Source organism: Camellia sinensis, chromosome 8, assembly GCF_055761805.1.
Source record: "Camellia sinensis isolate YWXY chromosome 8, ASM5576180v1, whole genome shotgun sequence".
Classification (NCBI taxonomy): Eukaryota; Viridiplantae; Streptophyta; class Magnoliopsida; order Ericales; family Theaceae; genus Camellia; species Camellia sinensis.
Genome location: NC_138968.1, coordinates 189,312,481 through 189,383,859, shown reverse-complemented (window position 1 = coordinate 189,383,859; position 71,379 = coordinate 189,312,481). Strand labels below are relative to the sequence as shown.

Sequence of the window (71,379 nt, the reverse complement as noted above, 5' to 3'; positions counted from 1 at the left end):
AGTTTTGGGTCTTTATTGCATGCTTAGCCTATCTTGTTTGCTTGGTTTGACACCATCTTAACATGATTCCAGAGCTTACATTGCATGTCATTAGTCCATGCTTAGCCTCTTTTAAATGTGCTTGAAAGTTGCCTTTGTTTGCTTAAGTATAGGCCCATTAACATGTGCATGTGTGCAAATGTGTTTGGTCCCATTTCTTAAGTTTTTGGCCATTGTTTTAGGCCTAGTTGGAGTTGCCTAATTTAGTTTAAGTCCATCCCTTTGTTTGTTGCATGCTCTCCTTGTATGTTATAGCATATTGGTGAGTTGTTGCATGTTTGAAATCACATGATTGAATGAAGTCACATGTTGGCTTACATGCTTGAATGCCTACATTAGCCTTGCACACTTGTTAGTTGCATTGCTCTATGCCTTGCATTTCTTGCATGCTCATTTGCATTGCCGTATTGCATGCCTAGTTAACATGCTTAGGTTGCATTGCATTGGCATGCATGCTTGGCCTCTTGACTATCCATGATAGAGGTTAAGTCCCCATTGGTTTGATTGTGTGCATTGCATTTCATTTGACATGAAAATGCATAACTTGGTCTCTTGGGCCATCACGCATTGAAATGCGCGATTGGTGGTCCAAGAACTAAGGACCATGTCCCTTTGAGTCATACACATGATAAGGGATAGGATTGGTGCATACATTGCCTGAATTGCATTGCCATACTCTGCCTTGTCCTCTGCTGCTGTCGATTGCAGGTCCTGCAGGCATTCTCTGCCGACCGGCAGTGTTCAGTGCCGACCGGCAATTCATTGGTGGCCGATAGCTTCATCAACAGCCGATAATCACATATCACTGCCGGTGGATATTCTACTCAGCCGGTGGTGTCTCCCAATGTCCAGAGAAGCAATCCTGAGACTTTGGAAGCCTTCAGAGGAGTATAGCAGGGAAAACAGAGGCAGCTTGCGCATGGCAGTGCACTTCCGAGCAGGACCGAGCACGCGCGCATCAAACCCTCTTCCCGAGGCCCCTGTTATTGCTTTTCTTGTGCTTAGTTAATTTGTTAATTAATTAGGTGATTTGTAATAATTAATTAGCTTGTAGGTTAATTATCTGTAATATTTATTTGGTCCCTCCGAGCGAGGGCGAATCTGTAATAAGTGTGGGTGCGTGTGTGTGCATGTCTTTCAATCCCCACTTCTTTCTTCCATTTTACTTACCTGCTTTGATGGTTAGTAATAGGACATGTTTAATTTAGCATACCTCATGCTACGCATGCGTGCATCCATGCATTTGTCTTGCATGCACCGAGCTCGGTACATCATGCTAACTGCATTTATACTTCAATTCCAAATTGAATACGTGCATTAACTGATTGCATTTCACATGCCATGTTTAGGTTAGCCGAGCCTACTCTAATTGCATCCTGTATGTGTTGCATTAGTCAATTTGACATGAACTAGGACCATGCATGTTGGTTAACTAGTTTATTGTTTTGGCACGGAGTACGATGTAAGTATTTTCATGCTTTAGCATATCGCATGCGTGTGAATGCTATCATGACAGCATGCTTACCATGTGGCTAGATGCTTATGTGATATAACTGCTTGAATGCCTGTGGGTGAAGGTTAGATTGTCTGAGTTGGAATGGCTCATTGAAATTCGTGTTTTAGCCTACTTGCGAGTAGCAAATTCCAAAACAAACGGATATGCAATACTTATTTTCAAATTAGGCAATCTAGTTTATACTTGTTTGCTGTGCGCATAACATAGTAATTCTAGGCTAATAACTGGAACAAGAACACATAACGTTTTCAAAAACGGATATCACGGTTAGTAGAGGCCAATCTTCGGATCGGGCGAGAGGGGGTGCTCATAGCTGACCTTCCCCAATCGTACCCAAGTACCCGAGCCGAGGCAATTTGGTGATGACGGACATGTGGCCTTCGGCACCGAGTCAGGGTTTCCTAAATTCCACCATAAAAAATATTTAGGTGGCGACTCTGTATCTGGCAAAGCAGTCCATGTTTGGCACTTCTTTTCAAAAATTTGTTTCTCAAAACGATTTGCCGGATTTGGACTCTTTGGTTCAGATTAAGAACCGTAACAAAATCGAGTCCGAACTGTAGCGCGAGGTCCCTCGCGGACGTGCTACACCTTCCAACCGCACTTAAAAAAGATGTCCTTGGCCACCTCGCATTGCTAGATGTAGGTTTCTTCACCTTCTTTGAAACCCTGCTCCTCGGCGTCCTCCATCTTCTTTCTCAGCTCTAGGACCTCGGCGTTATTTTTCTTTTCTAACTTGGCCAACTCACTCAGATAGCAATCTTTTTTCTTAGCCAGGGCTTTTTGCTTGTCAATCTCAGCCGTGTTGACTAGCTCGACCAGCCTTTCATTTTTTAGATGCCAGTTCAGTCAACTTCGTCTTTACCTCTTTCAGTTCGATTGTCTTGGCGTTTGCATCAGCTACGATCGACCGCGCTGCTTTTCATAGTTCTAGCACATGTTTGTGGGCTACGTGGGTTTTCTGCAAGGCCTGCGGATCGAGTAAGAGTGGTCAGGATAAACCGAGTAATTAGATGGACAATATGGGTATAGATAAATGGGTGGAAGACTTACAAGAATCATTGACTTAGTAGCTGAACGAATGGCCTTGAGCTTGGTTAAGTGGTCATGATGCTCCATGTATGTTAGCAGACAAAGGCTCTTTGAGAGGTTAAAAGCAAGCATGTGGTCCTTCTCAGCAACCACTGAGTCCATGGTAGACACAGCATGATTTTTGTAGGACATGGTTGATGCCCATGCAGGTGGGGAAGAAGGACCCGCTCGGCTAGAACGGGTAAGCTCTAGATTTGATAGCGCGGGATTCGGAAATGTGATCTCTTCCTCATCCACCAAACGTTGTTGCTCGATCGACGAGGTGCGAGCATGCTTGTTTTGCCGAGACGTTGTCGCCCTAGTTGTAGAAAAGGCGATGATTGTCTCGCGCGGTTGACCAGAAGGCGTTTGCTCGATTTGGACTTCGGTGGAGGTCTGTTCAATTATAAAAGCTCACACAACCCTCATTTTGGCCATCTCTTGTTTTTCTGTTAGGGAAATGAGGTTGATCTGGGGTAGGTTGTGATCAAGTTCAGAATAAGACTTAAGCAAAAAAGTCCGTGACTCTGCTTTTTCTCTTGCCACTGTAGCAGTAGGACGGTACTACTCCTAATAGGTCGGTCCAATCACGGCGGCTCGTAGTGCGGCTTGGTTGGCATAGGCATAGTTTGCCTTCAACCGGTTCAGATCTTCAACAAAAACCAAGTATTAGAACGGTTACGAGGCAGTATAATTTTCAAAGTCCAAACCGAACTATGCTCACCAAGGGCTTCTTTATTCCAGTTGATATTGTAGCCGGTATTTGGGCCTCTTGGTCTTCGAAATTGCCAGAGACCCAGAGAAAATCGTCGCATTTAGATCATTGTCTGGTGTGCGCTTGACGATTTTTTCTTGGCCCCTTTCTGATTCAAAGGTAATGAATCCAACCATCATCATTTTGGCCAAGTGAATATTGGTGAAATAGCTCTTCCAAACCAAGGTTGAGATTGAGGCGACGGTGTAGCTCGGCAATTCTATTTATTATTCTATACGTATTGGTGGATAATTGGGTAGCGCGCAATCTGGTCTGCCTAAGAAATTCACAGATAAGGGGTTAGACAGGAAACCGAAGCCCAGCCTTAACGATAGATATAAGGGTAAAAGGGACAAAGCCTGGTTTGCCCCAGGGCGTGGTGTCCAGCTTGGCTAACTCGAATTATACGTCATCAGGGATGTTGTAGTCCTTTTGGAACTCGGCTATGGCGCCAGGCGAACTCACCAAGAAGCGGTACTTGCCCATAGGAGTTGGTCTATCAAAAATAACTAAAGGCATAGTTCAATTAAACTAGCAAGGCCGATAGCTCGGTTAAGCAGCACCACCAGGTGGTGTGGGGTAGCGTGTCTGGCTAACCTAGTTTGCAAAGTGAGAAATAAGAGTGTTACACGCCGGTGATTGGCCGGGCTACCAGAGTTTCATTCGACTTGCAAGTGGGCAAGGTTTTTGCCCGGTTCTACCTAGGTACACATTTTTTAGCTCGATTAGGGACAATAAGCCATAGCTCGATCCTCATTTATTAGGTAGGGTACAAACAAGGTCTTAGTTCGGTCACTGTTTCATTTCAATCAAAATAAATGTTCTGATCTGGTTTTAGTTCCTATTGGGTTTTCCTAAAGTATGGGGTTTTGGGGTGCTGTAGCCATTTTTTAGCTACGCAGACGTCATTTCATTATGCAGATGATTGGGTTCATTAATCAAGCATCAAGAACTTGAAGAATAGCTTGGACGTTTTCATAATATATATATATATATATATATAAGAAAAATCAAGAAAACTTATGGATTCAAGCGAGGAGACTAATTTTGATCTGTAGGAGCGATTCGACGTCAACGGCGAAGCATGAAAAGGAGACTAAATCTCAGAGTATGAAGGTGAAATAACTATGAACAGTGGGTAGTGTGCAACTTAGAGTGTGTAGAGGAATGATGATGAACAGTGGATGTGAAGGGGCGTGTGTAAAGCCTGTATATGTACATAAGGTAAAAAGGCGAGACCGTTTGAATTTTTGGGCGGTGTGTGACGGTTGTCACAGTGAAAGGGGCAATTAATGCGTGTTGTGTCCCAATGAGGACACGATGTCAAAAACGTGAAAAGACGGGCTATACGATTGGCACAATGTTTGGAAACCGAGCTAGATTTGAGCTCGATTAGTTTAAGTATTTCAGCTCGGTTAGGCTGAGTGGTTTGGGGTTTGATTAGCATATATTCTGATAGTTCGGTCGGGATTGGATAATCCCAAACATGCTGCGCAGATGGAATTAATGGACAATTGAAAGGGTAATTTATGTGAATAAATTGGGCCGAGGCTGTGGGTGTAAATAGCCCGGTTATGGGCCATCTATACCGAGCTATGAGAGATGACGCTAAGGTCTTGACCCAGCTGTTTAAAACTAAGCCCTGTGATAGATCGTGGTATTAGTAGAAAAGAAGGCCATGCTAAGTGTAGCTCAGCAGGGCACTGTCCTATAGTGAGGGTTAACTCGATAACGCCCAGAGCAATAATTGGTCATGTTAGCTCGATTGATTGGCATACCAGCCGAGCTAAAAGAGTTGAAGTCATCTCACACTGGTTGGCAGTGAGTAAGGTGTTGTCAAGATTAGCATTATCCTTAGGAGTATGATTCTTAGGAGGACTCTGCTAAGAAGAGTTAGAGTCCTCTTAGGATTGTGCCAGGTGGAATCTATAAACGCTCATGACAGGACCTATGCACAGGTATTGCAATTTTTATTCTTAACTATACAGAGCTTATTGTTTATTGTCTACTTGCTGACTTAAGCATCAGAGAGGTTTTCTGGTACACACCCGCCAGCTAGCTTACGTTTGTGTTTTCAGGTAGCAAAAAAATGACGTTTGGAGGAACTCAAACTTGATCAACAAGATTATACGAGACGATTATTCTATGCTCAGACACTAATTAGTATCAATTGATGCATATAGTATTATTCTTTTTAAAAATGACTATTATATTTTATTTTTATTTTTATTTTCATTTTCTTACTGAGAGGGTAATTTTTGGAGAAAATTGGACCGAGCTGTAAGATGGACTTTATGGCCCAAAGTGTGAAGGACTCAGTAAAAGGCCGTAATAACATTCCGGACCAGAAGTAACATAGTTACTCCAGCCCGGGAGAGGTATAGTTACTTCGGTTAGGAGAGGTGTGATTACTTCGGCCCAAGATGGTGTAAAGCTACTCCGGTCTGGAGGTACCTTGATGTTATTCCGGTCTCAAAGTTAGTCCGGTCGTGGTGTATTGTGGTTAGATCGGCCAGAGCTTTGCTACTTAGAAGCTTGGTCTAAACGCATCATGGTTAAAAGGGGGAAAGCCGAGATAAGGAGTTGGAGGAGAAAACCTAGCTAAGGATAGTTCGGTCTTCTCTGTGGCTCAGCATAAACCAGTGTTACTTCGGTCAAAAGGTAGTTCGGCCAAAGGGAAAACCATCCCACTTGGTTTAAGCAGTGGGGGAGGGTGTAAAAGGATAAGCATTATCCTTATGAGTATGAATCCTAGGAGGACTCTGCGTGGAGGAATACAAGTCCTACTAGGATTATGCCATTCGAAACCTATAAAAGCTCACAAACGTCACCTTGGAGGAGGTAATTGAACACAATTCTTTCTGAGAACTTAGAGCTTTGTCTATTTGTCAAGTTTTCTGACTTAGGCATCGGAGAGGTTTCCGGCACACACCCGCCGGCTAGCTTACGTTTGTGTTTTCAGGTGATAAAGCGACGTCGTACGGAGGAGCGTGGACTTGGTCAACAGGATTATACGAGGAGAATTATTTCCTCCCCGTACAATTGGCGCCGTCTGTGGGAACAACAAACAAGAACAAAAACCTCTTGACTAAACTTCTCATTTTCTCAATCAATGGCACACATTGAAGAACTACCACAGTCCGCCGTCGACAGGCTAACTCCAGACGGGGGCGCAAGACGAGAAGGATTACCCTCTGTCCCTCCTATGGCAGATCTGGAGCCCCAACAACATAACTCCAGGAGGAGTGGCAGGGGAAGGCGGAATAACAGCCCTCGTCACTCTCAAAGTCCTGACAGGCAAAGGAGGAGGATTGATCCTCAAGCCCTGGAAGATCGCGTAAAGGAGCAAGATGAACTAATTCGGAAGATGGCGGCGGACATGGAGGCTTTGAAACGCCAGATGAAGGCTAAAGATGTGGCGACAGGAGAGTGACGCAAGCACAAGACGCCCCCTCGCCACTCAGAGAATCGTAGTAGGAACACTACACCCTCCCAAGGAGAGAGCAGAAGCCTCAGGACAGGCGATACTCATTCCTTATCTTCCAGGACTCGTCACTCCAGGTCTGAGAGGACGAGATCTGAAAGATCATACACTGAAGGAAGCACGTATTGGCCTTCACATTCACACCAAACCAGATCTAGACAAACAGAGCTGCCCAGGTCATCCGACTTACGAACCGTGCTCGAAGAAAAAGCACGATGCAAGGAGGATGCCAGGGCAAGGGATCCACACCGAGTTTCGGCCTTACAACGGTTAGCTCCTCGGACGCATGGAAGCGTCGAGGTTGGAATGCCAATACCGAGACCGGCCTACGAACCAACGGACAAGGCATTGGCAAGACTACAGACTTCGCCGTTTGTCCCAGCGATCGAAAACGCGCCCCTACCATCAGGCTTCCTTTAGCCGAAATTCAATATATATGAAGGGAAGACGGACCCGTATTCACACCTGAGCCACTTTCGCCAAGTCATGGCTGTGTACAGGCAAAACGAGGCCTTAATGTGCATACTCTTCCCATCAAGTCTTGGCGACCTAGGCTTGACTTGGTTCGAAAAGCTCCCAGAGGGCAACATAGCCTCCTGGGCCCAATTAGCAGAAGCGTTCGTAACAAGGTTTCGAACAAATACTAAAACACCGGTGGAGATAGACCAGTTACTCTCCATCGACATGGGTGAAAAAGAGACCCTCAGATCTTACAACAGTCGCTACTGGGAGACATTCAACCAGATTGGAGACTGCCCCACCAATCTCGCCATTGCGCAATATAAAAGAGGCCTACCAGTAGGGAACAGACTAAGGGATTCGATTATCATGACGCCACCCCTCACCATGGAGGCCCTGATGGAAAGAGTGCATCAGCACATCAGGGTAGAAGAGGATGGCGCACGTGCAAAAGCAAAATCTAATACAACCATAGTACCAGAAAAGAAGACCTCAGCAAAGGTCAATACAGTAGATCGGCAGAATAAAAACGGGCGTGGCAGACGAGATAACGGAGAAGACCCAGACAAAAGATGGTTGAGAATCTGCACTGCCATAACAACGGTGTTCAAAAAACCAATATATCGGATCCTGAGTGAAATAAAAGATGAGCCTTTCGTCAAGTGGCCAGCCAAGCTAGGGGAAGCTCAGAAAAACTACGACGACAGATCACGTTGCACCTTCCACAAAGAAAAGGGGCACCGAACTGAGAATTGCACGCCACTGAGACAGCACTTGGAAGAATTGGTGGCAGCAGGCCACTTGGACAAATACATTGAAGGAGGAGCGCAACCGGCCCCCCAAGATCATAATGACCATCCCAACGGAATACCAATCGATACACCACCTCAAGGCATTATCAATGTAATTCATGGAGTTTTTGAACCTGAGCGCGTATGCGAGCTCAGAGGTTCAATTAAGAAGGCTGAGCACTTTAGGGAAGTGTTAAGTGCCCAACCTGCTATCAAGAAGGGGAAAACAGAGGCAACAAACGTCATGTCTTTTTCAGATAAGGACCTGGATCGAATATACTGTCCTCACAATGATGCTCTGGTTGTCACTCTCCGAGTCAAAGATTTTGACGTCAAGCGGATTCTGATCGACCAGGGCAGTTCATGTGAGATCATGTACTACGACACATTTAAACAACTGAAGCTGCAAGACAAAGACTTGGCACCTGCAGTTTCTCCCCTGATTGGATTCAACTCCATGCCAGAGTGGCCTGTCGGTAAAATAATTCTTCCAGTCAGAGCAGGGAGTGTAAAAAAACAAGTGGAGTTTTGGGTATTGAAGGTCCCCTCCACATACAACATCATCTTGGGCAGAACATGGCTGCATGCCATGCGTTCGGTAGCGTCATCATACCATCAGGTAATGCGGTTCCCCAATGACACCGGTATAATTGAAGAAGTCTATGGCGATCAGATCATGTCAAAACAATGCTTCGCCACAGCAAATGGAAGCCGAGCTGCCAAAGGATACGTTCATTCGGTGGAAGAACCAGAGAGTAATGAACTATTCGCAGACGTCGGCAAAGAGGCTGATCAGAAAGCGGTGGAGGACTTGGTAGAGGTAAAAATAGATGAGAAAAACCCGGATAAGTTCTTCTTGCTTGGCTCATCGTTGTCCAGCACTGAGAGATTAGAGGTCTTGGAATTCTTGACCTCTAATATCGAAGTGTTTGCCTGGACACCTTACGACATGCCAGGCATTGATCCAAACTTCATCAGTCACCAACTCAATGTCCACCCATCCGCCAGACCTGTCATTCAACGCACACGCAGATCGGCACTCCACCACGCCGAAATAGTGGCAGAAGAGGTAGGCAACCTGTTGGAGGCAGGAGCAATAAGGGAAGTGCACTACCCAAGATGGATCTCCAACACAGTCGTAGTACCAAAAAAGAATGGTAAATGGCGTGTCTGCGTCGACTACAAAACAGTCAACAATGCGTGCCCAAAAGATAGCTTTCCTCTACTAAGGATAGATCAACTGGTGGACCTAACGGCAGGGCATAACCGACTTAGCTTTCTGGATGCATACAGAGGCTACCACCAGATCGCCATGCATGAACCAGACCAGGAGGTCACATCCTTCACAACACCAAGGGGGTTATATTGCTACAAGGTCATGCCCTTTGGCCTAAAAAACGCAGGGGCGATATTCCAAAGGATGGTCACCAAGATGTTCGAACCATTGTTAGGCAGAACAATGGAGGCTTACATCGACGACATGGTGGTCAAAAGCAATGATGAAAATGACCATCTTAAAGACCTAGACGAGATGTTCCAGATCCTGAAGAAACACAAATTGCGCCTCAATGCGTCCAAATGCGCATTCAGAGTTGGATCTGGCAAATTCTTGGGCTTCCTGGTGACCAACTGAGGTATAGAAGCAGACCCCTCTCAGATCAAAGCAATCCAGGAGTTGGAGAGACCAAACTCAGTCAAAGAAGTGCAGCATCTCACTGGTATGGCGGCTGCACTCAACCGGTTCATAAGCAGGTCATCAGACAGACTACGACCATTCTTCCAAGCTTTAAAGTCCAAGTTTGAGTGGGATAAAGAATGCGACCGAGCTCTGGAAAGCTTGAAGGAATACATGTCTTCCCCACCACTACTTGTTACTCCAGTACCTGGTGAAGAACTCTTTTTGTACCTGGCAGTCTCTCAGCACGCAATCAGCGCAGTGTTGGTTCGTGCAGAAGGAATACAACACTTGCCCATCTTTTACGTCAGCAAGACATTATTGGGAGCCGAAACAAGGTACTTGCCCCTGGAGAAACTGGCATTAGCATTAATGATGGCATCCAGAAAGTTGGCGCACTACTTTCACGCCCACACCATAGTCGTCCTCACAGCCTTTCCATTAAAAGCTCTGTTTGAAAGGGCGAACTTTAGTGGGCGAATTTTGAAATGGGCGGTAGAGTTGGGACAATTCGACATCAAGTTCCAACCCAAGACCGCAATAAAAGCCCAATCTTTGGCAGACTTTGTCGTGGAGTTTACTCCTGGAAGTCATCATATCTGCCCAGTCGACCTAACTGACACAACCGAACTAGGAACGGAAGTTGACGCCGGAATAGCGCAACCCCTAGTAGAAGGCAGTCAACCAAGCACCAAGGCAGACCATACTAAGGACAACAAGGGAGAGACAAACAAAGGCTCACCAGCAGGTCAAACAGAGGACAAAGGACAGACAGCCAACATGGACCTTGAAGAAAACACCATTCTTGACCTCACGACATCGTCTGATCCTTCCACTTGCTGGAAACTATTCGTTGGAGAGATGTGGAAGCTTTTTGTGGATGGAGCATCCAACCGACATGGTGCAGGGCTTGGCATAGTCCTCATCTCTCCAGACGGCCTGGTTATAGAGCAAGCAATCAACCTTGGCTTCCCAGCATCCAACAATGAAGCAGTATGAGGCGCTTCTCGCAGGACTCAAGTCAGCACACTTCATGAAAGCAACCGAACTAGTGGTATACAGTGACTCTCTGCTGGTGGTAAACCAAATTTCTGGCGAATACGAAGCAAAGGACGACAGAATGGCCAAGTACCAAGAGTTAGTCAGAACAGAGATCAAGAAGTTTGATGTGGTAAGGATAGAACAAATTGGCAGGGAGGAAAACAGCCGAGCGGACGAGCTGGCAGGCCTTGCCTCAATGGCAGATACATCAATCCCTCATCCATTACTCATCGACTTCTTACCAAAACCAAGCATAGAAGACCCCGAAGCGGAAGAAGTATGTTGCACAGAATTAGGCCCTTCTTGGATGGATCCCATCATCCTATTCCTAAAAGACGGTATCCTACCAGAAGAGAAAAAAGAAGCCAACAGAATAAGGGCAAAGTCGCAGCGATTTTGGCTATCTCCATCTTTGGCATTATACAAGAAGTCGTTCTCTGGGCCTTACCTCAAGTGCGTTCATCCCAGCAAAGTAGAAGCATTCCTGTTCGAAATACACGAAGGGGTGTGTGGAAGTCATCAAGGGGGAAGGTCGCTCGCTTACAGGGCTATTTCGCAAGGATATTGGTGGCCATATATGCAAGCAGACTCAGAGAAATATGTGAAGAAGTGTGAAAAATGCCAGAAATTCGCACACCAAATACATCAAGCAGCAAGAGAACTCCTACCCTTAACTAGCCCATGACCTTTCGCAATGTGGGGCTTGGACATAGTAGGACCACTTCTAACAGCACCCGGCGGCAGAAAATTCTTTCTCGCAGCAACAGACTACTTCACAAAGTGGGTGGAAGCAGAAGCATTGGCGTCAATCAAAGAAAAAGATGTGAAGAAGTTTGTTTGGCAGAATATCATCACTCGGTTTGGCATACCAAAAGCACTAATCTCAGACAATGGTACTCAGTTCGACGGCAGAATCTTCAGAAGCTTTTGTGAAGAGTACAAGATAGAGTTCTACAATTCCACACCGGCATATCCTCAAGCAAATGGGCAAGCTGAAGCATCAAATAAAGTCGTCTTGGATGGACTAAAGAAAAGGCTAGAGAAAGCAAAAGGCAAGTGGGCGGATGAACTTCCTCACGTCTTATGGGCTTACCGCACCACATCTCGGCGATCAACTGGAGAAACACCATTCTCCTTAGCCTATGGAATGGAAGCAGTGATCCCACTAGAAGTTGGCCTCCCCACAATTCGAAGCGAAAATTTTGATCCAGACTTAAATGGAGAAGCCATAGCCTTACAACTCGACCTTGTAGAAGAAAGAAGAGAAAGAGTACTAGTCCACATCGCCTCATACCAACGAGAGTTAATCAGAAAATACAGCAAAAAGGTGCATCCAAGACAATTCAAGATTGGGGATTGGGTACTACGCAAAGTAATGGGAAACACCCTGATCCCAGGAGACGGCAAGTTAGGCCCAAATTGGGAAGGTCCTTATAAGGTGGTTGGGTTAGCAGGCAAAGGGGCATACCACCTAGAAGACAAGGATGGCAAGGCAATCCCTAGGCCATGGAATACAGCCAATCTCAAGTTATTTTACTTTTAGCTTTTCTTTTTCAAACATATGTAATTTTCTCTTTCTTCAATAAAATGAGAAATTCTTTTTAGCACAAGTTGTTCCTTGTAAAAGTTAGCTTTAGTAAAGATTAGGCGCATTGCAAACATTTTTCATTCTAAGTTAGCCGGAAAAACTAACTTAGAGGTTGGCTGGAATAAACCAACACACTTCCTAAGCCCAGGATAAGGATCCAGGCTGCAGGACATTTGGTCGGAATAACCAAATACTATAAGTTAGCTGGAAAAACTAACTTCGATGGTTGGCTGGAATAAACCAACACTTGTTACTCTTCAGCCGAAGTAAGTGCAAGGCTAAAGAGTGGTTGGCTGGAATAAACCAACACTTGTTACTCTTCAGCCGAAGTAAGTGCAAGGCTGAAGAGTGGTTGGCTGGAATAAACCAACACTTGTTACTCTTCAACCGAAGTAAGTGCAAGGCTGAAGAGTGGTTGGCTGGAATAAACCAACTCTTGTTACTCTTCAGCCGAAGTAAGTGCAAGGCTGAAGAGTGGTTAGCTGGAATAAACCAACTCTTGTTACTCTTCAGCCGAAGTAAGTGCAAGGCTGAAGAGTGGTTGGCTGGAATAAACCAACACTTGCTACCCTTCAGCCGAAGTAAGTGCATGGCTGAAGAGTGGTTGGCTGAAATAAACCAACACTTGTTACCCTTCAGCCATAGTAAGGGTATGGCTGAAGTTGGATTGACTGGATTAAGCACTTTGTACTCCTCAGCCGAAGTGATTATATCGGCTAAGGAGTGGTTGGCTAGTAAGCATAGTTTAACAAACCAAAACCGAAATAACAGCTGGAGTAATAGAAGACATTACAGAGTACAGGCATACATATCACAGCCGGAATAAGAGTTGAAGCAAATTTTTTCATTCATTGAAACTATTACAAGGAAGATTCATAGTTCGGTTACAACGGCAAAGAACAACAAGGAAAAAATCAAGAAAAAAGATCTTCGATTTCGGCGTCGAAGGCAGCATCGGCGTCGACCTGAAGACCGGTTTCAGGCGCAAGGACGTTTTCAGTAGGAAGAATGGTTTCGGCCGGAGCCACGGTTTCACTTGGTTGATCAATAGTTAAATCTTCCACCATGGGCTCCGACCGAACTACTTGATCTGCATTCACAACCGGAGTATCCTCAGGGGCAGAGTCTTCGTCAGAGTCTTCATTGTCTGAGCCCTCAAGAAACTGCTGTTGCATGGCATTGGCGTATTCCATCAGGGAGTTCGATATAAAGTAGGCTGGAGGGTTGAAAACCTCGGTCTGAGGATCATGACCGAGCTTCTCAACGGCTCCCCTCCAGCCGCACTTAAAGAACAGCTCCTTGGCAGCATTGCATTGTTGGGCATAAGCATCCTCTGCTCTCTTGAAGCCTTGTTTGTCAGATTCCTTTGCCTTCTCCTTTATTTCGGTATCTTTCTTTCTTTCGAGCTTCACCAGCTCGCGCAGGTATTTGTCCTTAAGAGCTATAGCAGTCTTCTGCCTTTCTGCCTCAGCCGAACTAACTAGTCCGGTCAGCCTGCTGTTCTCAGCCTGAAGCTCGGCCATTTGCTTCTTGATTTCTTCTACTTCGGCCGACTTCACTTCGGCTTCTGCAACGGCATCCCTTGCCGTCTTTCTGAGTTCCAGCACCTTCTTGTGAGTATTGTAGTTTTTTTGAATTGCCTGGCAAAAAACGAGGACTCACCATGAGCCGAAATAAAAGTTCACAAAATTAGACAGAGAAATGGACAGAACGGCATACCAGGATCATGGACTTCGTTGCAGACCGAATGGACTTTAATTCGGTGTTTAGCTGCTTTTTGTGGTGCTCCATATCCTTGGGGAGGCACACACTCTTGGCCAGACTAAAGGCCAACTCGTGATCTTTTTCGGCGACAACCGAATCAGCATCCACGACATCTCGGTTTTTAAAAGTCAATTTTGGTACCCAACTGGTGGTAGTTCGGTCGGTGGGTTCCGGTTGGGGGCTCGGTGGCAAGATTGGTGGAATAACAGTCATCTTCATCAACCAAACTTGGTTCAGACTCGCTGGTTCGGGCGCGCTTGGTTCGGCACGATGAAGACGGTTGTTGAGAGGGGAGGGCCACAACGGCAGGCTGCGTTTGGCTGGGTGACGGTACTTCAGGCCTGCTTGTTTCGGTCAGAAGCGCCCTTAGTCTGCTCTTCTTGGCCATTTCCTCTTCAGCAGTTAAAGGAATTAATCTTATTTGCGGCAAGTTTGGGTCCAGCTCTGGGGCTTCTTCAAGAAGGAAATCGGTTACTCTTGCTTTACGGCGACCGCTATACCGATAGGTCGGCTCAAAGTTTAGAAGCTTAGCCCAACTCCGTTCTTGACACCGTAGTGCGGCTCGCAAAATTGCAAGGTTGGGATAGCTATATAGGGAACGGAGGTGGGCGAAATCTGCAAAAAAGAAGTGTTAGTTCGGTCAATAGACTAAAAACCGAGATAACAAACAAGAAAGAAGACCGAAGTTAAATTACCAGGCTCTCCCTTTTTCCAATTTATAGGTCCGCCAGGAATTTGGGCTTGAAAATCCTCAAAGTTCCCAGAGACCCAGAAGAAATCATCGTCGTTAAGATCTTTGTCCGGTGTGTGTTTAACTATCTTCTCTCGACGGCGGCGAATCCTAAGGTAATAGACCCACCCAGCATCTTTTGAGCCGATGGAGTATTGATGGAATATTTCGGCCAGGCCAAGGTTTAGTCCGGTTTGGTGGTTCAGTGCGGCTATCCCCATTATAATACGGTATGTATTGGTGGACAGTTGGGTGGGGCATAATCTAGTCTGCCTAAGGAATTCGCAGATCAACGGTTAGACAGGAAACCGTAGTCCGGTTTCGATTATGGATTGAAGGGTAAAAGGGACGAAGCCTTCATTTTCCCAAGGAATTACATCTTTTTTGGCCAACGTCAGATGGACGTCATCAGGAATTTGGTAATCTTTCCTAAATTCGGCCATACCACCAGGGGTCTCAACTAGATACCTATACTTACCCATCTGATGAATAAATTACTTATAACTTATATCGGTGCAAAAATCATGCTCAGTAGCTCGGTTGAGCGCACGCAAGAGTGCCTGGGTAACCTAAGTCTGCAAAGTGAAAAAAACAGAGGGGGTTAAAGCACTGATCAATGGACCATGCTACAATTTAACAGCAAGGTATAAGAGCCCTACTTCGGCCTCAAAAAGCTGGTTCTATCTCGGTTCATCGAAAGGTTTGGTAGCTCAGTTTGGGCAGGTTGCTCGGTAGACTGGTTTAACGTCTAGGGGCAGCTTTCTTAGTTCGGTCTAAAAAACTAAGAAAGCTGGTTTAGCCCCAAGGCCTAAATCGGTTGCAGTATGAATAAAGTTACTTCGGTTAAGCCTCTAGGGGCGGCTTTCTGAGTTCGGTTTAGGAACTAAGAAAGCTTGCTTGACCCCAAAAGCTTAGTTCGGTTGAAAACCGAGGTTCCTAGTTTGGTATATTCAGACTTCGTTCGGTGATCTTATTTCGGCTAAAGTAAAACAGAAGGTTATTTTTTGAAGCTACTGTTGTCTCTACAAGTTCTAGTTCGGCTATTGACTGAAGTGATCTACCAATATTGGACAAACAGTATCCTAGTTCGGTTGCTATGTGATTTTGGATCTAAGACTGGTTTTTCTACATAATAATTCATACACACATGAAGTTCTACTGGTTTTTTCATAAAAATACGGAAGTAAAAGCAGCAAATGGAAGAAAGTGTTGGCAAAAAACATACAAAACAAGATATACAGATGCGAAAGCAAAACAGAGTAAGAAAGAAAGTAGATTTGCTTACTAGATTGGTGAAGCAGGGACTGGAGATGAAAACTGTTGCAGAGCACGAACCGCAAGAACACAGAGAGAGAAGATGAAGAAATGACAAAGGTGAAGGGACCTAGCCTCAGGGCGTGTTTTCGTTAAAAAGCCCAAAATTTGGGCGGGACTGTTCAAAATTCACGAAGTACGAAAGACGGCGTGACAGCCGTCCTCAGCCTATCAGAATCTGCCACGTGTCATTGGAATGGGAAGCGTTACAGTCGTTGTGATTGAAGAGACGTTTTGACCGAACAGAGTGAAGCCCGACGTAAAATTAGCTCGGCTGGAGAAGCTAAAGGGTTTTTTAGCTCAGCTGGAAAGGCTTAATAAACTTCAGCTCGGTTTGTAGACTGGTAATCCCAAATCACGCTGTGCAGATGGAATTAAGGGGCAATTGAGAGGGTAATTTTTAGAGAAAATTGGACCGAGCTGTAAGATGGACTTTATGGCCCAAAGTGTGAAGGACTCAGTAAAAGGCCGTAATAACATTCCGGACCAGAAGTAACATAGTTACTCCGGCCCGGGAGAGGTATAGCTACTTCGGTTAGGAGAGGTGTGATTACTTCGGCCCAAGATGGTGTAAAGCTACTCCGGTCTGGAGGTACCTTGATGTTATTCCGGTCTCAAAGTTAGTCCGGTCGTGGTGTATTGTGGTTAGATCGGCCAGAGCTTTGCTACTTAGAAGCTTGGTCTAAACGCATCATGGTAAACGGGGGAAAGCCGAGATAAGGAGTTGGAGGAGAAAACCTAGCTAAGGATAGTTCGGTCTTCTCTGTGACTCAGCATAAACCAGTGTTACTTCGGTCAAAAGGTAGTTCGGCCAAAGGGAAAACCATCCCACTTGGTTTAAGCAGTGGGGGAGGGTGTAAAAGGATAAGCATTATCCTTAGGAGTATGAATCCTAGGAGAACTCTGCGTGGAGGAATACAAGTCCTACTAGGATTATGACATTCGAAACCTATAAAAGCTCACAAACATCACCTTGGAGGAGGTAATTGAACACAATTCTTTCTGAGAACTTAGAGCTTTGTCTATTTGTCAAGTTTTCTGACTTAGGCATCGGAGAGGTTTCCGGCACACACCCGCCGGCTAGCTTACGTTTGTGTTTTCAGGTGATAAAGCGACGTCGTACGGAGGAGCGTGGACTTGGTCAACAGGATTATACGAGGAGAATTATTTCCTCCCCGTACACTTACAATTAATATAAGTAGTAATATCAATAACTATTAACTAATGTCCTTATAATTTCCTCGATTGAGATTGTGTGAAGCTTTTATTTCGTGCCGCAGCATCCCCTGCTTCTTGCTCAGTCACTCCTCAACTTATCAAGTTATCATACTATTTGGTAGGCATGAGGGCAACGAAGTCCGATCAAAAATATATATATATCTTTCCTGATGTCTTATAATTTCCAAACCTCTAACATCAAAGGGCAAGACAAATCCTATTAATTGTACTACTAAAGTTTAAGAATAATGTTATATGTATTAATTAATATATTAATTAGTATATGAATTGATGATGCAGCATAATTTAAGATATTTTTAATATTAGTGGTACTACATGCACCAATTAATATACACATTAGTGTACCGACACTAATTATGATATTATTATTAACTTTACTCATTAATTACATTACAAATATCAAAAACTTTTTAAATTATGTCACATCATCAATTAGTGTACTAATTAATACATTAATTGATATATAACATTATTCTTTTAATATTTATAATTTATATAATAAATAAGATTAATAATAATATTATAACTAATATTAATATACTAATTAATGCATGCCGCAACGTCGAAAGTTTAATCCAACATTCTGCAGAGAGATAATGAGAGGAAAAGAAAATTAAAAAATGATTTTTTTTTAAGAGTTATCAACTAAAGATAAAATCTTCTTAAAAAAATTATTATTATTTTATTATCTATCAACTAAATAACATGAAAATAAATATTTTTTTTTATAGGCAGAAATGAAAAAAGTCTAATTTGTTTGGAATTTCTTTCATAATTTAATGCTATTTGGGATGCCTTGCTAAATAGAAGTTATTTTCGGGTGTTATTTATCATTTGACAATCATGTTAAATTGTTTTCTAAAAATTTAATAAAAAATATTAAATCTTACTATTTTAATTAATAAATATCAAATTCGAGGGTCACAAAAAATTGCCTCAAGGCTATCAAATAGTTTTTTAAAGAAATTATTATTTAGTGATAATTTAATTAAATTATTACAAATTTATAATTATAATCATAATCATTAATATTTATAAAAAGACTTATTTATAATAGAGAAGGTAGGCTGGATGATGTTGTTAGGCCCATGAGGCCTCTACAGGTCTCATTTCAATGATCCAAATTGTTTAATATATAAAAAATTACGTTAATCGGATATCAATAACCCATTAATCAAAACACATTTATCAATAATTTATTTTTAAAATCATATTTACTGTGTGAGCTGAATAATTTTTCTGAACAAACGGTAAATAAGATTCCTAGGCCCATCCATGATAAAGCCCAAACTCACATGTCTATTGGGTTTGCTGAGAGCTCAATGTTGAACAACACGTTGGCTGATCAATGGACATGTCGACTAAGAGATGCCAGTAGAAACAGCCAATACCTATGTCAAGGATTAAAGTGGACCCAAAATGTTCCTTTCTGAAAGTGTAGTAAGAAACTACATCCTGACATTCAAATAATGATGACAGATTGAAATTAAATAAGAAATATCTACATCAAGTGATTATATACGAAAGTGGAGTTGAATAAGAAAGTTATGCACCTGGAACCCACTAAACTCTCTCTCAAAGATTACACACCCCTTCTCATACACTAACTAACTAATCTGTCGGAGTGTTAATTTTGACACCTCTGATCGGAATGTTTCTTATTTCAAGCATCAGAGCAAGGATCAAGTGAAAAACTGTTTGGAACAAAGAAATATTATAGAATCGCTCCTCACATTTACCATGAAAAAAATATTATATGATTAAGAGACTATTAATATTCTATCAATGTTATTTTTTATAAAAATAAAATACTTGACGAGCTCTACATATTGAATAGTTCGAATTATTAAAATGAAATCTATATCGATTGTTTGATAATAGCTTTTTGGCTAAAAAATCACAAAAGACAAAATAAACTAAATAAGTTAATAAAACAAAATATCACATCTAAATTATAATCATTTCACTTTTTTTTTTTACAAAAATTAAAAAAGTTAAAAAAATTGAACTAAACAAACCTTTAATCCCAAATTAAAATAATAAAAAAATCAAAAAAAAATTTTTGAAAAAATCAATTGCCAAACGACAACATAATGAGTAATGCTAAACACCTCAAATATTTACCAAATATTCTATTGAAGTTTTGTTTGGCATTAGTTAATATAGTCAATTTTTTTGTGTTTGGGCTTTTTAAGCCTCGTTTAGTTTGAATTTTTTGACTTTTTTAACTTTTAAGAGGAAAAATTATTTAACCTATTTTATCATTTTGTGCTTTTTTAGTCTCAAAATGATAGCCAAACCAAAGCTAAATATCTCATATAGATGTCGGGCCTATATAAAACCCACATGATGAATCTCACACACATATAAAACATTTAGTAAAACATTTGGATTCTCTACCATTTTTCAAACACTATACATAATGGATACAAGTGTACTTATTTAGATAAATGTGCTTATTTAAGTCACATCACCTATTTATTTATTTTTGTATATTTTTTGTAAAAAATTAAAAAATAGAGTACTTATGTAAATCATTCTAAATTAACTCCTTTGTCCACTCTACCAATAACTTTCTGAATTAAGATCATCTCCTTAATCTTTCTCCTTAACTTCTTACTTGTAGAGTTGCTTGGCCTACTTTTGGGCCAAATTTTGATAATTCGAATCGTTTACATTTTAAGATTTGTTAAGTATATCATACCTGTAAAAATTAAGTTAATCGGATATCAGAAAATATGTGTTCGAAAAACTATTTATTAAATTTAAAAAAAAATAATTTATATTTTGATGATCTGAACACGTAATTTTTGATATTTAATAAATTTAATTTTTTATAAGTATAATATATTTAATAAATTTTAAAATATAAACTATTTAAATTGTCAAAATTAAGTTCAAAAATAGACTCATAACCCAATAAATAGAGACTTGATAAGAGAAATTAAGGATGGAATCTTTAATTCTAATTTTCTCGGTCAAAAGTCTGTGACCGTCAGACGTCACCAGGGATCTACAGTGGAAATAAAGCGAGATCCACCCACAGCCGGGAAAAATTAGGAGTCATAAAAATTTTTTTATGAAAATAATTATGAAAGATTTATAATTTTTGAATTATCTTAAATAATATGTGATATTTTATTCTAAATATAATTTAAAAATTATAAAATTTTCATAATTATTTTTATAAATTTTTTTTCATAATACTTAATATTACTGTCCACAGCCGGCAGTGATGGAAATTTTGAAACCAAAATTATTGACACCTAATGACAGATGGACCCTCTGTTAAGAGACGTGCACAAGGCAAACTTTTTTTTGGTGGTCAGTTTGGTCAAACTTTGGTGCGTTCTCAACTTTCCCCACTCGTTTAAAAGCGCGCACACAAACACATATCATATATATATAATTAAAAATAATATTTTTCTTATGATTAAAAGTGACATATTATGCCTCCATTTGGAGAGTGAGTTGGCTTTTTAACATTTTGATTTTTTGACTATTTTAGCTTGGGCTATTTTAGTCTAATTTGAAAAAAAAATTTTAACTTTTTTTGTGAGAGAGGATTGTAATGATTATGGATTAGATTTGATGTTTTGTTTTTTGTGATTAAAATAGTCTATTTTGTTTTTTTTGACTATTTTAGTCAAAAAAGCTTGGCTTTTTTCTTCCCAAACGTAGCCTAGAACAACTTACTTTTTTTTAAGATTATATATTTTCTTAATTGTATGAATAAATTAACTGACATCATCTGAGATTTTTATTTAACACATATCTTTTTTTCACATTTAAAAAATTTAAATTAAAATGACATATTTACACCTCAACTTTTATACATATAAAATAATAAAAAAAAACAGATATTTTGTTCATATCATTCAAAGGAAATAACAACCATTGCTTTGTTTTAATTCACAAAAAATTGAGTTTTTTTATTTTTTGTGATTTTTTTACTGAATTTTTAATAATTTTTTAATTTTTAATTTTTTAGATATATCTAATCTAGATATATTTAAGAAATGTAATATTTTATAATTTTTTTTAAATTCACCAAATACAAGAAAATAAAAAAATACAAAAAATTCAATACATTATTTATTTTGTTGTATTCAATGATTTTTTTAAAAAAAAATTGTACAAATTTTATATTCTTTTAAATATATCTATTGATCTAATCTAGATATTATGGTAGGAATAAAAATAAAAAATTATATTCATATATAACAATAGATACTACAAAAAATTTCATTAAAAAGAGTAAGATGGCCATTTAGAAAAATTTCGGACATGACATTAGCAATTCAGGGATCAATTTGTAATGAGATCACAAACCTTAGGAAGGGAATGTAATTTTTCAAATGTGAGAGAGGGATTTGTATTAAATAGAAACATCAGGGGATGCCAGTATAATTTATCCTAATTATATATAGAGTTTTACATAAACCCAAATATAATTTAAATTATACGTATTTTATATGAACTCTATTTGACAAATATTTTGCTTCCATATATTTTTAATCGTAAATTGAGATAATTCACAAACTCAATACTAATTTTACGTTTCACGTTTTTCTTCTTAATTATTTCAAGAGTATTATGACTTTTTTTTAATGCTAAATTACTTTTTATTTCTTTTTTTTTTCCGTGCATTATTCTATATCCAATACCAATTATATATTATTCTATATTATAGATTTGTCGTTCAAATTTTATAATGATTTCTATATATGAAACATGCTTCATTTGTTACATTATTTTATATAATCACAACTCACATAGGGAAAAACTTGCACAACATATTCTCGAAAAACTTCTAAAACTTGGATTTACTATTTGAATTATTTTTTTAATTGTTGAACAGTAAATTCTTTTATATTTTGGCATTATATTACAAATGATTAATCATTTCACATGCTGAGATATATTTATCGTTTGAATGTTTTCATTATTTTTTCTTTTTTGATTTAGATGTTGTTATGTGATTCTTTCTTAATTAGTCGTTATTGAATTTCTTTTATATAGTTGATATTTTAATTTGATTAAGAGTCTTTATTTTACAATCTTATAATTTAATATATATCTATATATCATATAAAATCATTATATGGTAATCCAACTACAACATATTTATATTTAATTTTTTAAATAAATCATATATAATTTATATTTCTACTTAGATAGTTAGAATTACTTTTAACCTATGTTACTAATTCTTCTTCTAATTTAACTATTATTTTTAATATCAAAATGAGTTTCTATTTTATTATTTTATAATTTAAGATATATCATACAAAATTATTATACGATAATTATAGTTTTATAATACGATAGAACTAAAATTATCAAAATACACAAATAATTTAACTAAAATTAATATATATAAATATTCGAGTAATAATTTTATAGAACGATAATGCCAATATTATCAAAATAAATAATTAAAATCATACTTAATTTTAATTTTAAATTAATTTTTTTTATAACACAAATTGTACCATCAAATATTTTTTTACAAAAGAATAGTATGTGCATTGCACGGGTCAACTGTTAGTGTTTTCCAATATAATACTAACAAATTTTAATATTGAAGTGTGTAATTTTTTTAAAAAGAATATATACAAATATTAAAGAGCATATTGATTTCATTAAAAGTGTATTGAATTTAGTAAAAAAATGTCTCATGTTTTTTATTTTTTTAATCTTTTATTTGTGTCTTAGGAACATTTATTGGCAAGGCCCATAACAAATTATAGGCAATGAAATTAAAAAATAATAATAATAATTTTACACTTTTGATATAATTATATTAATTTTTTAAAAAACCTTAATTCACATAATATTTAAACTCTTTTTCATCAGTGATTCATTAGCCGTATGAATAAACAAATATTATTGTATATTTTTTTAATTAAAATCTATATTTATCTTTATTTATTTTAGTATTTACCCATCGTTGACAATATCTTTGATCGATTTAACCATCTTAAAAAAGAAATTAGTATGATTATATTAAACATGAAGTTAATTATGTTTTCTCTAAAACTCAAGCGAGTAATGTAATTTACCTAGAATTATATATATAAGTATTGGATCATAAACTAAATTTAAAACTTTTGAAACAATCGCCTTAAATTCTATTATTTATTGCTCAAAAGAATAATAACTATTTAAAAAAAACATATCTCTATTTTTCTATTCATTTGTCAAAATGTCAAACGTTACTATTATACTGGTGACTCATCGAAAGTCACTGGTGATTAGTGACGATTCCAATAAGTTTAGAAACACAAATTTTAAACACAGAATGAAACATATATATCTCATATGTAGATCTTGCATCATATGAGATATATTCCATATAAGACATATGTGTTCAATTATGTATTTAGAGTGTGCTTCTATCATTACTTGTGATGATTAAGGCCAAGTTTGACTACTCTAATATAATTCATCTTTTTATTTTTTTATCTTTTTTTTTTATCATACTACCTCTTTATTTTTTTGTACATTTTTTCATAAAAAGACAAAAAATATACTTATTTAGGTCATTCCAAACAATTCCTAATATTAACAATAATAGAGAAAATATATATACATATATATATATATATATATAAAGTACAATGCTACAAATAAAAAAATATTTAAAATAATAATTTATATTTTTATCAATATATTTAATTAATTATGTTTTCATAACCAAAATAAATCGAACTTTCACCTATTTTGGCATCTGAATTAACAGTAAATTTTTTAGTTTTTTTTTGGTTATATTATCTTTTTATTTTTTTTGCATATTTTTTTATTTTAAAAAAGTCAGAATAAAACTAAAAAATTGAATTTTAACCTATTTCTCAACATAAACCTTTATTTCATATATGCACCATAAGGGAAAAAAAAAAAAATCAAATTTGATTAATTATCACTAAAACGTGGAAGGTGAAGTGCACGCGCCACAACTTTCCACCAAACAAACTTCTCCAGAAATGGAAATGTGAAAATATGCAAGGACGATGGCAGCAAACCACTGGACACGCAAACCCTTCGGGCAATCCGGGCAGCACCAAACGCCGTCTTTCTCAGCCACTAACGCCGTTTCTCTCTCTACGCACAGCTGACAACAATCATTATAATCCTGGGCCTCGGTACGCCCCCCCCCCCCGCACCTCAGCCTCGGACCCGGGCTCGGCTCCCAAAAGCGACTCGAAAAAGCCAAACGCACTAGAGAAAAATAATGGAGTGAAACGGAAGAGAGAGAAAGAGAGTAGATAGAGAGAGAAGGGGAGTGAGGCTCGGAGCCGAAAAAGATGGGTCAGATCGTGAAGAGGAAGAAGAAGGGTCGACCGTCAAAGGCAGATCTCGCACGCCGCGCCGCCGCCGAGCCTGAGAGCGACGTTCGGCGTAGCCGCCGGCGCCGGAATGTGAGGTACACCTTCGATTTCGACGACTACATCGACGATGACGATGAGGTCGAGGACGAGGAAGACGAGCGTGGGAGAGAGAAGAAGTTGAAGCTGCTACTCAAGCTCCAGAGCAAAGATGGCGATGGTGAGTCAACTCCGAGTCGAACTCAGCGCGTGGAACACGCGCCTTCTGCCTCGGCTTCTTCGTCGGACTACGGCGATGCCGATAATCCATTGAAGAAGAGGAAAATCGAAGTCCACGGCGATTTTGGCGATGAAATTGATCATGATCGCGAAGAGGTACGATTAATTTGGATATGACTCAGTAGTGTGAGTGTGAGGGCTTTTAAAGGCTTTAACAGAGAGAGAGAGAGAGAGAGAGTGTCCAGCTCAGCTGAAATCACTGAGATTTTTCTAATTGGTCCAGACATCTATACAATTCTCTCTCTCTATCTCTCTCTCTCTATATATATATATCTGTGTCGGGAGATTGATTTTAACGGTCGGGTCAACTGCCAAAACTAGCCCCCACACTCTTCATAGAATCTGATCACGCTCCAACTTTCTCTTTCTACCCTCCATTCTTTCACTAGCACGCAGTGTAGTACTCTCTCTGTCTAACCTCCCTCTGTCTTTATCTCTATCCTATTTGCTTCTGTGTAGTATCAAATTTATTTGGGTTTTCAAGATTCTGGTTTTTTTTATTATGTATGGCAGGTTAGAGGGAGAAAAAAAGGATCCAAGGGGGGAGACTCTGTTCCAGGTTTGTTTTGATTGGTTCATTTTTTGTTTTAAGTAATGGGTTTTGATTATTTTGTACGTGGAATTTGATTTGGGTTGTTAATTTTTGCTTTTGTTTGATCAGGGACACCATTGGATCCTCCAATGGGGACTCCTTTGCCTGACAAGAACTCATTGGAGTTGATTCTTGACAAACTTCAGAAGTAGGGATACATTTTTCTACTCTTCTGTGTCTTACTCTGAAGCTAATGGCTTTGGCTTCTCTCATTTCAAATTTGGTTGTATGTGTCAGGAAGGATATTTATGGTGCGTATGCTGAACCGGTTGATCCGGAAGAGGTAATTGATTCTCTTTTAACAATGTTGTATACTAATGAAAGGTATCTTGTGAATTGGAGTTTGTAATGTGTTGTTCTCTTGTAGCTTCCTGATTATCATGTTGTGATTAAGCATCCAATGGACTTCGGCTCAGTGAGGAAGAAGTTGGGAAATGGATCATATTCTACCCTGGAACAATTTGAGGTGGGTACCATCAATTCATCCATAATATTGCCTTTTCTTGGTCACTGCCCAGGTGTTTTATTATTTTTTTTGGCTCCGGATCGGGTTTTATCCAGACCTTGTCCAACTGATTTCATTGTTTTTGTAGGAAATTGAATTTGTTTCTGTTGTTCATTAAAATTTCTTTGATGATGTATATAATGTTAATTGGTCTTCGACTTGGTTTCTTTGTGGGCATTCTTTTTGAAGCTAACTATAGAGTATAGACATAATATTGTGGTTTATATTTTCCTATTGGTATAATGGAGAAAAGACATTTTAAGCTCTATTGCTGCACGTAATTGGCTGTCAAATGCAGCACCTCTATGTCATGACCTCTAACTTTTATTTTGTAGAAACCTCAAATTTCTGCATTTGCATTGTCTAGGTTAGATTGGTTTACAGTATACACAGACTGCCATAAATTGCTTGTTCGATGAATTTCTGTATGTGTGCCTGCCCTTCTCATACACCTTTGCATTTTCTTTTGTGTCTTAGATAAAAAAAAAATCTCTCCAGTTCGACCTTGGTACTTTATTTACTTAGACGGCTATGTTGATAATAAAGTGCATTCATGGAAGAGAATGAAAATCATTGACTGAAGTGTTTATTTGTCAAATAATTGAATTTAAAGTTTTAAAAGGTCATAAATGCTTAGAGTTGGGGGATGTTTCCCTTCGGTAGGGAAATCATTGGTAGAAGTGTCATAAATACGCATTCATGCGAGAGAATGGAGATCACTGGCGAAAGTGTGTATTATCAAAAGTTTTAATAGATCATTAATGCTTATAGTTGGGTGCTGTTTCTCTTTTTATTGTATAGACATACCTCTTGTACATTTATTTAAGCATCTATAAATGTGCATAATATTAAGCTCTATCATTGCATGATTTCTGAAGGGAAAAATGAGGTTTGATAATTTCAACTAAACAATTGATACATAATCATTTTCAATATTTGATACTAGACTATAAGATTGGAGAGATTGATAGAAGAGAGAATTTTATGCTTCCTTGATAGGTAAGTGGCAAAATGCAGGATAAATGAGAATTTTTGGAATAATGTAAAAAGTCATTTTGAGGGCAGTATTGGAAGTTGCTCTTATAAATGATTACTTTTATGTGATATCCTTGCTTACTTTATTATATGAACTCAATAATATCCAACATTTGGAGGGCAGTATTGGAAGTTACTCTTAAATGGGTAAGATATGAATGCATCAATGATATCTCCAAAAAATGATAGCAGTTACATCTGATGGATCACCTTTGTTTGTGTTTGTCATTGTAAACACTGAACCTGTATGTAATTGGAGTCTTCTTTCAAAATAAAAAATAAAAAATTTGGTGCTTTTTCCTCAATTTCAGTCTCTGAATAACTTGATTTATGAGGTCAACTTTATCCACCCCAGTACATTATATTTAAGGGGGAAAACATTCCAGTTATTTTCTATTGGTTTTGTAAAGTTTGTTCTGTTTGAATGCAGAGTGATGTCTTTCTAATTTGCACAAATGCAATGAAATATAATGCGCCAGATACCATATACCACAAACAGGTATAGACTTCCCCCGTCCCCCCTCTTCTGTTCAGTTCCTTTTGTTTTGCCCATTCTGGTGTGTTAATCACTTCATCTGATTACACAACTATTTCTGAAAGGCACGTTCCATCGAAGAGCTAGCAAAAAACAAATTTCAGAGGTTAAGGATTGATACCGAACACTCTGAGAAAGAGCTCAGCTCAGAACAGAAAACAAAATCTAACTCCTTGCCTAAGAAGCAAATAAAGAAGCCAATGAGCCGGACTGCACAAGAACCTGTTGGTTCTGAATTCTCCTCAGGTGCCACTCTTGCCACCGCCGGGGATTTCCAATGTGGGTCAAATGCAACCCAATCTGGTGGTTTTAAGAGGCTTAGCAATGTCGATGGATCTGTAGAGGGAAACACTTCGTTGATTGATAACAATTTGGATAAGGCAGACGATTTACTATCAGGTATGTATGATATTAAAATACTTGATCTCTACCAGTTTATAAATATCAAAGATTGATATTTTGAGGATATTTTTTGAAAAACAAAATAAAATACTGATGGTTGTAGTAATGATCATGTTTCTTGAATCAGATACCCAAATTTATTCTGATTTGGTAGAAGCGGATAACTGGTGATGACATCCAATATTTTTACACGGAAATGGAACCGAATCAACTTCATTTATATAATGCTAAATCATCTTCAAGTATCTTGTTGAGAGCTTTATTACTGTTCTTCCCTTCTCATTACTCTGCTTGCTTCAATATTTCAGGGAGGGGTCTTCTATCTAGATTTGGGAGGAAACCTTCCACAAATGATGAAAATCGTCGTGCAACTTACCACATTTCCAATCAACCAGTGTCCAGATCTGAGTCAATATTTACAACTTTTGATGGTGAAATTAAGCAGCTGATTGCTGTATGTGACACAGAAACTACTCTTTCCCGTTGGTTATTTGGCTGAGTTGGCTTCTTTACTCATGTACTCCTCATTTTTCTGAATCAGGTTGGGCTTCATGCAGATCACTCGTATGCCCGGAGCCTGGCTCGTTTTGCTGCAACACTTGGACCTGTTGCTTGGAAGGCTGCCTCCAAGAGGATTGAACAGGCTCTACCTCCAGGGTTCAAATTTGGTCGTGGGTGGGTTGGAGATTACGAGCCACTTCCAACACCTGTATTAATGCTGGAAAACTGTTCCCCAAAAGAACCCATTTTTCTTCCAAAGTTGCATGATACTTCTGGTGCAAGAAAGGATGAAAAAACTTCTAAGACCACGGTTTCTGCCCTGGAGCATACTGTTAGTGTGCCAATTTCAGAAGGGAAGTCATCTTTGTCCCGTGCTGCTATAACCAAAAGAACTTCCACTCCTACTGCAAGTGCTCAGTCTATTAAGGGGGCTAATTTGGAAGGTAAACAGTCTTTCTTTGGAGGGAGCAGACCTCCTCCTCCTACAACTACTACTACTAGTACTACTACTACTGCAAGTGCGAATTATCTGCAGCAAAGCCCACGATCCAGGAATGTTGAACCGGAAAAAAAGGTTGTAAAGCAAGTTGAATTGAATCGTCCTCCATCTTCAGCTAATCAAAATGCACGTGATTTCGTTACAGAGAAGCAAATTCCAAATGGTTCTTCGGATGCACCAAGTTCACCGTCAACGGAGACGGTTTCAAGGAACAGGAATCTTTTGCAGTCCTCTGTCCCTTTTAAGCAGCCAGAGAATAATGGGTTTGTTTCGGGAAGATTGCCAAATGGAAGAGACTTGAGTAAAAGTTCGGGCATAAATGGTATTCCCAACCACATGGTGACTTCAGCTACTCATTTTTCCCGTGGACAGGAGCAGGGTCTTGGTGACCCTGTCCAGTTGATGAGAATGTTGGCTGAAAATGCTCAAAAGCAGCAGAAATCTTTAAATCATTCCTCAGTTGACAACCCATCAATAGTGCCATCAGTTGACAACCCATACTCGGGAAAAGATGATCCAAGAAATGCTGCTGCAGCCGCTGCACGAGCATGGATGTCAATAGGGGCCGGGGCGGGCCACAAGAATCAGATATCTACGGATTCTCTATACAACCCTACTAGGGAACTCCAGCTGCAAGTTTCGCGATTTCAGGGCGATTTTGCTGGTTCTGGGATGCATTTTCAGCCCACAAAGAACAACTTTCCACTTCAAGCCTTTATGACACCGCCTGTCCAGAGGGGCTGCGAAGCTCAATTCCAAAATAGACCGGTGGTTGTCCCTCAGTTAGTAACGACCGACTTGTCTAGGTTTCAAATGCAGTCTCCGTGGCAGGTCCTGAATCCACAAAAGCAGGCACAACAGAAACAGGAATCGCTTCCTCCGGACTTGAACATTGATTTCCAGTCTTCGGGATCACCTGTGCGACAGTCTTCAGGAGTTCTGGTGGACTCTCAGCAACCTGACCTTGTGTTGCAACTCTGAGGCTGCTCAACAATTTTTTTTTTGGGTGGAGAAATAGGACATAAAGAGAAGAAAGCTGAGCATTTTAGCAAGGTATTGGACCGGATATTCTAAATCTTGACTCGGGTTTTGCCAAATAGGATGATTGTCCAGATTAGTTTGATGAAAAGGCACTATATGATGGGGTTTCGATGTGTCTACTACATTGAATGAGGATTTTACTGACTTGCAACGGCATGTAATCAGGTTATTGTATTAGAAATTGTTGAGCTTAAGGTTGTTTAGTATTTAGATTATAGTAATCCATGTTTACGAGTTGTTAATCCAGTGAATTACACTTGAAATCCATTTGATTCCTTGTACATTAATTATGAATGGATGAGAAGTAATTCTGTTGCGTTCTGATACCTCACATGTAATCGTCTTGATTTTGCTATTTTTATGCTATCATTGTCATGCGTGTCTCCTGTTCCTTTGTCTCAATGTCTTGAGATTATTGTTTCAGGGCCACTTTTTTTTCTTTTTTTTTTTTGTGTGTGTGTGTGAGAGAGAATAAAACCCTACACATTTTTTGAATTTGCCAGAAAATGCATTTATGTTCTTAATATATATATATATATATATATATATATTTTTTCAAAATGTTCATTGTTTTGTTTTTGAAAACTCAAAAAATGAAAACTAAAATGAATACAATACTCAACATGCTTAATTATTAGAAACTAAATGCATCATTTAAACTTAACCACAATCTCCTCCCATCCTGCACACATCTCAATTCCTTTGTCTCAATATCTTGAAATTCTTGCATTTTAAGATTCTTATTAAATCATGCTTTTGGCAGCGTATTGAGATAAATAATAATAATAATCATAATAATCATAATAATAATAACAATAATAATAAGAAATTTAAGAACAGAAGATTGTATGCCTCCCCAAGTATCCATCGGTTTTTTTTTTTCTCCCCAAGTAACCATTGTTGAACTAAGAAAAAAAGCGAACCGATTCTCCAATTCATGTGCAGAATCATTTTCTTGTTGCAACTCTAAAGAAATTACAAATCCAATTCAACAACCAAGTAGTGAATTCGACAAGCTAAAATGTGAAATGGGTTTTCTTTAGCTACCCCAGAAAATGAATACAATATGGGACCTGCTGCAATCGGAAATTGATTCTGCAACACATTTTTCACTGATTCTTCAATGGCATCATGCACAGCTTCATCCAAACCCTTACTGACAACATGTTCTGTTTTTACAGCATTTATACATATATATAGAGACAGAGAGAGAATATCTCATAAAAATCAAGTTCTTCGCAGGGAAAGGCGGGAAAATGGAATCCAAAGACTCTGCTTTCGCTTGTTCTTCAAGTTTTTCTTCCCGCCATTGCTATCTCTGTTGCGCAATACACAGACGTCGCCATTGCATACGTATTGACTGGGCTGCGAAGATGATTCGGAAAAACAGCCCAAGAAATTGAAGAACATGGCCATTCAGACTCTCTGAAGGCTTGCTAAAAAAAATCTGTGCAAAATTCAGAGGCAAAAAAAAAAAAAAAAAAAAAAGAGAAGCTTTTTAGTTGTTTGTTTCTTAATTGGGATGAAGATTGGTATATATGGAAGACAAGTGATTGGATTGTGAATAATGCTTTGAATGGTTCCAAACACATGGTGGGAAAGTTGTTTTAAAAAGGCCAGTTTTCATAGGGTCAATATGAGTGGGCTATGACTCTTATTTTTCATGTTTGAATGTCGACTCCCTTTATGTTTTAAACCAATTATTTTCACATCATTTTGTTTAGGGATGGGTAGGCCAGTTTGGCACGGATGGGAAAAGGCAAAAAATTAAAAAGTTATTTTAAAAGTTAAAATGTTATTACTATTTATTAAAAAAAAAATTAAAAAATTAATTTAACACATAATTACATTTTTAGACAGCTCTGCGGTCCAACAGTGGAGGTGACTTTTGGGAAAAATTGCACGGTTTTAGGTGCACAAATAACACAGTGATGTTCGGCCCGTAAGGACCATCACGGGTTCCATTTTAATAATCTGAATCGTCAATGTGTAGAACTCATCGAATAATATATGTCTGTAAAAAATCACGTTGATCGGATATCGGTAAATATATGATCAAAACAGTTAAAATTTATAAAATAGTTGGTGTTATAGCTAGCGGTTGAAAAAAAAACTAATTCGATCAGATAGTTATCGATATCCGATCAACGTGATTTTTTACAAACATATAGTACTCGATGAGTTCTACACATTGATCAGTTTTGATTAGTAAAACGAGACCCGTGGTGGGCCCCCAAGGGCTGAACAACACCTCTAATTCAATACACGAAAAGCAGAGAATCATATTCCAGGTACACTCTGCGCACGCTGTCCTCTTATTTCCTCACAGTACTGCCTATTTCCTCACCATCTTCTCCTATATACTAATTTATACAATTTTTTAATACATATTTTTTCATAAAAAGTCAAAAAGGTATCCCAAATATTTTTTCTTCAACTTTTTAGTTCAAAAAGTCAAAAAATGCACTTATTTAGGACACCCCAAACAACCCGTTTTTTGGACCCGTAAATTTTTTTTCAGTGATTTTTTTTAAGGAAATTTTATTTTGATTATTTAATCTATTCATTTTGTAGCTTTCTGGATGGATCATTTGGGGGGAAAAATCAAATTAATCTGTTATTTATAATCATGTAATTTTATAAGATTTATTTAAATAATCTATTTTAAAATTATATTTATTATTTATTATTTATTTTTAAAGACATTTAATAAATTATGTGACTATTATTATCATAAAATTTGACCATTATTATCACATTTAATAAATTGTGTTTTGGGTTTGAGTGTCCTCGCTGTTTTTGTCTAAACCAATTGTTTTGGCAGCATTTTGTGTGAACTGTCACTGGTCTTCTATTTTCTCTTATTCTCATATTTTGACCCAAAGAAATTAATGGAGCCAAGTAACCAAATTCTTCTCTCTCACCAATTAGACCGTGTTGTTGAGCCTTTGTAGATTACAGGATTTATATTAATAATTTAAATTATTTATTTTATAAAATTATTAATGCAAAAAAAAAAAGAAAAAGATTAGATAATCGTAAATACATGAATGGATCACGCTTGTCTTAAAAAAATAGTTAGATATACTTTTGTTCGTTTTCATATAATTAGTCAGACTATTGTAGATATATAGTTAGATCACATTTGTCATTAAAATAATAATTTTATTTACTTTCATGTTAGTTAGACTAGCTAATTAATAACCCATTCTTTTCTTTTTTTTCGTTTTTTCGTTTTTTCTTTTTTCATGTTTTTGGTTTCTTTTTGCGAATTGAAAGGGGAGCTGTTTATATGAGAAGTTATAGAAGTAATTTCCATAACTGACCACACCTAAATAATTTATTTTAGTAGGCCAAAGAGGACCAAGCTTTTATTATAATTTATATGAGTTTCAGAGAGTTGGCCTGCATCATTCATGTCAATATCAAGATTATTAGAGCATCTCCAATGCAATACTATGAAAATAATATTTTTTATTTAAAAAGTAAATATAGAGGAGGTCACTATTCATTCAAACTCCAACCACAAACCTTCATTTCCTTCCTTCAAACTCTATTCAAAAAGTAATTTTTATTCATTAATAAATATTTAATTTTAAAATTTTTGTAAAATATATTTAATATTATACTCATTTTAAAGGAATGATTTTATACTTTTTAATGATGTCAATTTTATAAAAATTAAATTTACAAATTAAAAGTTATTTGTAATATAATAAGAAATACAAAATGAATAGTGTTTTGGAGGCATCCTTCATTTTTTCATCCTCCCTTCAAATATGAAGGATGAATTTGTTCTCCTCCCAAATGGAGATGAATTTGAAGGGTGGGTTGGAGGAGACCATCCTTCATATTTGAAGATATGAAGGATGGGTTGGAGATGCTCTTAGTGTTGTTTTTGACATGTCTCTGGAAAGCAATACTTGTTTTGCTCTTTAAAGAAAATTATATAGGCTTCGTTTGGAAAGAAGAGTTAAATTGAGTTGAGTTTGAAGTTATTTTAGTTATCAAAAGATAAAATAAATTTTTTAATTCAATAAGACAAAACATTACATCTAATCCATAATCATTACATTCTTTTTCTCACAAAAAATCAAAAAAGTAAAAAAAAATCTTTCCAAACGAGACTTTTTAGTCTCAGAATAAAATAGTTAAAAAATTAAAAAGTTCAAAAACCAATCCACTTCACAAACAAATGACAACTCATCTAATTACATCAAAAAGGTATGAGAATATAGAACATGGGCTGTGATTGAGACCCCCTCAAGCCTCCACCCCCACCACCCCACACACACACGGGGGTTGGTGATTGAAAAAAACAAAAAAAAAACAAAAAAAAATTGACTAATCAGAGGCTAGTAGGGGTCATGGGGGTGACCCTAGAGGGGGTCGGATCTTTTTCTTACAGGACATTATTGAATTTTAAAAAGTGTTATTTAGTTAAGCATTAATTAAATAATATTAAAAAATAAAAATTTTAATAACATATTTTATATATTCTTGTACATTTACGTATCTTTATATTATATATATATATATATATATATATTAATTAGTATTTTCCATTTAAAAATTCAAAAATGGCTTCGATTAGTCTTTATTTCGACACCACACAGTTACACCTATCTAGTTGGTTGGAAGTTGAATGGTCTAAGTCCCCAACTATATAATAGAAGAAAATAAATTCAAAAAAAATTAAAAAAACACATCATTTTTATGAGTCTTGTGAATATGTACTCTTAAGACATATATTAACATACACTTTCAGTTACAATATTTAAGTCTTTGATTATGACTTACCGACTTTTGAGTTTTTGATTATGACTTATTATATTATTAATTATGATACATTGTGATGTTAATTATGATATTATTTTAGTTATGATTCAAAAATTATTTAGTTATAATTCATTTTTTTTTGGACTTCAAAACTTACAAATGACATAACTTGTACCAAAACATTACCCAACTTAAAAATATTATATATTCTCTATTACATTCACTTTTATACAAAATGTGCAACATCCTTTTAAATTTCTTAACCTATGACCTTATTAGAAAAAGAAGCAATTCCTTCGTCAAAGTAATCTCTAGTTACAAAATTTCTTGACATATGACCTTATTAGAAAGAAAAGCCTTCTTCAAAGTAATCCCTAGTTACAAAGTTATACAAGATAGAATCCAAATATCTCACATGAGTGTGGGACTCACATGAGACTCACATTGTATAGGTTTCACATCCATATGAGACATTTGATAAAATCTTTGATAGAATTTTTAGGATCTCTAACATTACTCTTATATATGTAAGCACCTAGATTGGTGTCTTTTGTCTTTCCTTATGCCAAGTGTTCAATTATCTATAACAATTATAAAAAAACAAAAAATAGATAGATAGGAGGATGAGGCAAGACTTACACTTAAGATCATGTAAGGAAGACTCTTTCCACTTGAGATTACAACCAATAAATGTTAGGGAAATTTGGTCATAAACCTCTCTCGTCTTCCTTTTCTTGTTAAAAGGATAGAAAAAAATTTAATACTTTCAAAACTCTCTTATAATTATAAAATTCTGTATAAAGGACAAAATTTGTTATTTGAATATTTTATTTGACCATTTGTAGACATCCCATTTTTGACCGCCCGCAAGACTTAGGCACTTGGTTCGATACACTCGATGATAAAAGTTGAATTGTGTGCTTTGAGTTCACAGCGATTCAGATTCAGTCAAGTTTCCGAAATAATATCAAATCTTCAATATTTACCTTGTTTGGGCCTGTGAGTTTCATTTTTGGACCGTTTTCCACCCTGAGTTGAGTTTGAACCAAAAAAATAAGGGAGGGCATCAAAGCCCGGCCGTGGCTATGAATAACCAGCCGGCCTTTGGTGATGAAGAATACTGTTCTAGGCGGGAGTCCGCCAGCTGCCAATTTTTGAAGATATTTATCACCTTTTGAGCTCAAATTCTATAAAAAAAAGCTGTGTTATTTTTTTGAGGGTTAAACAAAATTTAGAAAGCCTATATACACCTTGAGGGCTCCTCCCTCCTCTTTCTTCCACTGCAAGCAACTTTTGAACTAACCTAGCTTCCGTGTGTTATCTCCATACACCATATACAACCTTGTCTCACCACCTTAGAGCCTTGGTTGATCTTGGAGAAGCATAATTTAAGCTTGAGAGTGAGTTGAGATTAAGTTTGGATCACAAACAAAAAGCTTACCCCTTGAGAGGTATAAGTTTGTTATCTTTTCTCTTGTCTTTATTTCTTTCATTTGCTACATAATTCTTATTGTTTTGTGTTGTTTTGAGTCTATTTGAAGTGTTTAAGATTGGATTTGGAGGGCTACTAAAAGGGTAGAAAGAGCCTGTTCTTTCTACACCTTTACTTATAGCTTAAACCCTTCATTTTCCACTATTTTTCTTTGATATCTACACTAAATTTCAAAGTTTTAGAAACGCTAAAAATCATGTTTTAAGGTTTCAAAAGTGAAGGGGTTAGCCATCCCTCCTTGTTCTTGCTTCCTAGCCTTGTTTCATCTTTTTGTTGTTAGGCTTTTTAGGCTTTTTTTCATGCATTTTTAGCATCTGTTTTTCATGCGTTAAGGACTGTTTTAGGTCTGTCCAAGCCTTTTAAATTGGTTCATGCTTTGCTTAGTTTAGCTATTGTCTCATAAGTTGGCATACATAACTTGTTGCATGTTGTTCTAAGCATTTCTTTACTTATTTCCATGTTTAAAAGTCTAATTTTAACAATCAATCCACCATCCATCTCTTTTATTCTTGAGAATGATTTCAACCGATTGAGGTTGTTCAAGACATGTAAGAGAGACTCTTACTTAATGGCTTAATCTTTTCGGAGATTCATTGCCAACGGTGTGGTTTCTCTCTCTCTCATGCCTTAGAAGAACCTCTTGTTTGACATTACTTCTTGTTTAGAGGACTATAACACCACCATGGACAAATGGACTAAAGAATGGTAAGACTTCATAAAATTGGCTTAAAACTTGGATCAATCCATATAAAGAAAATGGCTTAAAATTGCTCCAACTTGGCCGGACGTTATGCCAAGTTCCTTGTGTCAAGAGTCATCACATGTTAATTCATGGCATTTTGATGATTCTTGAAGCATTGCAACCTCCTTCTTTGAGTTCATACCATGACAAGCGGGAGGGGTGGTCTCATTCTTTGCATTTCATTGATTTTTGTCCAAAATTGAATCCAAGACCATCAAGCAATCAATTTGCTCATTGATGGCTTTGGAACCAATTTCAACCTTCTCTCCAGGTTTTCCCATGACAGAGAAGGAAAAAAAGGACAAACAGAGCTTGAGGACACTTTGTCTGCACTAGTTCACCTCAAAACACAACAATAGAGTTTTGCACCAAATTGATGCATGGCCGGCCATCTGTAAGTCTGGCCGGCCATCAATGATGCATAGTCGGCCCTCAGTGTGTGGCCAGCAGTGTAATTTTGCAAGAAAATAGAGGCAGTGGCTGAAGGTGAAACAGAGTTGGCTTGGACAGACAGAGTAGCTCTCAAGCGCTGTGCATACAACCTTCATCCATCTTCGCTTACAAATTTTGTCAAATGTAATTAATTATTTCATTAGTGTTATAATTATCATAGTTGTAAATTAATCTTGTTGTGATTAATTAGTTGTAGCTAGTTAAATGTATAAAGTATTGTAATTAATTAGTTAGTTAATTACTTATTCAATTTCGTTTTATAATTAGTTAGTTAACTAGAATAGTTAGTTAATTCATATTTATTTGTAATAATTAGTTAAGTAGTTCAGCTAATTTCATTGGTTTTGTAATAATTAGCTTAATTAGTTTAGTTTTAATTAGTTAGTTTATTCGAACTATCCTTCATGAGAGCGCAATGTAATAATGTGTATGTCTTCCAACCACACGTCTTTCTCCCTTTTATTTATTTGCTTATGATGGTTAGTTTAGGGACATCATGTTTTGATTAGCATAACTCATGTTTGCATCTATTTGTATTGCATGCACCGAGGCTTGATTCATCATTCTAACTGCATTGTTAGTTTCAATACTTCTTTGAATACGTGCTTAGACCGCATACTATTTAATTGTTTCATATGCCATATTAGTAGCCGAGCCTGTTTAGTTGCATATCGCATGTGTTGCATTAGTCATAATTGCATAGTTAGAATCATACATTTTTCTAACTAATTTCTCTTTTTGACTTGGAGTACTAGGTGGGCCTTTACTCGTTTTAGCATAATTGCATGAGTGTTAATGTTGCCATGTTTCGCATGCGTACCATGAGGCTAATTGCTTAAATGCCAAACTGTTTGTATGCCTGTGGATGAAGGCTTATTGCTTGAATTGGAATAATTTGAGTAATGTTTATATACGATCACTTTTTCAAGTGGTACATATTTCGAAACAATTTTCAAAACAAACATGACTCGAAATGCTCCAATTCTTGCAACTTAGTCTATACTTGTGTGTGCGCATCACATAGTAATACTAGCTTAATAAACCGAAACAAGAGTATATACTATTAATAAAAGTCATATCATGATTAGTAGAGGCCGATCTTTGATCGGGTGAGCGAGGGTGCTCAAATGTATTCATGACCTTCCCCTCTCGTACCTAAGTTCCCGAGCCGAGACAATCTTGGTGATGACGGACACGTAGTCTTTGGCACGAGTCATGGGTTTCTTAAATTTCTCAAAAATATTTAGGTGGCAACTTTGTATCTGGCAAAACAGTCCATTTTTGGGAATTTGATTCAAAATCGATTTTTCAAAAGATTTGCTGGATTTGGACTCTTTGGTATTCATCAATTTCACATTACACTTGTGAAATTAGATTCAGAATCGCGAAAGTCCGAACTGTAGGGTTTATTTTGAACTTCCGAAAGGGGGTGTGAAAAAGTTGAGCTACACCATTATACCATCTCTTTCTTTCATTTCTCTCTCTCTCTCTCTCTCTTCACCAACTGTATGGTTATTCATCGTCTCTATCATTTTCATCCTCTATTAGCATCGCCCATCCTCACCGTTAGCCGGCAACGACCATTTTTACCGTTAAACCACCACCATCTCAGATTTAATACCTATGAACTCATATTTGAGATTAATAACTTCATATTAGAGATTTAAAAAAAAAAAAAAAAAAACCCTTAGATTTGACCGAAAAATGAGAAATCGATATATTATAATGAAAAATTAAGAGTTTTTTTTTTGTTTGTTCATAGATCTAAAAGTTAAATTTGACTTTGATTCGTTCATTTAATATGTACTCTGTTTTCGTAACAATAAAATTTTTACTCTGGTTAATAACATATTAATCTGCTTAATGACAGTAACTCTGAATCAAAGTAAAGTTTATTATAATTCAAAGTAAAATTTTATTTTGAAACAAGCTGCGATGATGGCTTTACAGAAGAGTTTGTCATGAACCACAGTAAAATTTTATTGTTGAAAGAATAGAGCATCATGAGAAGAAGAAAAAGAGATAGAAAGATAGAGTTCAAAAATAGATGATCAAGAGAAGTAGAAGAAGAAGAAGAAGAGAGAGAGAGAGAGAGAGAGAGAGAGAGAAAGATCTCATATTTGAGGTTTGCAAACCGTTGCAAATTGTCATTTTCCAATGACAACAATTGTGAATGATCTCAGATCTGAAGTTGTGAATGCAACAAATGATAGTGGTGATGAAGACGGTAGAGAAAGAGTTCTATGGTGAGCGGCGATGGTGCCAATAGATAGCAGCGATGGCACAGATGAAGAGAATAGTGATAAGTGTGAGACAGAGAGAAGAGAGATTGAGATCAGAGAGAGTGATTACGAGTTGATACACACACACATACATATATATGAGGGTATTATAGTAAAAAAAAATAAGTTTTAAAATACTAGGGGTTTTGAAAAGATCCATATAATTCTTGTCCTTTTGAAAAATAAATTAGACTATGAGGGGTCTATCACCAAATCCCCTTAAATGTTAAACATTTTATTTTATTTTTGTTTATTTAACTTGCACAATGTTGCTAGTATTTGTATATATGCACTACCCAAGAGACACATTCAATGGAAACAATTTAATAAGTAGCCTATTAGAACACAATCAATTAGGGGGTACACGGGTCGGTTCGGCTCGATTTTACCTTTAAATCGTCAGCCGAACCGACGCATTCAAGTTAGAAAACCAACTACTCATCATCAATCGAACTACAGTTCGAAATCGACTAACTCAAAAGTCACGGTTTGGCGGTTGATTCGGTCAATTTCAAAAATCTGATAGGAATTTGTGAAAAAAATGGATTTAAGCGTTCAAAACAACAAATTGAGTTTATGTTTATACACTTACAGATTATAGATCTATGAAAGAGAGAGTAAAGCAAAGAAAATGGGGAGGAAGTGAAAGGGGGAGACCGCCTTCACTTATCGCTGTGGCAACCACCTTCACTCATCACAGTGCCATCGCTCATTGCCACCAACACCAACACCATTGTTAATTGACCTCATCTGTCCTGGCCACCACCATCACCACTAGAATAGAAATGGAAAGAAAAATAAAGAGAAGCAGAAATGAAGGAGAGGCTGAGAGGTGATGAGTTCGTCTATCAAAGGAAGAGAGAGAAAGTGTAACAGAGAGAGAGAGAGAGAGAGAGATGGAGATGAAAGGTTTGTGAAGTCAAAAGGATTGAGGAAATAGAGAGAGTCACAAAAGTAAATGAAGTTGTCAAATCTCTGTGAGAGAGAAAAAAATAGAGGAATATATTTTTCTTAAGGAATATATTTTTCTTGGGAAAATAGATATGACTTTGGAAAACATATATGGAGTATTATATATCTCTCAAATTTATTTGAGGTGGTATATATCTCGAGTCTGGATCTTCTCCAGCCCTCTCTCCGGTCAACAGCCAGGATTTGGCCACGTCACCCCTAACAAAATCTACGGCTCAAATTAGTTAAAAAAAAAAAATGAATTTCAAAGAAGCTTGCTTGCTCTCTCTCTCTCTCTCCTCTTCTCTTCTCTTCTCTCTTTCCAACGGTGGACAAAAATCATCAAATCCTGGATTGTTCCAAATCTCTGCAAATTTACCACCAAACATTGATGATGTATTGAAAAATTTTCTTTCAACAACGAGGTATTGAAAAATTTTACCACCAATATAAATCATCAAGAAATTGGTGGAACACACCCAAGTGTTCTTCCAAATTTACCACCAATGTTTTAGAGATTTGAAAGAACACCCAACAAATCATCAAGCCATAAATGTTAAAATCATCAAAATCTGATGATTCATGCTAAAAAAATGGAAAATAAACAAAAAATAAAATTCAAGCCAAAATTTGAAGCAAACCCACTTTCTCTCTCTAAAATTCAAGCCACATAAATCATCCAAATTCAACACTCTAGTTCTAGTTGCTTCAATTTTTTTCTTTTCTTTGATTTTTTCGTTTCTTTCTTTATATTGTTTTTGGAGAGTTATTGATTTGTACATGGGTTTTACTCTGAAAAAATATCTGAAAATTTCAGATCTAGAAGAAGAATGAGAGAAGGTGGTGTTCGATCGGCCAAAGTTGGTAGAAGTGGGGTGGTGTAAAGGAGTCCAGCAGGTTCTGGTGGTTGTGGTGGTGCGTGAGGGTTGCCGAAGGGTTTGGAAAAATTCAAGACCCAAATGGGTTTGACAGTGAGAGGTTGTAACCCCCTCTCTATGATTTGGTTTGTTATTCTGCTATTCAACATTCAACTCTACTATTGAAATAATAGACGAATTGCAAAAGATGTATTGGTAGAATGTTGTGAAATGGTGAATTTAATTTAATGTGTGAATCTGACATGAATGTGAAAGGAAAAGAAAGAGAGTCCAAGCAACAAATGTTCTTTGAATTTTTATTTTTTAAAACTAATTTGAGCCATAGATTTTGTTAGGGATGATGTGGCCAAATCTTGGCCGTTAACTAAAGAGAGGACTGAAAAAGATAACTGGAGAGGATCCAGACTCATATATCTCATCTCAGACTTCAAAAGTGTGAAGAATTTATTGGTAAGGGTATTAGGTGAGTTGTCATACAATTCTAACTTGGAAATGACAAGTTATCAAGGAACTTTTAACTCATTTAGCTTACCAAGGAAACTTAAAGAGCTGAATAACTAAAATAATATTTATTTACTATATATATATATAGACCGGATTGGATTTAACCGATATTTTTTAATTAAATCCAACATCCCGACCATAAATCAACATTTTTTCATGAAATCTATCCGTTGCTGACCGAATGGTCCTGCAAAACCGTCCGTGACATGCACGGGTCGGGCTGGTCCAGGCGGATCCATGGGTGGTTTGCACACCCTAATCAATATAAGAAGTCTCCAACCTCACATAAAGTTCTGAAAAATGCTAGAGAACCAAAAAGAGATATTTAGCAAAAATTTTGATAAATCTTTTGAAATATCTAACATTACTCTAAAGTTTTTTGACCTCAATTCAAGCCCATCTAAGCAAAAATATAAATATTTACTACTTCAAAGCATGAGTGCTCAAATATCCAAATTAGGTATGGGAACAGTCTGACAAGAGCAAGATAAAACTAAGGATAACCGTAGCACCAGATAGATAGACAACTAAGAATTTACATATTTCAGCATGTTTCTTATTTACATAATATCAGCTTTACTAATGCACTCAGAATGATCCAAATGTGTTCTCGCCACTGTATGTCATGTAAAGGAAACCATCCTCATCTTTGTTTTCCTCATAAATTGCAGACATCATGGCAGCTGTTGCAACAAGAATACAGAAAAGGAACATGAGTACATGAATACCAACAAGCAAATCATTAAATTCAGAAGCCTATGATGGTGTAAAGGCAAACATAACCGAAAACAATTTCTCACCAGTGGGTGGCAAAATGTTCTTCACAAAGATAAAGATGGCCTTCTCAGCACTAAGCTTTATCCTCTTCCGGACAACATAGACAAACTGCCCGACAGTCAAATCAGCAGGAACCAGATATCTGCAACATTATTATGGTATTAGAATATTGTAGGCAACGGATAATAATAATAATTCGAATAGTATGTTAGCCAATCCATAATGCATCTATCCATAGGTGTGACAATACTCACATCAAAATGTGAAAAAAATAAGATAAATAATAATAATAAAGTTTCAGACTCCAACAAATATGTTTTTAACTTTCCAAAAACAGCCTGCGGACTCCAATCTCCTTCTAACATTGGTGGAAGCCAGAGGCTTTTTTTTGCATTGCATTTATCCTTTACATATTGTCTTCTATTACCTTAAATGATTTCAAATGTTTCTTGCAAGGTGAGACAATCACATATCTTGCAGTCTTGCAGATCAGGAAATAATTCAGCAGAGGAGAAAGTAATTCATAAAAAAAGTGTATAATGAGCAATCTTCGTAATATTCAAATTAAGCATATGGAGGACGATTATTGCAGTACTATACTAACTTCTTCTTGTCAATGTCAGGGATGTCACTCCTTTCAGCTTTCTCCACGATAACCTATGCATGAAAAAATAAATAAAAAAATTCAGCGAAGATATGCGTAACATCCTACAGAAAGACAAACTTCCAGGAAAACAAAGGCAATTTTTATACTGGAATTCTATCTGGATACTTCTCCCTGATACGAGCAGCTTCTGCCAGTCTCCTTTCTGAAAAGTAGAATAAGGCAAATTTCAAACAAACAATAAATACAATAAAGACACATAAGGGCATCACTGGTATATTTTTCATTTTTTGTCTTCATTTTCCTGAAACACACAATTTGTTTGGCAAATTGTTTCCAACAACTGCTTTCTGATAACAACCCACTCTTTAGGAAACAACACCAAGTTGTTTTCCAATTTCAGGAGACTGTTTTCCTAATTGTTTTCGAAATCTACTATTTTTTTGTTTCCAAACACTCGAAGAATAAAAACGATACCAATTAGGCCCTTTGGGGGAAAAAAAAGACTTCAAATATTTTTGCCCTTTAAACAAACATATATAAAAATACTCTCATCAAATGTTCACAAGTGATCATGAATTTTCCACAGCTCTATTACATTATGAGAGAGACAGATACATAGAGAAAAGAGGTGGGGGAAATGGGGACTTCCTTTTGTGGTCATTGCTCTCCATTTGTTGCTTTTGTAACATAGATGGCACTTACCTTTAGTCCCTTTTGCCAAGGCTCCTTATGCTGTAACTATATTCTCACTAGTGTTGATCATATTCATACCAACACATGGCTAAGAAAACTTTTACAAATCTTCTTCAACAAAAGATGCAAACAATATTTGACTCAAACATTGACATGAATACAATGTCATGCAATTAATAAAAGATGAATAAGAAAGAGAATTTTACCTTTATTTCTACTTGTATTACTTACTAAATCAGTCCACAAATTCCTTACATATTTACAGAGAAAGCAAATGAAAATTCAAATTCATGAAATATTCATAATATTCATAATTCAAAATCTTTGAAGTGTCAAACTGCCAATCCACTAATGAAAAACACGTTTTACTACATGCAGCAAGAAGAGGTAATTACCACAAATAGGAGTACAAATAATAATTAACAACAAAAAACAATCAAGCCTCACAGAAACTGTTCTATATCCTCAAAGAAAATTCAATTTTACCCTTAATCTAAGCAAAGTTCCACTTCAAATGTTCTCAAAAGTATTAATTTCATGTTGCTTGCACAGCCTACATGAATTGCAAAGGGTAGTCTAACATTATATGTTCATTGAAGTGACTGATAGGCAGTCCATAAGTGAAGACAATTTGCAGAAATGACATCACAAGTAGAAGAATATTTTTTCCCAAGTAAGTGAACTAGATTGCATTCAAACAATAACACAACCGATTTTGGATCAAAGACAAGCCAGGTACAAAAAATACCCAACAAAATGTGGATCAATGGCCCATAAAACACAAAAAAGTTAAGTAAAAACAAACATCAGACTCACTAAACATAAAATGCTTTCCACGACACAAGAAAAGCCAGAAAGAACAAACTTTCTTCGCTTCATAGAAGTTTGAGAGGTTCTACAGCATTCACCCATAATCCACTAGGGTTCAGACACAAAAACACGCACCAAAAAACCAAAAACAAAATCACTAGAAACCCATACCTTGAAATCACTCAATCAACTTAAATTAGGTAACTAGAAACCCAATCCACACACACACACACCACACACATAACCCAAATCACTAGAAACCCATATCGTGAAATCACTCAATCAACTTAAATTAGGTAGCTAGAAACCCAATCCACGCACACACACACAACACACACAAAACCCAAATCATTAGAAACCCATATCGTGAAATCACTCAATCAACTTAAATTAGGCAACTAGAAACCCAATCCACAAAAAAAAAAAAAAAAAAAAAAATCAAGACCATAAATAATTGCAAAGATTCAACAAGAAATTTCATTCAATTCAAATATAATAAGAAATCAGGATAGATATTCTATAGATCAACCGAAAATCTCAAATTGCAAGAGCTAGGGTTCAACAAAATCAGATCACAAGCACAAAATCTAGAGAGAGAGAGAGAGAGAGAGAGAGAGAGGACCGAGGGGGTGTTCCAACTTGAAGGAGCTCTTGGCCATGGCGATCAGTGAATGCCTACTGTGATACCCAAAACAAAGTTAAAAAAAAATCTCAAAACAAAATTAGGGGTTTTTTTTTTGCGAGGAAAGAAAATACTGATCGATGATGGGAATAGCGAGAAAGAGAAGATTTACCAAACCAAAAATCGAACGATTGAGAAAAGAGAAACAGAACTTTAGGTACAATAAATAAAGCAAGCAATCGAAAATACGTATATGAAATTGATTTTATCGCGTACGGAATCTAGTTTTGCCAAGGCAAAGTTTGATCAGGGCAAGGAGAATTTGCAAGCAAGTAATTAATACGTCGACGTTTCGTCACTGTGTGGGCCAGAGAATAGGGCTTTGTCGGTTTGTTTGTTTGTTCAAAAGATTGTAAAAGCCCTTCTTTACTCAGGCCCAAGAGGCCTCAACAATCAGGGCTAATTTTACTTGAACTGGCCTCAACAATCGTTTGGGAATTAGCTTTTCAGTATTTTTTTATTTTTATGAAAAAAAACGTATAAAAACATTTAGTTTCCAAACAACTTCAGTGAGGTGCTGATGTATTATTTATTTCTAATAACGAAATAAATCACTGTGTTTGGTTTGAGTTTTTTGAATTAAATTTTTTAAAAATTGAGTTTTTTGATTTTCGTATTTTTTTGTTTTTAGTGAATATTTTTAAAATTTTAAACATTTTTTTTTACTTTTTTAGGTGCACCTTACTTAGATGTGTCTAAAAAGTAAAAAAATTGTGAAAAAATATTTTAAAAAATTAAGAAATACATAAAAATACAAAAAATGTACTAAATTCTTGTATTTTTTGTATTTTTGGTATTTAATGAATTTTTAAAAGATTTTTTTTATAATTTTTTTACTTTATAAGTGTATTTATGTTAGGTGTGTCTAAAAAGTAAGAAATTTGCATAAAATATTAAAAAAATTTAGTAAAAATAAAAAAATATGAAAAATAAAAATGTAAAATTTTTTGAAAACTACTTTTAAAAAATAGAAACCAAACAAAGTGAATGTTTTCATTAGCATAGAACCTTATTCCATTTTTCAAATCTCGTTGAGTGCAAAAATTATTTGTTGTCGCTTGCAATATTGTTGCACTGACATCTCAACTGTTGATTAGCATAAATTGCACCATCAAATGGGTGAACTACTATGGATCATTTGGCACTGGAGTTAAATCATTTTTATACATTGAAGTATGTGCATTTCTACATAAATCATATGGAAGTTATTTGGTGCTTAATCATGTGGCTATGTCACGCACCAATCACCAAAATCACATACCTCCTTCTGTCACTAATTCCAAATATAAAGTGGTAGGTCTTACTCTTTCCTCTAATCAAAATTGCAAGATCTCTAAATGCTGGCCTCAGTAGAGCCTCATTCATTGCAAATGACATAAATGTTGGAAAATGATTTTTGTAAAATCTTATTTTTTTGTTAAGTTTGAACATTAATTAAGGTGGAATTCAAGCATTATTTTTAACGTTATTAATTGGGTTCATGTTTAATGTCGCGTAGTGAATAATATCGTGTACTTGGTAGCACAAAATCATTCTGGATGAATAAGAATTCAACGTGCGTTTTTAAGTTTGTGAAAATGATTTTAGGTGGGTTTCTTATATATTTGTGAAATGTGTTTGTCCCACATTGGAAAGGCTTAAGAATTTGTATAGGTTTATATACTCTAACTTGGGATACTTGGGATAGGCCCCGAGGAGTACCCAAATTTGTGCAAGAGTGAGGTTATGGGTAAAGTGGACTATATCCATTGAACCCAAAATAAAAACCACACGTGCCCCGCCGTCGCTGTCTAGTTGGGCGCGCGTGCATGTGTGAGGTTGGGTTGAGCTTATCCGGCCCAATACTTATCTTTTTTGACCATAAACATTTAAATTTTATTTATTTATTTTTATTTTGGATTTCAAAATTCAAAATAAATTGGTCCAGTTTTTTTTTTCCCTTCACCCAAACACATCCGAACAGGTTCATAAAGTCCACTCGAACAGGTGCAAATCACACCCAAAAAGATCTGTTTCTGTTCTGAACAGATATGTTCCTTTTCCGAACAGGTTTTTCCTGGTGGCACCTATTTTGGAAAGCCACCACGTTTCCTATAAATAGCATGCATTCCAACATTTCATTCCATCGAAATTTTTGAAAAGTATTTCCTCTTTCTTTTTCCTCTTTTCGTCCTTCTGTTTCTGCATCTGTTCTTCATTTATTTTTTAGGAAGAAAAAAAGAGAGTTACAGCAGAGTTTGGTTCGCAAGACTTGATTTTGTAGTGCTGCAAATCAAGTAGTAGTCGTTGCATCCTAGGAAGTAGACGCCATTAAAACTCGAAGCACCAAAGCGAGGGCGAAATCTACTTTAAGAAGATTGTGTCCAAAACAAGTCTCGATTTACAATTTCTATAAGCAAGTAATTCTAAATTTAATTTATTAAATTATTTTCTAAATTATTTTATTTTATTGACTTTTTATTTACACACACATCCATTGTGGGATATAACAATAAATACTAAATTCATGAAAACAGATAGTTAAAGCATTATTTTTTTTAAAAAAATGATAGTTAAAAGCATTCCCTCAACTAATCTATTAATAAGAGATGCTTTCCACACTGTTGGGCCTGTTAGTTTTCTGAATAAAACTGTATATTAGTCTTGAATTCTATTGAACAAAGAATACATACATCATTTATATAGAGTACCACTAATTCCTAATCCTACATGAATACATTACTGAGATATATAGAAGTCTAATAGATATAGGGCACTTATTCCTAATCCTAGGAGAACACATATTCTCACACCCCCGCTCAAACTCAAGGTGTTTTAGCAGAAAACATTGAGAGTTTGTCAAGAAAGAACCGAAACCGAACAGTGGTGTGAGTCTTAGTGAAGAAGTCAGCAAGTTGCAGAGCCGAAGAGACAAAAGGAAGCGAGATAAAGCCAGACTACAGATGCTGAGGGACGAAGTGACAATCAATCTCAATATGCTTTGTCCGTTCATGAAAGACAGTGTTATGAGCAATTTGAATAGCACTTCGGTTGTCACAATAAAGAGAGGTCGAGGAAGATTGAGGGACGCCCAACTCAGATAAGAGATTACGAAGCCAGACAATTTCAACAGTAGCATGAGCCATAGCACGATACTCAGCTTCGGCAGTAGAACGGACAACAACAGTCTGTTTCTTGCTTTTCCAAAAAATAAGGGAATCACCAAGAAACATACAGAAACCAGAAGTAGATTTACGATCATTAATATCACCAGCCCAATCAGCATCAGCATAAGCCACCAAGTCTAAGGAAGAAGTAGAAGAGAACAGCAAGCCCTGAAAGATAGTACTGCGAAGATAGCGAAGAATCCGAAGCAAAGCAGCCCAATGTGTAGAGCGAGGGGTAGAAACAAACTGACTAATCACATGGACAGCATAGGCAAGATCAGGGCGAGTAACTGTCAGATAGACTAAACAACCCACAAGCTCGCAATATAACGTAGGACCATCTAGAGGAACCCCATCAGTAGTGTTGAGCTTTACATTAAGCTCGATGGGGGTATCAGACAGCTTAGTGTCAGTAAGTCTGGCATGATGGATAACCTCGTTAGCATACTTAGCCTGGGACAGAAAGTAACCCTTGGGAAAAGAAGCCACCTCAATGCCAAGAAAATACTGCAATGGTCCCAGGTCCTTCATTTCGAAGGTGCGGAATAGATGCTGCTTGACCTCAGAGATAGCAGAAGAGTCAAAACCAGTGATGATCATATCATCTACATATAGTAAGAGAGCAACAAAACCAGCCGAGGTAAGTCTTAGAAATAAAGCAGAGTCGGAAGCAGAAGGATAAAATCCAAGCTCGGTAACAGCAGTCTGAAAGCGATCATACTAAGCATGAGGAGACTGCTTCAAACCATATAGAGCACGCCGAAGACGACAGACTTGGTCAGAGGAATGGTGAAGACTAAGGGGAGGACGCATGTAAACCTCCTCAGTGAGATAGCCATTAAGAAAAGCATTCTTAACATCCATCTGACAAAGAGGCCAAGAACGAATAGCAGCGACAGAAATCAAAGTACGGACAGTAGTCATCTTGGCAACATGAGCAAATGTCTCCTCATAATCAATACCATACTCTTGGGAGAAACCTTTGGCCACCAGACAAGCTTTGTAGCGCTCAAGAGAACCATCAGAATGAGTCTTGACTTTGTAGACCCATTTGCAACCAACCAGATTCTTACCAGCAGGTAAAGGAACCAACTCCCAAGTACTAGTTTTCTGTAGAGCAAACAACTCATCCTCCAGAGCTTGAACCCAATGAGGATCCTGACAGGCCTCCTTGTAAGACTGAGGTTCTGCAAAAGAGTGAATAGCAGACAAAAAGGTGCGATAGAAAGCAGAAAAACAAGTATTAGACTAACCCAACCTTTTTGGAGGATGACGCGCTCGAGGAGGATATCGGTGTGCAGCAGGATCAGAGTCGTCAGAAGCAGGAGGATCAGCAGCAGGGGTAGAGACAACTGGTAGAGGAGAAACCTTGCGATGAGAATAAACTAACAACGAAGAAGGAGAAGGAGGAGAAGACAAAGAAGGAGAAGTAGTCAAAGGTGAAGCAGGAGGAGAAGATGGAATAAGCTCAGGAGGAACTGTGGAGATGTACTCATCAGATGGGATCTCAGAAGGAAATGGATCAATATGAACCAAATCCTCTTTGGAAACTAGGGCGGTGAGAGAAAGAAGCTGAAAGTAAGATAGACGTTCGAGAAAGGCAACATGGCGGGAGACATAAAGGCGACGAGAAACAGGGTCATAACTCGATAACCTTTCTGAGTGAGATTATATCCCAAAAAAACACATAGGACAGACCGGGCACTAAGTTTAGCCCTATCTTTACAGGGTAAAAGGACAAAACATGCAGACCCAAACACACAAAGGAGGGAGTAATTAGGAAGTTGAGAAAAAAGAGCCTCATAAGGAGACCGACCAGAAAGAAGGGGGGTAGGCATACGATTGAGAAGAAAAGCAGCAGTAAGAACTGCCTCACCCCAAAACGGAGCTGGAACGGAGGCAGAGAGAAGAAGAGACCTAGCTATCTCAAGAAGATGACGGTGTTTATGCTCAGCTCGGCCATTTTGGACAGGTGTATCAGTACAAGAAGTTTGGTGAATGGTACCCAAGTTGGCCAAATATTCACAGAATTCAGTTTTAAAGTATTCCCCACCCAAGTCAGACCGCAACATTTTAATAGTAGATCCAAACTGTGTAGTGACCATGGACTGAAAAGTACGATATATCTGGTAGAAGTCAGACTTATGAGTCATAAGATAAACCCACGTGTAACGGGTGCAATCATCAACAAAAGACACATAGTATACTGAACCCCCTTTAGTAAGAACAGGAGAGGGTCCCTAGACATCAGTATGCACAAGAGAGAAAGGAGAAACAGAAATAGATGTACTTTTATTAAAAGGTAAAGCTGACATTTTGACAAGTTTACACCCCCGACATTCATCAATTTGACTAGGAGAAACTTTACCTAACAATCCTGACTGAGCTAAAGACCATAAGCGGTCAACAGACAAATGACCGAGACGAGAATGCCATAAGTAAAACTGACTCGACTGAGAATCTAATTGAACCGAGGAAAGTACAGCTGGAGAGGTGGATAAGGGGAGATGCAAGCTTTCAACCACATAGAGATCTCCAATTCTACAACCGGTCCCAATCTGCTTCTTGGACACCCGATCCTGCACACAACAGACAGAAGAGGAAAAGATAACATCAAAACCAGACGCATCAAGTTGACTGATAGATAACAAACTAACAGATAACTGAGGAACATAAAAAATAGAAGGAATAGTAACAGCAGACATGGCAGAGGGTAAGACAGACCCAACAGATAAAACAGACATACCAGATCCATTAGCAGTATTAATAGTAATAGGAACGGGTGGGGGAATACAATTTTGAAGTAAGGAAATGTGAGGAGTCATATGATGAGAGGCACCAGAATCAAAAATCCAGACAGAAGAAGAGATACCTAAAGAGGACCCAAGTAAACCTGAATGAAGAGAGGTAAGAGCGGAGGCAGATGGGGATGACTGAGAGGTGGACAGGATATGCTGAAGTTGTGCAACCTGAGCACTCAGGGAAACCAAGTCAAGATCGGGAGCCAGAGTAGATGCAGTGTAAGCAGCAGGAGGTCGGAAAGTACTCGAAGTAGGACCGCGGAACTGTGTCTGAGAAGACGGAGCAGGCTGACGTCCCTTTTTGGGACAATTGTTCTTCCAATGACCCCTCTGATGGCAGAAAGCACACTCATCTGGCCCTAATGGTCCTCTCTTGGGTTTCGCAGTGGCCTGAAGTTGATGAGGAGGAGGGGTCGATAACAAGGGTGGCTTGGCAGGAGCCAAGAACACAAAATGAGGCAAAGTCTGACTGGCCGTCTTAAGACGGGTTTCCTCGGAGAGGAGTTCACGAATAATAGCATCCACAGAAGGAAGAGGAGATCGGTGAAGGATGCCACATCGAATAGCCTCATACTGAGGAGAGAGAGCTGTTAAGAACTGGACTAAACGACCCTGTTCCCGAAACTCAATATAAGCGTCTAGTATCTTGAGACTAGGTGGTTCCATAAGAGCCAACTGATTCCAGAGACCTGTCATCTCAATATAAAAGTCCTGAATAGTTTGATCCTGCTGACGAGCACTCTGAATAGTTGTTTCCAACTCATACCGCTTGGCAAAGTTGGACTGTTGATAAACACCGAGTAAATAATCCTACACTTCCTTAGCAGTACTGTACTTGGAAAACATCATTCCAATACGATCATTCACAGAGTTATGAAACCAGGTAAGAACTTGGGCATTATCACAATCCCAAGTGTCACAGGAAGACAGATACCCTTCTACCTTTGGGTCCGATGGACAAAGAGTAGAACCAGAAACATAACCCCATTTTTTTTGACCAAGAAGAAAATTCTTCATAACACTGGCCCAATAGGCATAATTGCCACCAGTGAGTTTACATTTAATGGCTTGAATTTTAGGGTCCATTATAAAGCAAAGTTGTAGAATAGTTAGGTCAAAGTATAATAAAGGAAACACTGAAGAACCAAACTGAGATGTGTCACTAACTCAGTTAACAGACGGAGCCAAGAGAACCAAACTAGAGGAGTGAGAACCTGAAGCCGACACATGTGAACCAAAATGAGAGAGAGAAGATGACGAGTCGAATAGATGAATCGACCAGTTGAGTCGAACAGTTGCAAGGAATCAGATGAATCAAACCCAACCAGATGATTGACGAAGTAAGAAACTTCGTCCGATAACCAGGGCAGAGAGAGAGAGAGAAATTGCGAACCAGACTGTGCCAAGGAGAAGATTCACGACTGACGATTGATGAAGCAAAGGGCTCCAGACTGTGCCAAGGAGAAGATTCACGACTGACGATTGATGAAGCAAATGGCTTCAATCAACAATCAGGTTTGAGAGAAGGAGAGAGACCTACGGTGCTAGGGTTTCTCAACCTGCTCTGATACCATGTTAGTTTTCTGAATAAAACTGTATATTAGTCTTGAATTCTATTGAACAAAGAATACATACATCATTTATATAGAGTACCACTAATTCCTAATCCTACATGAATACATTACTGAGATATATAGAAGTCTAATAGATATAGGACACTTATTCCTAATCCTAGGAGAACACATATTCTCACAGGGCCTTGTTTTTTGATATCGTTTCAGCCACCAGCCATTCTTCTCTGTTAAAATGTGATTATTAGCACTGAAATCAAGTTTTGTATCATCCCATCCCAGACACTTCCACTCAAAATAATTCTTACCCATTGTAATTTTTTTTAATCTTAAAATGTTTAATTTTCTTCTTTTTCCCCCCCCTTTTTTTTTTTTTTTTTCAACACACTACTCTACTTATAAATACAAAATCAATGAAAACTTGAATAAAACTTATAAGTTGATTTTAGAGGTGCAGTATCATACATGAGTATTGACATTCATTCATTCTCTTAAATTGCAGGTGTGGCACTCTTTTAATAGCCACATTTTGGCCATTTTAACCCACTTCTCAAAACGGCCTAACAGATACCAATCTACCAACACCTAAATAACTGTGCCAAGGTCTCATTTGGTTAAAAATATCTAAGCTTTAAGCTTAAATAGTTAGAGCAATTTTTTTTTATTTTTTTTATTTTTTGAAGGTGTCAATAAATTTTACAAAGTGGAACCTAAGCCTTTCTCATTAACTTAAGCTTAGCAATAACGGGTGATTAGGGAAAATCATAGGTACAATTGAATGTATCAGTCGGAGTCTGTGAGACAAGTCAGTTCGAGAAAAGCCTAATGTTTCGTTCTTCCCTTTAATTCCAAAAAAGGGATTGCAAAAGACACAGATATTAGGTATGCAAATTTTTCGACGAAATTTTTTGTCATTCACGTGAAGGATGGTATTGTCAAAGACAGCTGTCAGATTCTCATAATGTTTTTGTGGAAACAAACAAATTTTGAATGCGATTTGATGAATAACATGGGATGAATTCTAGAAGAGGAGTTTATTTATAAAGTTGGATATTGAAAAAACATATGATCATATTAAATGAAAGTTTCAACTTTATTGTTTGGAATGGAGAGTGTTTGGTAAGAGATGGAGGGATTGGATCAAATTTTGCATATCCAAACATTCATGGACACGTGTCTCTTCTATTTGGATGGAGGAGTAAAAGAACAGCAGCAGCAACGAATGTTGTGGTGGTAGGTGAGATGAGTCACCATGGAACAGAGTACAAACCATCTAGACTTTCTACAGAAAAGCCCTTCCACTTTTTTAAATTCTTTGTTCATTTGTTTTTCTTTATTTTTTTTATGTTCATCGATCCTGATTTAGGTGTTCAGAACCATAATCCCATGCTCTCTCTCTCTCTCTCTCTCTCTCTCTCTATGCTAATGACAAGAAAAAAGGGCCAAAAGACATACTCTTTTAACAAAGTTATAATTGATCAAAAAATAATGTGGCATTCTTTGCATATAAAATTCAGAAAAAGTGTTTTTAAAAACTAAACATTGTTGACATTACAATGAGGCAACAGAGCAACCTACCTAGCTACCACAAAACAACCCATCCAAAAGGAATAATAAATGTATTGTATGTTTAAGTTGTTCTTTCTTCAACCTCTTTGTCCTTGGAAGGAAGAGGGGGCTCAAACATGCTAAAGACCCTATAAGCTGAGATCACAGCTAAGACAAAGAAACAGCAAAGAGTTAAGGCATGGAAAGCCAAAGCTATCTTCAACCTAGTGCAGAACCTTCCATAGGAACTGCAAGCTTCACTCCATGTCACATCCCTATCACCCTTGTATGCCAAGTATACAATCTCCCCCACTGCTGCCCCAGATGTCACCAGTAAGTATGCTACAACCTGCCCACCACACCACAATATTGAGAGAGAGAGAGAGAGAGAGAATTACATTAGAGGAAAAATATGAAACAAATACAAAGAACAATCTGCTTATTAGATTCTAATCTAGTTTTGGTTCAGTTTAATGAAGTAAAATGGTTATTTTGTTAGAATACTCATTCTGATATGTCGTTCGGTAAAAAGAAAAACATGTAAATTTGAAATGGAATCACCATTCATCAATTTATGAGAATAGTCATTCCATTTCCCACCCAAAATAATTTCAGCAAACCACAAAATACCTAAGAGGTTAGTCAAGTGACAAGTTGAATCGTGAATAAGTTTGATAAAAACGTAGATCATGAGTTCAAATCTCATGTACTTGGGAACTAGTCGAAGCAAAGTCTTGAATATCCTCATTATCCCCAAAAAAACAAAAAAATCTGATGAGTTTGGTGGGACAGTTCTGTCATGAAAACCAAACTTCACCAACCAAGTTTGGACTAAATGGAGAAAATGACAAGATCAATAATCAACCTCAGAGAAAAAACAACAGTAAATAATTTTTCCTTGTAGTTTTTAAGGAACTTCTTGCAAACTTGTGATGGTATTGTTAGAAATCAAGAAAGGTATGAGGTAAAAATCAACCTGGTCAGAAACAAAGAAAAACCATGCTTTAGTTACTAAGCATTTGACCCAAGAGGACACAGCAGCAGCCAGAGCATACCCAGCAGAAATGGCACTGATGCAGACCATGTATCTGCACACACAAAAAAAAATAATTGTTATGGAGAAATCAAATGGTTCCCATCATAAAAAATAAAAAATAAAAAAAACAAAAACAAAATAAAATAAAATAAAGATAAACAATCAAACACATAGTATACGTGATAGATGTGGTTCGACAATCCACTCTATGCGATAAGGATTACAGAGTTCTCAACCTCTCAACTCAATCACTCTACAATGCTGTCACACTCTTACAATAAAAACCCTAGTTGAAAAATGGCCAAATGGGATCGGCCCTGCACGTCTATAAAAAAAACCCATTTACAATAACAATACAAGACACCTAACAACATAAAGCAAAGTAGACATAAATTAAGCATAAGAAACAACATAATTATATCAGCAGTGCTGCAGAGCTCTAATTAGAGCTGCACTAGAGCAGCTCTAATGAGCTAGCGCACATATAAAAAAATAAACAGTGAGGTAAAAGACAAAATATGAGAAAGAAAAAGAAAAAGTAATACTCCATTAGAGTTCTCTTTTTAGAGGTCTAACTCATTTTTCTAATCATATATACTTCTTACTTGAGGCCTAGGAGATTGATGAAGTCTAGGTTCCCATAGGTGCTGTTGTCCTGATGGTTAGTCACAGTTAACCATATGGAGGCAACACTTACAGGAATCACAAACAACCTAAGAGAGAAATCAAGGAGCTTGAGGAAGGGTACATTGTCATAAAAAAAAGTTCTCATCTAGGAAACTAAAGACGAGCCCAAGAAACAGAGGTTGAAAAGGGAGAAGGATGAAGAGAGAAGATATGGGAAAGTTGTTTAAGTATTGAAAATGGGTATTATGTGGGGATAAATATTGATCATTTGGATTGAAATAGAATGCTATGTGAGGGTCTAAATTTATGCACTTGATGGAGAGTTTGTTTGTAGTGGGAAGAGTGAGAAGTAGTGGGCCTTTTGCTTTTTCAGAGTTGGAATCATGCTACTAGGGTTGGTTGGTCTGATGTTATCTAAGAGAGGTGGACATGATTGATTCCACTTGCCTCTATCTTCTAAATCTTGAATTATGACTTCTCCATTCATAATAGTATAACTTAGACATGTTAAAACTCCATTGGAATGATGTAAGATTGACATTTTTAAAAATCGCAATAATAAATATTTTCATTTTTCATTATATAATAAAAGGGTGTTTTGAGTTTCATCTTGACTAATTTTTTTGATATGTGTAATATTTTTGTCTTATATATACTGGATAATTATTGAGTCAAAGGCATTACTCTAAAAAGTGCGAATAATAAAATATTTAACCATCAATTAACCTTTCAAGATTTTGAAGCCATGACTTCTTATTTGAGTGTCATGAGCACTGATCAACTGGGACAATTAGTTGATTCCCACCATGATTGAAAAATGGCTAATGTGAGTGGGTTCAAGATTTTTATTTGAAGTTTGAACCATGTTGAGTTCAATAAAAATAAATAAATTTTGTTAAGTCAACTAGGAAAATATAGGCCAGAACTCACAGAAGTCATTTATGTGTCTTTCTCAATTTAATTCAGATGATTGATTGTTTTTTTCCTTTTTTTCGTTGTTGGTAGATGGTGTAATAAATCAGTAGTTTCCCAGAAAGAAAGTTCTCAGAACTCTTTCTTTTCACTTCTAAAATTAAAACCTATCCTTTCTCACGAAACTTCTATAAAAAAAGGTTTGATGCAAAAGTAAGTAAAAATAACTAATTCAATTTCAGCAATGCTAGGTATCATCATAAATCTTTCATAATCATTTTCATGAAAAAATTTTCATGATCCCTAGCTTTTCTCATTCAATTTTGCCAATTCATACACTTCAAGTTGTTTAATAGGGAGAGAGAGAACAAAGAAGAAGAAGAAGAAGAATTGAAGAAGAAGAAGAAGAAGAAGAAGAAGAAGAAGAAGAAAAGTGCAATAATATTGTATTTTAGTTTATGATTTCATGTGGCATATTCATTGATACAATGGATCTTGCATGGACTCCACTCTGAGATCAAATATAGCTATTTTTCACAAAATTTATTTTAGCAGAGCAGTCGATGGTTAGGCGGTCCAATTTTGCCTTACAAACTACAAGAAACTCCAAATGCGAGCATAGATTGTTTGTATAGACAAAATTCATCCAATAATTATAAATGTGTCAATGTCATGTGAGATGACAAACTAAACTTGGTATAAAGAGAAGATAAACATAACATCATTGTAAATAAATAAATAAAGGTTTTCATTTAATTTCATTTGATTTTTTTTAATTAATTGATAACACTATTACACGCTCAATATTTTTGGATAACTCCTATTCCAATTTTGAATTTTACTTCCCAGAAAAGCCATAACTATGCCCCATTCCACCAGCTAATCTCCAAATCTTTACAGGAAGAACTTACTTTTATATTCTTAAGCAAACTTTTAACCTCATGAGTCATGGATACTTTGAGTGAATCTTACTAAAGAAAATAATAATAATATAATGGTGATACTAATGACCTGGTACCATAATCCCTATGCTTGTTTTGTGATTTTTTTTTTTTTTTAACAAAATAGGGAAAAAAAAAATTGACTCGAACCTGAAATCAACAGAGTATTTCATTCACCAGATCAATCCTTAATTTCAGATGCGAAGGATGTCATGCACATGGAAATCCAAGTCATCATTGAACCAGCACCAATTTGCAGTGTGGCTTCAGCCTGAAGTAAAGAAACCATTAAAAAGATAGCACTCTTTATCACTAATTGAAATTGCAATCATGAAAAGGAGATAAAAACTAATCAGAGTAACAAAAACAAATACACATCGAAGCAAAAAGCAGCAAATGCTTAGCCAAAAGGATTGGCACTTTATTATGACACTCAAGTCTTCATATAATAGACTTCTAAAAAATGGTTCTCTCAGACTAATTTGTTGCTGTTAAGGCTCTCTCTCTCTTCTGCTAAAATGGAGAAGAATCCCATCAGCACTCTCTCTCTCTCTCTCTCTCTCTCTCTCTCTATTACACATTTTACAGTTTGATGGTACAATTCTCTACTATCATAACTGCTGACACAAGCTCGTGGATTGTCTTGCTTCCTCCAGAGGTTGGAAGACATGCTGCCCCTCAGAAAGCGGCACTCCACAAGGCATTTTCGCCTTCCCCACAACGTCGATGAACCTCCTTGATCCTCTCAGCAGACTTGCAAATCCCACTGCAGCTCCAATCAAAGGAAGCAACACAGATGTTGCCTGCCTGAGCTTTCCACTCGCAATCTGTGGTAACAATTATCAACAAAATTATTAGTTTCAGATTCTACAAAAACTTACACACCCAAGCACCAAGAACATTCTCTTTTTTCTCTCCTCAGTTGTTTTTTCAATTTTCATAGCAATAGCATGGTCATAAATCAGGTGAGAAATTGATAATACGATATAACTTGACCCTAATTATTCTCATTAAAACCTTCAAGAAATTGATACCATTACCGGGTGGGGTTCCGCAACATAATCTCCTGTCATCTATATGCTCCACATCCAAACCAATAAACCAAGATCCCAAGGAAACATCCTCATTAGCATACTTGTGTAGCACATGCCTGAGACGATTACAATAAAGAGTAAGAAGATATTAGAGAAATCAGTATACAAAGAAAGATGAATCACTTTTTTTTTCCAAGTGTAATGGTCACTTACTGGTTTATTGATATATAGGAAGCCAAATCTTTCGAAATAGCATAAAGTTGCCCTGTAGCGTGACGGAAATACTTGTTTCCCCCTTCACCAAATTTCCAGTACTCGGGTTCGTGATATCTTACTCCCCTATATACAAAAAGAAAAATAAAAATTAATGAAAAGGACACGCAAGGGGAGGATCAAATTCCCAACATTCTTCTATGAGATTACTTTCACAAAAGCTTAGCTTACTTTTGAGCAAGAACAGGACCAGACTTCATGCATCCAATATACACCCGGGGTTTTGACTGATGCCTCATTAAAGTTGCTCCTAGTGTTGCTGCACTTGTGTGAAAAAAGTCACATAAGAAAGGATTGAAAAAAAAGGAGAATAAAAAGACCTCACAAAAATATGACAGACCAAATCCATGTGCAAGATCAACAAGTTTACTTTTTTTTTTCTTTTTCTTTTTTTCCTTCTTTGGAATAGTATGTGCAAGATCAACAAGAAGAAAATAAATTACCATCATCTCAAACTATGCTGTAAAGAGTATACTTCAAATTAGGGGGCTTTGATACTACTAAACAATATTTTCAACATCTAAGCATAGTAATTCAATATTTTATGTTTCATAACATATATGTGTACATCATACATATACTATACAACAAGAAAATTGAACTTCAGGCAATTTTTGCAAGACCAAAAAATTAAACAAATTCTTGAACTTCAATTTAATTCACATTCCAATACGTGAGAATGTTAGTTGATATCTGCGTCTTCCTACCTATATTTACATGAACATCATCATCAACTTTTACATAGAAATCCGCATCCCATTGAGCAACAGCTGTGGTAAAATATATCTTCGTCTTGGCTGACAGTTCAAGGTACCCCTCAACATGTTCCTATTCACATTATAACAGGTTAGGACCGATCAATTGCTTTCCCTGATTAACATGTAACGACAATATCAGATGAGATAAACAACTGAAAGAGGAACAAGATAGAATAGCAGTACCAGCCTCAAGATGTCTCCATGCTTTTTTTCCTCTGCTTCAATAGCTCTATCAAGAATACCACCTGACGTAGCACTGATGACCAAATGTCCAATTGGAAATAAGCAAGGAAATTAGATTGAATCCGCTATGAGTTGCTATAGAAATTATATAATGTGGAAACGTTCACATAAAAAAATTAATAAAACCATTTGTCTTTAGTATTAATGGTCAAAAGTTTGCACTACCTTTCCGCATTTGAGCAAAATAGGGTATGTTCTCAATCCTAAATATCATTTTGAAGAGGGCATGTATCAGTATTACTGGACAGTCCTTCCCAAAAAGAGGTGGCGGTACCATGGTAATCCCACCTTAAGATTACAAGTGAATAAGAAAGTTTTCAATCCTAAACAAGTGAAATAATAAAGATTAACGAACCGTCAAGAAATATACATTGGGCTCGCTAGTCCAACCATGAAACATACAGAAAGCCAAGAAAGGAGAACAACAGAGTAATCTTGTGCCTCGCCAAAATGCTTTAAAATCCTGCTATGCAAGGTAAGTATGATAAAATTTAGGCTAATCAGTTTCCGGTAATGAAGAAATTTTTCATTATTTAAGCCTATTTATGCTAAGACTAAATATTTCAATTTTTGCAAGGCGATACAAACTATGACTTGCCAATTTTTACTCTGATTTGGCGAATTTTGTTGTCCTTTGACTACTCTGATCATTACAAAGTAAATAAATTTTAAAGTAGTTTGTTTACTAGTTGATGTCATGTCCCCAAGCCACATTAAACATCTTCACCTTTGTGGGTAAGAAAAAATGGTAATAATCTTTAAAAGCTCTAGTTAAACAAGTGTTTTTGAAAATCAATTCACAACATGAACACATTCTCTAAATTATAACAATCGAGATGTAGAAGGTATTTTAAAGTTGATAATTATAAGCCCTTTACGAGTTATTGTTTAAGAAGTCAAAAAGGTAAAAAACTATTAATTTGAAGAAGCATCTATGCCATGATTGAGATGGTGATGTCACATATAACTATTTTCTCTATTTTAATTTGGATAAGTCACAATAACAAAGTTTTCTTTATACACACTATAACATACAATAAAATCATTAGAAAAATAGGTATACCATAAATTAGACTGCTTTGAATGCTAACTATCAAAAAAAGAAGTATTCAACTAAAATTGGGACCACATCCACACAGTACCAGAGATGGCCAGACAACAACCATCAGAATCCAAGCTTTCTCATAAAAGAGCATTTATTCAACAGAAGTTCCAAATAATACAAACAAGACTAAAAATAAGAGAGATGTACTTAATCAAGATCAGCTTTGAATTTTCTCCATCACCTACCTGTGACCTATCACAAATCGAATTATGATACCCTTTTCTTCCTCAAGTTTCTTTCGTTTATCACCTGATTTTCATACAAATTAAAAAAATAAAAAAAATAGTCACGAATCAAATCTAATTAATTCAAAGGATAATTACAAAAACAAAAACAAAAATGCAGGGGATTTTATGAACCTTGTGGCATCCAAGTAGCACGGACTGAGTCTCTTCTCTTTCGGCTGCTAAAAGCAGTGTTAACACCTATGACCATTAGATATTTTCTTTTCCTATGAGGTTCTGTAATCCTCAAGTCTTCGGATATGGGAGAACCGCTAAGAATAGAATCTTGTGCAGCCCTTGCAGCAGCTAATTCCATCTCCAAATGGGAGATTGTTTTATCAAGTGTTCTGCACCGTCACATATGGCAACAAATTTTGCATTCATGTCAATGGACAAATCAACAGAATTTTCGATCTCAGTGAAGTTCAGCTATGATGAAACCTGAGTTAGCTTACTGTATGGCATAATGTGTCTTTGAAACTTCTACTAATATGTCCTTTGACTCTTTCTTTTCATCCTTCTGGTAAAACCATAAAAAAGTAAATCAGGTTGGTCCCAATAAGCCTCTAAATTGGAAAACAATAATTAGGAATTTTTGAGGGAACCAAAAAAAGAAGAGAGAGAGATGATTTCTGTGATATCAATATGTCATCAACCCTCCCGTGTCCGAAGTGGGGATAAATTCCCAAGTTATATAATTAATACAAGTACTCACTATTCTTGGATCGCAGTCCTCCAAGGCAAACTTTAGCATTTTATGTTCGATCCCCGTTCTCCGTGGCATGCCTTTAACTTCTGGCACAGTCCACATCCTATTACCAAAGCATCCTGATTATTATGAAATGTATACAAGAAGCCTCTATGCAACAAAATGAAGAAATAAGGAACAATATTAGTCATCAGGCAGCAAATTCTAACCTACTTTCAATACAAACCAAACTAAGCCTTGTGTCCTAATCAAGTGGTATAGGCTACATGAATATTTTTTTGCCATTCTGTTCTATCACGTATCAAGGGTTATATGCTCAGTTCATATTCATATTAGGATTCATGTCATAAAGGATTTAATGGGGATTTTTACATTCTGGTTGTCAGGCTTCCTACTTCATTTAGTACAGATGCTAAAAATCTCAATATGAGCTTTCAATTCCGTACTTAAGATATTGATCACTACATGCTATAGTGCTAAGTATTTAGAGTGCCCAACTGACAAGTTTCTTTGTCCTGCAGCATCTAACCTCTACAATTGTTAAGTTCTTGCATATGAGTCGACATAAAACTTAAGTACTTAAGTTACCGCTGCCTAAGTTCCAACATTAGGATGGTGTAAACAGCATATTACTTAGTCCAAAAAGAGCCATAAAAAGGTATGGAAGGTCAATAAAGATGTAGGCCAAATTGATTTAAGCATATAGGTGTTTTGATGGGACTTAAGGCTTGGTTTGGTTTGGTTTTTAGGTGTTTTGAAAAACAACCGATGTGTTACAGATTCAAATGTTGCGTTCACATTATTGGGTTTTGGCATGTTGCTTACATTCTAATTGTCAAGTCATGAGAAATGTCACATTCAACAAATAGGGAAAAGTATACATCCACAGAAAATAAAATAAGATTCAAGGTGGTTGAGTTGAGGAATGAAACACATAAAGCAATATCACTACACCAGCAGAAAAGCAAGTTGGAGTAAGACAATGACAAATGTTCTTTTCAAAAATGATGTTGGTAGATATCATCCTAAAATTTGTTCCAAAAAAAATAAAATAAAATAAAATAAAGATATCATCCTAAAATATTAAAACACATGCATCACAGCGGCATTGAACCTGTCAATTTTAATTATCCAATCTAGATTTGTAACAAAAAGTTCAGATCATTCCCAATGTTTAGACTCAAATGGACATAAATAGGCACCTACTTTATGCATGTGAGAGATAAAGCATAATGGCAGCCAAAACAACACATTCCACACCAAGCTTGGGCGTAGCTCAAGTGGTTGTACCTCTAGGTTTCTAGAGGGAGATTTAGAGATATGGAGAAATTTATGCTTTAAGTGGTTGTACCTCTGGGTTTTCAGAGGAATTTTGGGGATGCGAGCTTATGGACAAACATCAAACATCCAGTTAACTTACTAATTTGCTAACATCAAGAGTATATATATATATATATATATAAAATAAAAAATAAAACCCCCAACCCACATTGAAAAGACCACCAATGGATTGGTTATACAACTAGAATTTTCAGAGAAAAGTTTGGAGTACGAGTTTATGAATAAACAAAGGTTAGGTTGTGCTAACCTACTTTACTAATATGCTAAAATATATAAATAAATAAAAACATTCATTCCATTCCATCTGCACTACCTGAAAAGTCCTAGGAATCCCCAACCCAAATCCAGAAGACCACAAATGACAAGAATTTACCATCGTCACCATCTCAAAATTCTTATTACGACACATATGATGAGAGTTCACAAACCCACTGACACCTAAATCTGTAAAACCACTAAAAACAATAACCAAGATTCCGATAAAACAATTGATACCCATTTCATTAAATTGAACATGTCGGGCATAGAAATCGAAATCAATTGAAGTTATCAATTGGGATTTTGAGAAAGATTGTAGATAACCTGTCAGAGAAGAGCATTCCAACACAGAAGCATCCAATACACAGCAGAAGAGTCAATTTTCGAGACAAAACACTCTTTGAGTTTGACTCTGCTCCTTTGCTCTTCCAAGACATTGTGGTCTTGTTTTCTTTAATCAATCAAGATTGAAGATAAACAACAGAGAACCATTTGCGAATTCTGAGTCAACTCGGATCAAGAAACTCAGAAACAGATCCGAATAACCATGTCCTCCTCTCAATATAACACCAATCGACCTTGTAAATAGCAAGAAATATAAAAATTAGCTTTATACACACACACACACACACTCTCTCTCTCTCTCTCTCTCTCTCTCGCTCTCTCTGGGTTTCCTTATGTTGAGACAGAACAGAAGAAGCAGAACTTAACAAATAAAACAGGAGAAGTAGAACAGAGAAGCAAATATAGAAGGATAAAAAGATACGTATTTTGTCAAAGACTTTGCCTCTCTAGAAAGAATAGAATTCTGTGTCTAATGGGTGAGAGAGTTTGGAGTTGGAAGAGGGGCAAAGAAGATGGTTGGAGGAGATGGTGAGTAGGAGAATTTGAGAGGGAGACTCACCAACTAGAACTACTCTCCGTCTTTTTTCTCTCTCTCTCTATAGACCGTGATCAAGAAGAGTAAATGTTAATATTTAATAAACCGTCCGTAACAAAACCTCCCTTGTCAGACATGTCGGTCATTGTTGGAATTACTCTAATGACCTAAATGCCCTTCTTCTCTTATGTCGGCTGAAGGTGAAAAGCTTGATAGTGTTTATGGCTAAGGAAAAAATTTGGCAAAATAACCAAAGAAGTGTTGCAATGTGATAATGTCTGGAGATATGAATTTTGAGATCTGAGATTCCCTTCTTTTTAAAATCAGTCATTCGGATGACAGTATATGACGAAAATTTTCAGATTTATACAAAAGCATATTTAGTGCTTGGAGTTTGAATTTTGTGACATTTCAATTGTTTAATTGATTTAATATAAAAATTAGGTAAAATAAAATATTTAAATTTTATAATTATACATATTAAAATGTAATATAAAATTAAAAGTATTGTTACTATCAAACCGTGGTTAAAAAACTGTTTGAGACCAAATCAAAATAACCTTGAAAGTATCAAAGTATTTGGAGTCAGAATGAAATTAGGAAAAAGGGAAGCAAAGGTGGCATTTCCAGCAAAAGCCACATGTAAAAGAGTTAAGGTATGAATGGTGATTCACCTTGGTGCTCGGGTGAATCACCTCCGTAGGCTCCAATATAGAAGGGACCATGACAGCAACTTGCGAAAAAAAAAAAGAAAAAAGAAGGCAATAGGTCAGGGGAGTCGCGAAAATTAGAAAAAATCAAAATAAAAATAAAAATAATAAGGTCATTATTAAAATGAATTATATTATTATATTTTAAGTAGTCATAAATTATTTTATTATTTTATAAATTATTTTACATAAATTATGTTTTTTTAAGTATATTAACATTCAATTATGTTATTCGAACCAAAATTATTCATTATTTAGCCTAAATAATTATTCATGGTGATTTATATACCATTATACTCTAGTATAATATTCATCACTCTGTTATGTGTTTATAACTGTTAAAATCCTTTCAGTTTAAGAAACTTAAGGAAGAATAGTTTGCTCCATTAATCAAGACCTAGACTTGAGATGAATATCGTGTTTTTCTTCTTTTTTTTCTCTTGTGTTTATTTATAATTTTTATCTGAATTATGTTACATAAATAGTAATTTCTATGCACGCTTCAAATATTTATTTACATCTTTTTCATTTCTCCGTATTATTTAATTTAGTTACTTCGAACTAATCTTAGAAATTTTAGAATTTAACTAGTTGAGAATCCAACCCTAGGCACCGGGATGGGTCATGACAGATTCGAATCCCCACCTATCTGCGAGTTCGCTACTTATTGTGCTACGTGATTGAGTAGCCCTGCTAACAGTACCCCGTGTCAGGAGTATAGGTTTGAATCCTTATCTGTGCGAGTTTACGATTTACCGTTACATAATTGAGTAGCGTTGCTATGTAACACTACCTAAAGGTAACATCTTGGGTCTCGACTCCTTAGTGTTTAACCCTAGAAATCACCCTATGTGATTAGGGTTTTTTATAGTAATTTATGGCTAAGGAAAAAATTGAAAAAAATATTTTTAAATTAGTAGTAAATTTCATAAATATTAAAAAATAAAATTTTAAATATTAACATAAATTTGCGATTAATTTTTTAAAGTATTTTTGACATGTAGTTTTTCAAAAAAAAATATATAAATTATTTTAAATAGATATAATTCGAATAATCGAAACTAAGAACTATTAAATGTATTAGGCTTTGTTTGGTAAGTTTATAGTAAAAAAGTCAAAAAAATTATTATAAATTATTATATCACTTTATATATATATATATATATATTTATAAAAAATCAATTAAAATAACCAACTCGCAAACAAAGTCTTAATGTAATCTTATATAAAAGAATCATGTTTTGTTTCTGATCAAATTTTATTAAAAATCTACACTAAAAAGTTTTGATTGTGGTTGACTTTTTCTTTCCCTCATTGGGGTCAACTTTGAAAATTTCACAAAGATTTAGGATTGTTTTGAGGAGTGGGGGTGTCTTTTTTGATTTTTTTTTAAAGTGATTTGAGAAGTTTGTAAAAAATTAATTTTTTTATTTTTTGGTTTAATATTTTTTAAAAGTGTCACATCACTCTAAAATGATCAAAATATCCTTATTTTTTACATCTCAACAATTTTTTGAATTAATTAATTATAATGTTCCAGAGGGTAGTTTAATAAATTTGTAAGTGGCTTTTTTGGGTCTTCCCAAATGGGATCAGTGGCGTTTTTGCAAGGGTTGGCGTTTTTGGAAAGTTGCTCAAAACGTAACTTTTTGCTGCGTTGCCAAAACAGCATGTAGTTAACAACTAATTTTTTGATTTTTTAAAAAATAATATATAAAAAATAAAAAAATAATGTGATTTAAAAAAGATTAAAAATCAAAAAATTATCTTTTAATCTGTTCGCAAAAAAAGACCTTACTTCATAGATGATAAATGACTGATCATGGTGGCGGATTTCAACCCCTTGAAGGGAAATTATTTCATGATTACATAATATTATGTAACAGTCTATTTGATTAATGATGTTTTATTTTTATTTATTTCTTTCGGGTTATGAAGGTTACACATTTAACATAATATTTTGAAAGAAAAAAATAATTATTCCCTGTCAAAACTTTGTAAAATTTATTTCCTTAAATATGAAATTTGTAGCTGGCCATGTTTAACAACTAGGGGTTGTTTGAGATTTGATTTTGTTTTTGTGTTTTTGATTTTTTTTATGAAGTGAGAAAAAATAAATATGTTTGAAAACAATTTTTTTAATTGTATCATAAATTATAAATCACTTTGAAGAAAAAATGACACATTTATAAACTAACTGAGTTCATGCATTCAATCGAAAGTGTATTATTTACAAGTCGGTCAATTTTAGGGATGAGGGGTCACTGCCGTGAGCCCCTCACTGCTGTTCCTGCCGTGAAATGAAACGGTGACGTTTTGTGTGTATTTACTTCTTTCTTTCTTTTTTTTTTTGTCACTTTTTTACTTTAATTCTTAAATTTTATTTTATTTTATTTATTTTAGGGTTTAGTTCTTAAAATTTATTTTTATTTTATTTTATGATTTAAGGATAAAATTTATTTTTTTATTTTAAGGTTTAGGATTTAGGATTTAGGGTTTAATTCTTAATTTTTTTTTTATTTTAGGATTTAGGGATAAATTTTTTTTTTATTTTAGGGTTTAGGTTTTTGGGTTTAATTTTTAAAATTTATTTTTTATTTTAGGGTTTAGGATCTATGGTTTAGGATTTAATTCTTAAATTTTTTTATTTTTATTTTATGGTTTAAGGTTTAGAGTTTAATTCTTAAATTTTATTTTTTATTTTATTTTAGGGTTTAGGGATAATTTTTTTTTATTATTATTTTAGAGTTTAGGGTTTGGGGTTTAATTCTTAAAATTTATTTATTTTTATTTTAGGGTTTATGATTTAGAACAAAGTGTAATTTATCATACCAAAAAAATAAAGTCAGAACATGAAAAAAAAAAAAAAAAAAAAAAAAAAAAAAAAAAAAAAGAACTAAACAATGTTGTTTTAGGGACAGCAAGCACCGCAGGGGGTAACCCACTGCAGGGACCCCGCGTCCCAATTTTAGCGTACATTTTGACTTGAGAAAGAGAAACATCACTCTTTACCCTTTAGTTTTTTTTTTTTTTTTTTTTTTTTGAGCAAAGCCTTTACCCTTTAGTTAATTCCACTGAAATGCCACTTGTCCACTTATGAATATGACAAGAAACCATAAAATTGGGAATAGTATATCAACAATACTACATCCATTAAAAATAGTACTCTAAAACATCAATAATGAATTGACATCCACTTTTTTTTAAAAGAAAAAAAAAACACAAGGCACAAAAACATTGTGACAATGAGTCCCACCCACTGCCACATCATTAGTGGTAGTACTAATTAGTGCTCCCACTCATTTTTCATAATATATGGGTCTTTTGAGAAGAAAAAAAAGAAGTCAGTTTTTATTTTTATTTTTTTTATTCTTTTTTAGTCAAGTTATCTCTCATATTTTTTACACACACAAGAATAAAATAGATTAAAAAATTAAAAAATTAATTTTTTACCAACTTTGTATAACCGCACAGTAATAATAGTAGTTGACATAATGATATATGATGATCTTAAATAAAGGTACCTATAAGGAGACACAGGCTCTTAAATAAAGGTGCTAATAATGGGCTGTTGTTGTACACATGGTTCCCACGTGGCTCTCCTAATTGAATTTTAGACATAACAGGTCAGAATTCAACTTCAAATACCAAGGGTTCGATTGGGAATAACCTTTTAATTTTTTTAATTAATTTAAATTAGTTATGTTTTGGAAGAATTTTTTAATTTTTTTGTGAGAAAAAAATAAAATAATTATGATTTAGATATAATATTTTATCTTATTAATTTTTTTAACTTATTTTTATCTTTTTGTACTTTTTTAATCTCAACCCACTTGTCAAACAGATAAACATGGTCTTTAATCTCTTGTGTTTTTTACATTTCAGTTGAATAAAAAAAATAATAATAAATTACATTGACACCTCCTAAGATTTAAGCCTGATTTGGGAATAGATCTTTTTAATAATTTTTTAGATTTTTGGTTAAATTATGATATAAAAAAAAGGCAGTGGCTTTGGTCCAGTCCAAGATCGGACTGGACCGTGCTGTTGGGTCCGTGGAGGCCCACCACAGGTCCCGTTTTAATAATCTAAACTGTTTAATGTGTAGAACTCGTCGAGCACTATATGTCTGTAAAAAATTACGTTGATCGGATATTGATAGTTATGTGAACAAAACAGTTTTTTATCAACCGTTAATTTTTTCACCGTTCATTTTTTTTTTACAAAACTGATTTTATCACATAGCTATTGATATCCGATCAACGTGATTTTTTACAGTCATGTAGTACTCAACAAGGTCTACACATTAACGGTTTGGATTATCAAAACATGCTCAAAAAAGGGCCCCATAGGCCGAACTGGACGGGTCCAGTCTTGATCTCAACTTGAGACAAGCTGGGCCCTAAAAAAAACTAGTATGTTTGGGATGACTTTTTAATTTTTTTTACGAAAAGATGTGCAAAGAGCAGAGAAAAAATATAATCTTTGACTTTTTGATATAAGTTGTTGCTTTTTTTATTTTTTTAATGACTTTTTGACTTTTAGGCAAAAAAGTGACATTGTCAAACGATGTCTTAGTCTTATTACATTCCACCCTCTAAAATTATAGAAATTATATTCCTATCATTATGGTTTATAGTCTTATTTTCACAAACTTTACTGCTTGTATAAAAGGCAAAAACACCTAGTAAAAAAAAAAGAGGAAATTATATCGGAAAAAAAAAGTAAAGCAAAGGAAAAGGGGAAAAAAAAAAAGCAAAGCAAAATAAGAAAAGAAAGAGTGTATGAATTTAATATCTTTTTAATACCAATGTTAATTTTGTCTAAATAATTACAATGACAAAGGAGTCAGTGTAATTTCTCAAACATCAAGGGGTAATATATATTAAATCTAAATCTCAAGGAGTGTAAGTGTAATTTACCAAAAATAAAAAATTACACGGTCTACGTGACTTTGTATATGTTGAGAAAGATCAATGCTAACCTAGTAATTTTAGGATAAATTACAAATACACCCCTTGAGATTTGTTTAAAATACGAATTGTCTATATGGTTCGGAAAATTACAAATATCTCATTGTTAGAATTTTTTATTTAACAAAATTAATTGAAAAAATGAAATTTCTAACTATTCACCTATGCAATAATAAAATTATTTGAATTATTAATTAAAATAAAATTTTAACATTATTAAAAACTGCTAATTAATTTGATAATTTATTAATAAAATGACTTATTTGTTATAAAATTAGAAACCTTAGGAGCATAATGTAATTTTTAGAATTACAGAGGATAATTTATAATTTAAGTAAATCTCAGGGTTGTGTTTGTAATTTATTTGGTTATTTTATTATCAGTATTAATTTTTTTTAGAATTTTTTTTATTCAAATATAAATTTAGTTGCAAGTTCAAATTAGGCTTCCACAAGTT

At 36.1% G+C, this 71,379-nt stretch overlaps 5 protein-coding genes across 9 annotated transcripts; 1 reads left to right on the top strand and 4 right to left on the bottom strand.

Moving 5' to 3' along the window:
* Positions 1 to 13,204: 13,204 nt before the first annotated feature.
* On the bottom strand, positions 13,205 to 14,350 carry LOC145796767 (uncharacterized). Its single transcript, XM_082881915.1, has 2 exons — positions 14,138 to 14,350; positions 13,205 to 14,058 (listed from the first exon to the last, which is right to left on the bottom strand). The coding sequence occupies exons 1-2, from the start codon at positions 14,207 to 14,209 to the stop codon at positions 13,333 to 13,335; spliced, it is 798 nt and encodes a 265-aa protein (XP_082738041.1). The 5' UTR covers positions 14,210 to 14,350; the 3' UTR covers positions 13,205 to 13,332.
* Positions 14,351 to 24,306: 9,956 nt separating this feature from the next.
* On the top strand, positions 24,307 to 30,508 carry LOC114276128 (DNA-binding bromodomain-containing protein). 2 transcript variants are annotated; one of them, XM_028217902.2, is made up of 9 exons: positions 24,307 to 25,168; positions 25,586 to 25,631; positions 25,734 to 25,812; positions 25,902 to 25,947; positions 26,032 to 26,130; positions 27,635 to 27,703; positions 27,805 to 28,138; positions 28,450 to 28,595; positions 28,683 to 30,508. In XM_028217902.2, exons 1-9 carry the CDS (start codon positions 24,773 to 24,775, stop codon positions 30,120 to 30,122), a joined length of 2,655 nt encoding a protein of 884 aa, XP_028073703.2. In that variant the 5' UTR covers positions 24,307 to 24,772; the 3' UTR covers positions 30,123 to 30,508. The 2 variants fall into 2 exon arrangements, with proteins under 2 accessions (XP_028073703.2, XP_028073704.2); XM_028217903.2 differs by lacking the exon at positions 24,307 to 25,168 and adding an exon at positions 25,245 to 25,469.
* A 12,156-nt stretch (positions 30,509 to 42,664) lies between these two features.
* On the bottom strand, positions 42,665 to 46,085 carry LOC114276129 (autophagy-related protein 8C-like). Its single transcript, XM_082884829.1, has 6 exons — positions 45,945 to 46,085; positions 45,773 to 45,828; positions 43,794 to 43,849; positions 43,645 to 43,697; positions 43,064 to 43,182; positions 42,665 to 42,946 (listed from the first exon to the last, which is right to left on the bottom strand). The coding sequence occupies exons 2-6, from the start codon at positions 45,807 to 45,809 to the stop codon at positions 42,852 to 42,854; spliced, it is 360 nt and encodes a 119-aa protein (XP_082740955.1). The 5' UTR covers positions 45,810 to 45,828; positions 45,945 to 46,085; the 3' UTR covers positions 42,665 to 42,851.
* An 8,739-nt stretch (positions 46,086 to 54,824) lies between these two features.
* LOC114276127 (CASP-like protein 2D1) lies at positions 54,825 to 57,070 on the bottom strand. Its single transcript, XM_028217900.2, has 3 exons — positions 56,540 to 57,070; positions 55,875 to 55,986; positions 54,825 to 55,247 (listed from the first exon to the last, which is right to left on the bottom strand). Exons 1-3 carry the CDS (start codon positions 56,704 to 56,706, stop codon positions 54,981 to 54,983), a joined length of 546 nt encoding a protein of 181 aa, XP_028073701.2. The 5' UTR covers positions 56,707 to 57,070; the 3' UTR covers positions 54,825 to 54,980.
* Positions 57,071 to 58,791: 1,721 nt separating this feature from the next.
* LOC114276126 (putative beta-1,3-galactosyltransferase 2) lies at positions 58,792 to 65,765 on the bottom strand. Of its 4 annotated transcripts, none has more exons than XM_028217897.2 (11): positions 64,684 to 65,765; positions 62,767 to 62,863; positions 62,507 to 62,571; positions 62,187 to 62,398; positions 62,013 to 62,076; positions 60,663 to 60,735; positions 60,429 to 60,549; positions 59,893 to 59,980; positions 59,662 to 59,787; positions 59,449 to 59,564; positions 58,792 to 59,241 (listed from the first exon to the last, which is right to left on the bottom strand). In XM_028217897.2, exons 1-11 carry the CDS (start codon positions 64,794 to 64,796, stop codon positions 59,093 to 59,095), a joined length of 1,224 nt encoding a protein of 407 aa, XP_028073698.1. In that variant the 5' UTR covers positions 64,797 to 65,765; the 3' UTR covers positions 58,792 to 59,092. The 4 variants fall into 4 exon arrangements, with proteins under 4 accessions (XP_028073698.1, XP_028073699.1, XP_082740954.1 ...); XM_028217898.2 differs by having other exon boundaries at positions 59,455 to 59,564; XM_082884828.1 differs by having other exon boundaries at positions 59,455 to 59,564; positions 62,507 to 62,568; positions 64,684 to 65,338.
* Positions 65,766 to 71,379: the final 5,614 nt, after the last annotated feature.

Coding starts and splice junctions, on each gene's coding strand:
- LOC114276127 (XM_028217900.2), bottom strand. CDS start 56,706: ATGAGAACTTTTTTTTATGACAATGTACCCTTCCTCAAGCTCCTTGAT. Junction 55,987..56,539: donor ATCAATCTCCTAGGCCTCAA/GTAAGAAGTATA, acceptor TTGTGTGTGCAG/ATACATGGTCTGCATCAGTG. Junction 55,248..55,874: donor TTTTCTTTGTTTCTGACCAG/GTTGATTTTTAC, acceptor TGTGGTGGGCAG/GTTGTAGCATACTTACTGGT.
- LOC114276128 (XM_028217902.2), top strand. CDS start 24,773: ATGGGTCAGATCGTGAAGAGGAAGAAGAAGGGTCGACCGTCAAAGGCA. Junction 28,139..28,449: donor GGCAGACGATTTACTATCAG/GTATGTATGATA, acceptor TCAATATTTCAG/GGAGGGGTCTTCTATCTAGA. Junction 28,596..28,682: donor AAATTAAGCAGCTGATTGCT/GTATGTGACACA, acceptor TTTCTGAATCAG/GTTGGGCTTCATGCAGATCA.
- LOC114276126 (XM_028217897.2), bottom strand. CDS start 64,796: ATGTCTTGGAAGAGCAAAGGAGCAGAGTCAAACTCAAAGAGTGTTTTG. Junction 62,572..62,766: donor AGGACTGCGATCCAAGAATA/GTGAGTACTTGT, acceptor TGGTTTTACCAG/AAGGATGAAAAGAAAGAGTC. Junction 59,788..59,892: donor GGTCCTGTTCTTGCTCAAAA/GTAAGCTAAGCT, acceptor TTTTGTATATAG/GGGAGTAAGATATCACGAAC.
- LOC114276129 (XM_082884829.1), bottom strand. CDS start 45,809: ATGGCCAAGAGCTCCTTCAAGTTGGAACACCCCCTCG. Junction 43,850..45,772: donor CAAGTTGGAACACCCCCTCG/GTCCTCTCTCTC, acceptor TCTACTTTTCAG/AAAGGAGACTGGCAGAAGCT. Junction 43,183..43,644: donor CCTGACATTGACAAGAAGAA/GTTAGTATAGTA, acceptor ATAATGTTGCAG/ATATCTGGTTCCTGCTGATT.
- LOC145796767 (XM_082881915.1), bottom strand. CDS start 14,209: ATGGAGCACCACAAAAAGCAGCTAAACACCGAATTAAAGTCCATTCGG. Junction 14,059..14,137: donor CAACGAAGTCCATGATCCTG/GTATGCCGTTCT, acceptor GTTTTTTGCCAG/GCAATTCAAAAAAACTACAA.